The 72,089-nt window shown below is 36.8% G+C and overlaps 1 long non-coding RNA gene across 2 annotated transcripts; it reads left to right on the top strand.

Moving 5' to 3' along the window:
- Positions 1-3,435: 3,435 nt before the first annotated feature.
- LOC310901741 lies at positions 3,436-10,935 on the top strand. 2 transcript variants are annotated; one of them, XR_014586112.1, is made up of 4 exons: positions 3,436-3,534; positions 4,165-4,363; positions 5,618-5,693; positions 10,442-10,935. It is a non-coding gene; the product is annotated as an uncharacterized lncRNA (long non-coding RNA). The 2 variants fall into 2 exon arrangements; XR_014586111.1 differs by having other exon boundaries at positions 5,618-10,935.
- The last annotated feature ends 61,154 nt before the right edge of the window (positions 10,936-72,089 follow it).

Genomic DNA, 72,089 nt, shown 5'->3' on the forward strand with positions numbered 1-72,089 from the left:
TTCATTGTTATTTAAAACTTGTAAGGATTTGGGGTTAGCCCTACTATAACCATTTAAAATCCTGTTACCTCTCTCCCATTTTGAACTCCAGCTATAGAGTTTTCTTTTCCTTCTTTTAAGGGATTGCTATATTCTTACGGACCTAATATTGTGAGGTGCTATGGAACTCCAGAAAAGCTAAAAATATTACTTTGAATAATACCTTCCTTACTAATGAACAAAAGTATAGACTGACTTGATACATGTGCTACTTTGTCCACTCATGAAAAATGAAGTTTTGCAATAATTAATATTAATGTTTCTTTTTGAAAAGATACCAGGCTTCTGCTGACTCTGAGTGGAGTTTCATTCCAAGCCACACAAATAAGGTCAAAGACAATCTTTTCTTAATTAAAGGGAGCACATAATATTGATTTAATAAAATTCTAACATTACTTAATGACAGCTAGATATTATGTTCAGAGCAGAAAGACTGACGTTTCTTTGTAATCAATATGTATTTTATTAAAATCAATGTGCTACATGAACTATTCTACAGGGCCTTAATAACATCTAATCTGCCACATGACAGAAACAGGGAGTTTGTCATCTGAAGGGAAGATTGTTTGATAGAAGATTTGCTACATGTATAATTCAGAATTTATTTTCAATTCTTCTTAGAGGCCAATGAATGTGATTTGCATTATTCAAAGTGGTAAGTACTTAACCCCAAAAAATTTCAGATAGCCACGAGGAGTGAGGACCTGGAGAGAAAAGAGGTAATACCATGTGCACTGTTTACCTGCCAGCTTTGCATTCAGCCCTGCTCAAACCCGTGAATAGCAGGAGAGACTCTTCCACCCAGGACAGCCCCTGTCCCTGCACTGACATTCTCCCCTGAAACATTGTCCTGAGGCAGAGCTGCCCCATGATCTGGGACCTTCTCGAAGCCCATGTGCACTCCGAGACCTGAAGGACATCCCAGTTCTACCAATACTCTCTAAAGGCCAAGTATCTAGCAAGCAAAGAACGTGAACATGCATGCACTCCTACCAGCTTTATGCTATAAAATAAATCACCAGCTGCATATTTTGCTCCATTCTCAGTGCCCAATTCCCACGGAGACACTTAACCACCTGCTACAGCTGCTAACAGACACTGCATTCACTCAAGTGAAGATGTGCTTTGGACTTGAAGGGTTGGGTTTTGTCTTCTTAACAATATGAGGAGATAAGGTCATCACATCAACAACTACACCAGCAGCTCTTATAGGACTTACCTTTCACTGATCACAGTCAGTGAAAACCTTTCACTGATCACAGTCAGTGAAAAAGGTGATGCAGTGAAAAAGCATTAATGCTTTCCTTAGCAGTCTAAATTACCCCAGTGGGTAAGGGGATGTGATTCTTCTTTACTTCTTTATTACTTTCTTTAACCTTAGTAATCTCTATCATAATTACTTTAAAGCACATTTCTCACCCTAGAAGCTAATGGGCAAATGACCCAAATCTGCTTTTTTGATTCATTTTATTTATTTCTTTTTGGTGCGGCTATATTCAGGAAATAAAAGGAGTAAAAGCTGACAGGTTTGTTAACTGATTCCTTAAATGTCTCCTTTCAACCTTTCCATTCAGTTCTCTTCTTCACCTTGTGGACAAGATCAAGTGAGAAGTAGAGTGTTGGAACTTTGAGAGATCCTCCAGTATCTTATTTTATATCATACACACTGCACGTAGCACTGAGCTCTCTTTCCTAGTCAAACTGAGAGAAAAAAAATCTTCCATTATTAATGTGTTTCACCAATCATTGTAGAATTGGTAACATCAGACAATAGCCATTGCCCACTGTTTGTTGCTCACCATATCTTCAGTGAAACTATTAAAGAGACAAGGAAGGATTGGCAGTGGAAAAATGTGCAAATGAAATTTCACCTAGTTTGGGGATGGTTGTGGACAAGGTTTGACTGATCAGCGGGCAGTTTCAACATATATCAGCCAAAGGGACATGTAATATGAGGATCCATGGTGAGTGCTTTATTTCTCTTCCTTTCAGGTTAGTTTTGTTCAATTATTTGGGTGCCCACAAAGGGAAGGGTGGATGAAAACCCACGCGCACCTAGAGAGTTCTGCAGAAAAAGCCTTTCTCACAGCTCTAGTTGAATCTCTGGACACTATGCCACTCAATTTGAAGGCTGTGCTCTCAGTTTTCATAAAGTTTATATTCATCAACTTCTGATTCACCTTGAAGGCTTTCTTCTAATTACCTGACACAGAAATAAGCACCATTTGTCCGTGCCTGATATGATCACAAAACACAGTGAGAATTGATTTGAGTCTTCCTACCTTTACCAAGAGGAATCTAATAATATAGAGTTTTCTAAACAGAACTGTACAAAATGTTGGGGTAAAGATATTGATAAAAATTAAGGAAATGCAGAAAGGTATTTTCATTATCAACTAATATTTATGATAAAAAGTGAAGGCATACTAACATCAGAAGTAAATTATAAATAGAATTGTGTCTTACCTTACTCCTCCCCCCCCCCAAAAAAAAAAAAATAAATAAAAAAGTGTTCTAGGTGCAAAACCCACCCATCCATATCTATTTTGTTCCTCATTCGCCCATAACCTTTTACACTTAAATAGGGATGGAGAACATATTTACTCTTTAGCATAAATATTTTTTGATTCTGGTCCAGCATTTAATTGAAATCCTATTATACCTTGATTTCTAAACAAGTATTTTTCATTCTCTATAAAACAAAGTGAAGGAAAACAAATATAGGCACAATAAAAACATAATGCTGAAAAAAATTATAATCGGTATAAATTTGCTTTCCAGAAGGAATCTCAGAAGATGTAGCCCAAAGGGCTATTACATAAGAGTTAGAAAATGAGTAACATGGGAAAGCCTTTAACCTAATTATGGTTTTCTTATTATTTTATTGGCACTATTGAATTTTCATGGCTGAGCCAACACAACTGCTATAGCTGTGCCTGCTGTCATTGCTCATTATTATCTTTTTTTTTTATACCAAATTATAAATGTGCATGTAGCATTCTGCAAACAAACAAGAGATAAGGTCTGTGTTTCTTGGCTAAATGTTGGCAGTGTTATGCTTTATACACATCTTAGATGGCACTTTCTCCAAAGTGATCCCACTGCCGAGGTCTCCTCAAGCCCATCAAAATAGTCATAAATTTATGACCATAAGACACATTGCTCCTGCAGGTGTCTACCTTCAATTGTCAAACCTTACCCCCTAGCTCTCTAATCATTGAGGAGCTTCCCAAATTACTGGCTGTTAAGTTTTGCAAGCATATAATGCAGCTCTTTTGTGTCTTTCTTACTGAGGATGAAGCCCAAAATATTGGCCTCCTGTTTTGTAGTTTTCTAAAATAAGTATCTTCCTCTTGTTTGCAGCGCAGCAACATGGCATGACACCATACAATTCATCAGTGAGTCAACAGCTTCCTGTTCAGTCATGGAACTTGGTCACTGAAGTTATGCCATCCAGAAAGACCTGTTGGGCAAGGAAGCCACACAGATGATAAGGTACCCGATAGTCTTATGCCTTTGGCCCCATTGTGGATTTTGAGAACTTATGATTCAGATCTTGCATCTTGTCGTGGAAAAGACCTGAAAGCATTACGAGAAGTCTACATTAGCACATGCTAGAGCCACCTGCATCCTCATAAGGCTGAGAACTTACCACCAAGTCCAATCCAAACACAAGACACCCCTCAGTTAGCATCATCTATAAGGCCCTGCTAGATTCCCCCAGCTATCTCCAGCAAGGCTGGGCCCTATAAAATAAAATAAAATAAAATAAAAAAATAAAATAAGATAAGATAAGATAAAATAAAATAAAATAAAATAAAATAAAATAAAATAAAATAAAATAAAATAAATAAAATAAAATAAAATAAAATAAATAAAATAAAATAAAATAAAATAAAATAAAATAAAATAAAATAAAATAAAATAAAATAAAATAAAATAAAATAAAAAGAGATGGACAGATGGATTTCTCATCTATCCCATCTATCCAAACATTAGCTTATGCTTGGAAGAATACTGAGCAATTCTATTTAGCAGGGGAAGTTCAGGTAAAGCTGTATTCTTGTCTCTCACCCAAGAGCCCTAAACACTAGTCATGTCCAATCACTCCCTCTCTTTCTCTAGATCAGTGAATAGAGAATTACTCCACAGAAACTGGAACGGCTTCAGCAGGAGTGATTAAAAGAACCTCCATGAGTCCTGCGGTTCAAGGAACATATTCTAGGAAAAACCATATCATCAATATCTGAACTCAGCTGGAGCTCATGCAGCCAGCATCATCTAGGATTTGGGACTAAGCTAAAGCAGGATATGATAAGGGATGGTAAGAGACATTGTATGTGATGGGATATGATATACTGAACTAAGCATTTATGGCTGGTTTGCTTAGCAACACACCCCTGGAGGCTCCATATATTACATTTTATAAAAATACTGGGTTTACTCTAGATCCAGAAGCCTAGAATTTATGACAGGACATGTCAAATGATAGAAATAAACAATATGGCACATTCTTTAATGTTGATTTTTGGGAACAAAAGGACTAAACTCAGAATAACATGAACATAACATTTTATATATGACAGGCAACAACTGTGAAAATGAATGTGAAAATCATCGTTATTTAAAATATTCTTCTCAATTTTATAAGTAATTAATACACATAATTTAGTATTCATTATTTCTTATTCCTTTGGAAAAGTTCCAGAAGTAATGTTAAAGTCACTATGAATAGAGTTAATTTGATTTAATCATACACTGTTTAGGTGTCTCACATATACTAGTCATTTTGTTTTCATCTATAGTCATGGGAAGGAAAGAGAGAATGCTTCATGCCTTGAATAGAGACTTTTCTCAAGTTAGGGTGGAACTTCTGGAGAACTAATGTCTCTGTATCAGCAACAGAATAAAACTGTGTAACTGACTTAAATGGAATTTCACAGAGTTAGATCACTTGAATAACATGTAACGTGATTTTGGGAGAACATTTTTCTACATAACAAATTATACTTAAGTGAAAAAAAAATATATAAAACTCAGGCATGTGCTTGTTAAAAACTGAAAAAACTTATTGTACTGGGTCTGTCTGTTTAGGATGGAGTTAACTTTCCCTGCAGTAGCCCATATAGTGTTGTGCTCTGAACTTGTAGCTAGAACAGCAATGGTATTACACCAGTGTTTTGTCTATTATTGGCACATCAAGACTCCCTCCAATCCCCACCAGAGCCTGTAGGCTGGGGGTGGGCAAGAAGGGGGGCCATAACCAGGGAAGCTGATCTAAACCAACCAAAGGGATATTCCAAACCGTATGTTGTCACACTCAGCAATAAATAGTGGGAAAGAGGAAGGAGCAGGGGGCACTCATTATGAAAACGTCTGTCCTCCCAAAGAGCTGCTATGCATATTGAAGGCCTGTTTCTTGGGTCATGGCCGAACATCACTCATCGATGGGAAGCAGAGAATTTTTTTTTTTCTCTCTCTGTGCTTCTGCATGGCCTTTATTTATTTTTCCCTCTTCCTTTTCCCTTTAATTAAATTATCCTTACCTCAGCCCATAAGTCTTTTTTTTTCTTTTCAGCGTACCTTCTTCTGTCCCTCTTCTTCTGAGGAGGGGGAGTGAGAGCGGTTGCGGTGGAGTTCAGCAGCCCAACAAGGTAAAAAACCATACTTACGCATAACAAGCAAAAAGGAATGGAATAATTGTGGATTAACTAGATACTAACTAATCAAAATCGTTAAAACGCCTGTTATTAACTATGTATCTTCCAGCCTTTTTCCAAAAAGAGAGAACTATTGTTCTTTTATTTTTATAACTTTACTTGGCTATAGGTTAAAATGCAACATCTCAGATATGTTTATATAGCTGGTATTAGCTTACAGTACAATTTTGAAGATGATAAGTATTGTAAGAGTTCCTGGGAAATGGCTGACCTCAACTATTTTTAACTGAATGTGGGAGTAGTCGCACTTTAAATCCTCTGGGTCACCAATTCACATCTAAGTAGTATTTTGCAGGTATAATTGCCACTGTGATCTTGAAGAAACAAGAGATTATTGGTTTCAGATCCAGGTTCTGACTAAGGATAGGATAAAAGCAAATCCTTATGTTCCACCTTGTTATGATCAGACATATTGAACTTTTGTTAAAGAAAATACATTTTCTCATTTGAGGGACCCAAAACTTAACCTTCCTATCTTCTACTCCAATTGTTCATTAGAAAAAAAAATAAATAAAATAAAAATAAAAATAAAATAAAATAAAATAAAATAAAATAAAATAAAATAAAATAAATAAATAAAATAAAATAAAATAAAATAAAATAAAGAAACTTAATTTCATCCTAAAAACAAAAACTTGTGGAGCATCTTTAATGTAGTATATAACATTTGTGGGAATACATTCTCATCTTTTGAATAGAAAATATAACCTACTGCTAGATACATTCAAGAAATATATTTATTCTCAACACATTCATTCTTGAATAATCTTAATTTCAAATTATATTGATGTCCCTTCATAAATTCTCCTGTTGCACAGATAGCCTGTCAAGCCCAGACGAAAGGCCAAAGTGAGTTTTTTGACACAGAAAATATCTCTCTGAAGAGAAAATTCCTAATTCCTTTTTTTTTTTTTCTTCCCCACATGAATGCTGAATAAACAGGTTTTCAATAATACAGAGTAATAAATGGCAAACTTGCCTGAATCCAATTATTAATCTGATATTCAGATATTTAATTCATTCCTAGTAAGAATTCTGCTATATCAGCACTGAATGATTGCACTTTCTGAGTGGTTCTTTTCTTTAAAACAGTATTCTTTAACACAGTACTGTTGTAATGCCATGAATACACAAGCACATTTTGCACATATTCAATAACTGTCTGCACCAGTGAGAAGAAAAAACATTGAGTTGTATTTACTGAATGTGATGCTGGCAAAGAGGTCCTATTTTCAGTATTCAGGTGCACTATACTGTCTACTTAGTTTAAAAAAATAAACGGTGGGAATTATAATATAGAAATTGGGTACATTGACATTATAGCCTATTTTTCATTATCTGAAAACAACTTTAATACAAATTTAATGCTATACTTCCATTCCACAAATGCTTTTGTCTCATGGAAGTCAGCAGTATTGCTCAAAATGTTTTTGCTCCTCACTCTGACACTTGTCTATCCATCCACATTCTCACTTTCTCTTCTGCCACACATGGGTAACTTTGGTTCAAAAAATATCATGGCAACAAGCAAATAAAAACATTTATCAAATTCATCCTTTTCCCACTCTGATGCCCTGTGTGTCTATATAACTGTTATCATCAGTTAAAAGAAATGGGTAAGGGTTAGAATGGACCAGCCTTTTTTGCAGCATTGCAAAATATGATATACTAGATTGATTGTGGAAATATGACAGATGTACCAACACAGAAAAGAGAGTTTCTATGATAAAACAGCTTGCTTTAACAGTATTGTACTTCCCAGAGGCTGTAGGTGTTATTTATTAATACTACACAAACTTTCCTACATTTCTATTTTTAAGGTATTTGAAAGTATTTGAAACCTGACATGTAAGAAAAGTTTTACCTTCTAAATAATTAGCACTTGTTGACATCATATGAAATTATTTATTTATTATTTACATTATTTACAAATACAATCATTTACAAATATAATTTAAGAATACAGGGAAAGAAAAACAGAAGGGAAACCTTTGTTCATTAAGATCCACTCTCAGCTGCACCATATATTTTGTCATATTAACTCCCTTCCTTCATTTTCCTTGGCTCTGTTTTGTAAAAGTGCTAAAAATCTAAGTTGATTTTCTCCTTGTGTTATACTGGAGGATGAAGGTAAGAAGAAAAACTCTTGCCTATTCTTCCTGCCTGAGTCTCAGATGAGCTAAATGTGATGGGCTCATGTGGGATAACTAATAGTGTACATCATCACTCCCATCAAGTTTCAGAAAAACTGATTGTTGCATCAGTAATGTTCCATAGAGACAGCTGTGTCTCGGTGGAAACCATTACATAGAACAGTATCATTGCTGTCTTGTACCCTCAGTGCTGGTTTTGAGTAGAAATCCTACCTAGGACCTCAGAATTTTTTTCCATCCAGAGTTTATTGAAACCTAGAAATCTGAAAGTCTGAAATTTTAAGGGGAGGACTAAGACAAACAGAATATTTAGGGAGAACAATAGAATAAAAGACCAAGCCTTCATTTCCTTAAAATATGTGAGTCATTAACCTGTGCCACCATAGGGGCTTTTGAGATGCGAAGAGAAAGTTCTGATTTTTTTTCCTGCAGCAGACAATGGGCCACCTGCATAATATGTGCTACTTAAACTCATTACAGAACCTAGGGTGTGCAGTAAATAAGTAAAAAAAAAAAAAAAAAAAAAAAAGTTGCATAGCTTTCTGCTGTGTAACTGCTTGCAATATAATTTATCCCTCAAGCAAAATGAAACAATCACCTGCTAAAGCTATTCAGCTACCATGAATAATTGAAATGACCACAAAATCTGTAGTTCAGATCCATTCTAACATATTCATAGAGAGAAAAAAATACGTTTTAATTGCTTGCATTGTATAAAATCAATGAAATTTGCTGTTCTGATTCTATACATGAGTAATTCAGAAATTTATTCCCAGCTAGCTTGTATTATAGGAGGTATATATATATTTTATCCAGGTGTTAATCCAAAGACATTAATATTAATGTACAGATATTCTCTAAAAATTTTAGAGCTAGAGAAACCAAACCAGTAAGGGCAGGTCAAACAGAATAACCCTTGTTCTCTGGGCTGATACACTATGGACATGATGAACAGGATTTTTATCTAAACATTACTCCTCTGAGAAATCCAAGGAAATTCCTTCAAAGAGAAATTGTGGCATACTTCAAAAAGAGTCAATACTGAGAAATACCAGCAGATTTAGCCTGTAATACAAAAAGTAATTAGCATGCCTGTTATGTTGTATTTCTCTTGATTTCAGGGGAAAATACAAGAAAGTGTAACTATGTATGGAGGCCATACAGTGGAAATATAAAAACAGAAATCCTGTCCTTGTTGGATACTTTGCCATATTTCACAGTTCTTACTTATTTACACTAACCATTTCACAATTACCTAGGTTTTATGTTCTTTGTAATATTGTACTTATTATAGCTAATAAAAACTCTCTCCTCCCCTCTCTCATATCACCAATTTTTGCTCTGATAGACAAAAGGACAAAAAAGTGAGGGAGATAGAATTGTTCTCCCAGCTCTTTGAATGTGGATACCATATAAACACATAGCTGCCCAGCTCTAAAATCTGGGATGACACCTGGGGATGAGAAACCATCCCCAGGTGACAATATCTAGCACCTTCTTTACTACACTTTATTTGGGTGCAGACAGAAGAATCTATACTGGAGACTGGCACATTTGCAACATCCAGTTCTTTTCTGTATATATTAAAAAAATAAAAATAAAAATAAAAATAAATAAATAAAAATTCTTATCTTTCAAGACTAGCTTCCTGTCCCTTCTGCTGTTTGAGTAGTGAACAAGGCCATATGCCAATAAGCAATGCAGCCAGAAGACTTTCAGGATACTCATGCCTACTCTCTGAGCACTCATGGCAACTCTGGTGATAGAAAAGGACAAATGTCATTATCCACATGCTTATATTCAGGCATGACCAAGTTGGTTATTAGGAACTGCAAATCAAATCTGTACTATCTGAATTTGAAGTGGAAGTATTCTCCCTTGACACATTTGTATAGTAGAAATGCATTGCTTTATCTGGGAGTCCATCTTTAAAACACAAGAAATATACAACAGTTTATGAACTCTCTGGGGAAAAGCACATCTTCTCATTGTATGAGCATCTAGTGTAATGGGACTCCAGTTAGGATTGTAAGAATAGCACCCATTACCTCCTTCTGGAGATCCAAGAAAAAAATTTCTCCCAGGAGTAAGCCATCCCCAGAGTGTGAGGAACCACCATTGTTTGCATTTATGTTAGATAATCTTTATATTAAATTGCAGGAAAAAAAAAAAAAAAGTCCAAGTTCATTTAATCAAAGGTCCTGATTCCTGACCTCTTTGCAATTCCATTGATTCCCATTTTTATTTGGGAGTTTGGGATCCACCAGGGCAGGATCCATTTGATGAGGGGGCCCGGGTGCATAAGCGTAATTACTTCAGTGGTTTGGTACACTTTCTGCATACCAAAGAGACCTTAAAATAGGAAAGCTTTCATTGCCAGAAGTTAAAGTGCCTTTAATATTTATTATACAGTTAATATGCCTCTTCAGGAAATCCTTTGAGGGAAATAACAAAGATCAATAGAGGCCTGATGAATCCTAAATGGAGAAACTAAAGAAGTATTTATTTTTCTGTCTATGTATCTCCTAGGCATGACAGCAAATCTGCAGGCACATTATAGCAATGGCCCAGGGTATTCTGTGGAATTACAGGAAGGTGAAGACATTTTCAAACACAAGAGCCAAGACTGTGCACTACCACAATGCTGATTATTATACTACGCAAAGCTTCAAACCACACATCCAAAAGCAATGTGCTCATGGAAATAAGGAATAAAACACTAGATTGTTGGTCAAAATATTATACATTAAATTTATGCAGAATATTGCATCTTTAATAAAATATTGAGCACCTGCTGCAGAAGAAGAATGACCTATATCTGTTGGACTGTTTCAATATTAAGCCGAGTTTATTTCGCAGGATCACATGTCATTATGAAAAAGAACTACGAAAAAAAAAAAGAGAAAGACAGAAAGAAAGAGAGAAAGAGAAAGAGACAAAGAGAGAAAGAGAGAAAGAAAGAAAAAGAAAGAGAGAAAAAGAGAAAGGGAGAAAGGAAGGAAGCGAGAAAGAGAGGAAGGAAGGGAGGGAGGACGGGAGGGAAGGAGGGAGAGAAGGAGGGAGGGAAGGAGGGAGGGAGGGAAGGAGGGAGGAAGGGAAGGAGGGAGGAAGGAAGGAAGGAAACCCCTGGGGAAATGATCAAATTATAGCCCATCTAGAAGTCAAAATCTCTGCTTATTTATTTACATAAAGAAAGATGCCTAGTGTTTGACACCCATTTATCATAAATGCCTTTGAAATTACAGTTGATGTAAAATTTTGGTGATATCAATACCATGCAAAAAGCAAGGAGCAAAAACAAATAAGAAGGCATTTGGCTGAGGACCATAATCATTAGTGTCCCAAATGGAGCTTGTGTCACTGGTGCATAGTGCTCACTGATAAGTTTCCTTTAGCTCCCCTGAATGAACAAACTTGTCACCTGCACTATGTAATCTCCATGCAGCATTTAGAATTAGTGCTTATATAGAAATTATGCCTCCACCAAGCTTTTTTGTACAATAGTATTATTAATTTACACTTGTATAAACCAACACTGAATATGTGAAACAAAAAAACTTATATCACCCATGTTACAGGAGGATTTATATTCCAGCTGGCTTCTTGCATGAAATGAAGTCCTTAAAACATGGGCATTAACTTCCTCCACTGGTACAAATTTACCCCAAATTACCCATTTTGAAGTCAAACTCTTCCAGTTTACACTGACTTACATCATTTCCAGAAATAAACTCCCTAGACATGTTAAATATAAATCTTATTTAGGATCCAGAGGGATAAGATATAGTTTTGTATCTTCAGTTGGCAGCTTGAATCAGAATATGTGCCACCAGTCTGCTTGTCCCCTCTTTTTGCTTGACTGGAAACAGAAGGGTCTGCAAATTGATAGAAAATCTTTTTAACTGAGTTTATTATTGACTAGAGTGGTTCCACTAAACATCCATCTGGATCCCGAATGCTTCCCAACACTCACCCACCCGCTTCAATACTGCAGTCTGAAGTTAAATAATAAATTAAATAAATTGAATACTGCTGGAAGAAATACCACCTTATTCCTGGAGATTTTTCACCACGCCTTATATAGTTCCTATATATGAATAAATACAATGTGAATAAGATTTTCATCTATATCTTATGACTTCAGTCTGATATGCTTAATTTGAAAAAAGGTCCCTCATCTAAAAGTTTCAGGGTATTTTCTCCTGAATCCTTTGCTAATTGGGATAAAATTAATATTTCACTGTTAAATAGAAGTTTTGGAAAAAGGGCCAAAATTTTCAAAGTTCCCATTTCTGCAAAAGCTGTAAGTTGACATACTTTTGATAATATTAACAATTTGTGATAAATGTTTCTTTATAATATATGTGACTAACTGGAAAGAGTAACACCAGAAGAACTGTTTTATTGGCCAGCCACCAAAATGACAAGAAATGCATATTTGTTTATTGTTAGCCACACAATTGTTTAAAAGAGCAACAAGCTGTCAAAATCATTTTAAAAATTCATTGTAGATATAAACTGAAACTAAACTGATTTGTTTACAGAGGATGTCCAGCACCAAAGGGAGGGTTAATCTTTCAAAACTCTAGTTTTAAATGCCCCTTTGAAAACCTATCCTTCAGTCAATGATGTGATTTCTAATTTTTTCCAGCTACTCGTTCGTAAAAAAAAAAAAAAAATACCTTCATGTGGTTTACCACCTACCTCCCATATTCTATCTTTTATTCAAAACACCCTGTTTAGATTAGGAAGAATCAACAGATGATTATCTGCCCATTAAATCAAATCACTTGGCACCAAGAAATTCTAGCTTCTTGGCAGCAGGTTACTTATACAGAAGAAAATTGGCAATAAAGAATAGCCAGACATTACAAGTCTAGCATTTGAAACATCTGTAATAAGTCTTGATATGAAATATTAAGAGAATGGAGGTTGCTTTTATTTATAAAAGTACCCCCTTGCCAAGGAATTATTCTTGAAAATTGTTGTTTAATGTAGTTCATTAATTAAGATCTACCTAAAAATCACATATTCTAGAATTCTTGATTTATTTGTTTCAATTGTAAGATTTATTGTAACAATTCACTACGGTTGGACGCCTTTCTTTCTGGTTTCATCCCAACATCCCAACAGTGTTTTTATTTTTTCCTTCTTTCAGTATATAAACCTGTAGATGTAATCCCTGTTGATTTAAAGACAATGCTAGCCCTATGGTTGTTCATATAAAAAAAATATTACTATTGCTATTTATCATTTTCTTTTTCTTAAGAAAAAGAAATGATAAATGGTATTGGTTGGAGCATTTATTCTATGAATATAAAACTTTCAATGTAAAAGTGAAGTTAATGCAGGTCTGCTGGATTTCAAAAGATTTCAGAAACTCACAGATACAATAACAAACCAAACTTGAACATGTTATGTTGGCATGCCTTATAGAAATGTCCTCTCATTAACAAAATACCCAGATATTCTTTAAAGCGCAAAATAAAAATTCAAATAACTAGAAATTAAGCATTTTTTTCCACGATCAAGGAACATTTAAAAAAAAAAAAAAAAAGGTGGAAGAAGACAGTTACATGAAGATAGATTTCAAGAGGGACAGTTATGAAAATACAGTAGAGTAGAGCCATGTGGGGAAAGTAGTGGAGAAAGAATGATGTCTGCTGAAGTTACTGTTAATACAAATACATTATTTTTTGCAGCATGTAACAAGTGATTCAGAATTGTCAGGAGTGCACTGAGGAATCAGCACTAACTTAGAGGATGGTTGGAAAAAGAGGGGTCTGGCTTACCTTCAGGCAGAAGTGTCAGGACAACCTTTAGTCTTCAGAAAACTTTCCAACAGACCAGTGGTTCAAAAGGAAAGTGCAGGAAGCAGAAAAAGGTAATAGCAACAGCTGTGTTCTCCTGAAGCAGTGGAGCATTGAAGTTTAAGGCAGGGAAGAGAAGGAATGAGAGGAAAGAGAGAAGACGGAGAAAAGGCAGCAATTCCTTTCTTGAAAAGAGCAAGAGGGTGTTTTTGCTTGTTTGTCTGTTTGTTGTATGTTGCTGTTTGTTTGCTTGTTTTGTGTGGTTTTGTTTTGTTTATTCCAAATATAAAGAAAGTTTTTTTATCAACTCAGCTGGCACTAAATCCTAATGCATCATGGTGGACTAGGCATATCTGCCCATCTTCAGAATAAAGTGTGAAATAGCCTGACTGAAATAATAAATACGTAGAAAGAATGATGTAAGATAGATCACTGTACTTATAATTTGCTGTTTTATGTTCCTCTGAAAATGGGTATATTTGCACAAAGGAAGAAGCCAGAGACGCAGTGTTGGTTACTAGACTTGCAGCTCCAAGTTGTAAACTTCTTATTCAACAAGTTTGAAGTTTAAACAAACATGATCCACCAAGAAGAATTACACATGAGAAGAAAGCAAGCACTACAATGGGTTACGCAGCAATTTAAGGACATTTTTTTAAATCAATATTAGAAAGTTATGAAATCTTTTGTCCACATAGATTGGTTTATGTCCTAAGAACAAACTGTAAGATCTCTTTAAATTCTTCCATTACTTTCATCATTAACTTTAACTATCATAACTCTGAATAGATCTTTATTTTCTCACCATAGCCTCAGTGACATTCACATTTTAATATTTTGCAGTTAGCAAATATTTACAGTAGAATTGTATGATCACAATTGCATGATCACTAGTACATACTAAAAAATATATATATATAATTGCTGGATAGATTTTTCAGCAGAAATGATTTTCCACATACAACGTATATTTTCATCACATATTTAGACACATCAAATATAAAATATAAAAATGACTATTTTTTTGTGAGAAAAGAAAACATTTTTGATAATACCTATTTTTTCCATTTTGCATGAAAGAATTAATTCAGGGTTTAGCAACCACTAAGACTGCTATGGAAAAACTCCATAGAAATAACTAGTATTGTTTGTTGGAAGTGTATAAGACTGAATATAAATGATAGGATAACATGAAATAAGATGTAAAGAGTTTTCACGTAGTTCAGTTTCTAATTAAGGATATTGGATAATATTGATCCAATTAGTGGTGTTTTTCTCTAATCCTTTTTGATTTTTTGTATGATGCAATAATGTTTGCCATTTGCTAAACTGCCTTCAGTGGAAAAGCACTACTTATCTGACTGAAAGAGAAAGAAACATTAATACCGTGGATATCTCCCTTTGAGCACTGATCATTTCTTTATGTTTGATCAGAAAGTGACAGAAACATTTCAGTGAATCCCTGTTTGCACTCCTGCAAGCTAGCAAAGGGCTGAAGGCAAAAAACAATACCTGAGAAATCTGTCTTTTCCAGAGGATAGCCAAGCAAGTACTAATTTGAGAAAATCTCAAAATGAATTTCAAAGCTGACCTTAAAGGGCTATGAAATTTTGAATGCCAATTTCTCAAACATTTTCAGGGATAATGTTTTTTGGATGATATCTCATCAAAATTTCAGAAAAAATGGGACTTTTAAAATCCCTCATGATAGACTCCAAAACAAAGAAGTACCACAAATCATTATGCACTCCTTGAAAATCTTAGCTATTTTCCCTTTCCTGAAAACATTTTGTACCATAAAACCATCTAAAAGATGGTGAAGGGTCTGGAGGAGAAGACGTGTATGAAGAGCAGCTGAAGTCACTTAGTTTGTTCAGTCTGGAGAAGACTGAGGAGTCTCATTGTAGTCTACAGCTTCCTCTTGAAGCAGAGCAAAGGGGCAAGTGTTGATCTCTTCTCTCTGTTGACCAGAGATAGGACCCAAGCAAATGGCTTGAAGCTGTGACAGAGGTGGCTCAGGATGGATATCAGGAAAATGTTCTTCACCACGAGGGTGGTCGGGTGCTGGAACAGGCTTCCCAGGGCAGTGGTCATGGCACCAAGCCAGCTGGAGTTCAATATGCAGTTGGACAACACTCTCAGACACATAGTCTGTTTTTTTGGGTGGTTCTTTGAGGACCCAGGAGTTGGACTCAACGATCCTTGTGGATCCCTTCCAACTCAGGATATTCTATGATTCCAATTTGCCAGCCAAAATTAGTAATTTAGTAATTCAATGGAATCCTAGGTTTTTCAACTGAATCTTAGAAACAGGACAACAACGAGAATGAGTTGCAAAGAAAAACTACATCCTCTGTAGTTTAAGTGTAATCTGTAACATGTTCAGGAGGGACAAGATTTGGACTATTTTGACTTGGAAATTTGAGACAAGAAATTTAACAGATGTGGAATATCGCATTCCCCATTCCTGTCTTTCATAACAAGTGGAGTCCATCTCACCTCTGCAGTGAAACATGTATTTCCATGTTAGCTCTGCTCTGACCATTTATGATTATTTAAATTACAGCAAACATGTTAAACACCACTCCAAGACCAACAGACAAGTAGCATTTGCACCAGACCCCAGGGTCAAAGACCATGGTGAAACATGATCTTTCACACTAGCCTCAGTTTAAAGTATTCAGAGTACAACAATTCATTACTAGAAAAAAAACAAAAAAACAAAAAAAAAACAGCTTGTGACTGTTGTACAGTAACTATTTGAATGCTTGTGATAAAGTAGAAGAAGTGGAAAAATATGGCCTACACAGTAAGTGGTTTTAAAAACACTTCTATATTTTGTTCCATTTTATATGAAAGGCATAGGGAGCAAAACCAATACATATTTGTGGCAAAGACAGTACTTAATAAAATGCATGCTTTGAAACCAACAAATTGATCAAAGAACTGGAGCAATAGGAAATTAATATTTCCCTTTAGTGATAATTCACTCGAGGGTAATATTTTGCATGTGTTCAAATTTTTACAGATGTATGCTGCAGAATCCTGAAACCAAAGTTTGTTTTGGTCCATCAAGATTGGGAAAGAATTCTATTTTCTGCTCAGATCCTGTTAGATATCTCTCAAAGTTTTTCAGATTTTCTATTTATAAAACAAATATTTTGCCTAAGACATATCTCTTGTTTAAAAATCAATGATAATAATAATAATTAAACCCAATGATAATGAGCTTGAAGACATGGTGCAGTAAGGTTTTGGCTTAAAAGGAGGAGAGGTTTGAGATCTAAATCCTGTTTGATTTTCAAGCCTTTTGAAGTAATTCTAATTCTGATCAAAGGAACATAGGGAAAAGAAGGCAAAATGGAAAAGTGTTAGCTGGGTTTGGCTGTTGAGCTATTGGCCCCTACATTCACAGGTGCTTGCATCCAGGCTTTCAGGATTGAGATCACAGCTAGTCTTAAGAAAGAATAGTGTCTGTTTATAACAAGATCCATGTGTTATCTTAAAACAGAGAAATCAAAAATGGTATAATTAGATGTTAAACTGATGGAGGTCGTGTCAGTATCAGCACAAATAGTTTGCTTAGAATTGCAGAAGATTGATCTCACTGTAGGTATCAGATGAATTGCACATATTACTAAGGAGGTAGAAAACCAACATACTTCACTCTAAATATAAGTCCGTTGTCACAAGCTCAAGCATAACACATAATTTTTCTGGTTACCGTAAGAAGACATAAGAGTCTTTCATAAGTAGAAGAGGACATTTTATAATAATAGATTACTGGGGGGGGGGGGGGGGGGGGAAGTAAGTAAAATAAATAAATAAGTAAATAAATTCAAGAAATTTACAGTTAAAATTTAAAATAGAGTTGCCTAGATGAAACCCTGAATTTAAGATGAATCAATAGAGCATACAGGAAAGCTCAGAAATGGAAGCAAAAGAACCCCAAATGAGAAACCTAGGAAGGAATATTTTTCAGAAAATCAACACATACTGAGATGTGATAGGGAGGCATCAACTACATCACTGAACAGTTTGAGACACTTGAACAGAAAAACTACAGGGACACACCTAGAGATATTCAATGCAGAGCGAGAACTCACCAAATACTTGGAGCTGAGAATTGATATATAAAGTCAAGCGCTGTTAAAAGAATATTTTAACAGCATATAAAAGACATTCTAATCACCACATCTAATTGCAAAGAGGAATAAAGCTCTAAAATGGCTTAACTGTCTTATGTATAAAGAATAATAATTAACAATTGAATTGAAAGCTGCTATCTTGACAGATGATGTATATTAGGACAATGAAAATGCAGCTCATAATTTAAATGCTGAAAAAAAAAAAAGAGACTTTCAAATTATTGCAAATGCAGTTTTCTTTTTGTGAAACTTAACTGATTTAAAATTAAAATTAGTTTAACAAAGTTTCCTTAAAGCTGTATAATTTGCCCCATATATCTTATTCTTTCTTCAGCTCAGCTTAGCTCCAAGCTGAATTTGAAGAAAAAATTCTGAAAATTTTGGGTTGCCCAAACCAAGATGTCTTCTAATAGAAGTGTCCTTCCTTGTTTAGAATTAACCAATTTGTTCTTTCCGCAAGAGGGTATATAATACCATAAGCAGCTTTTGAACTCTGAGGCCAATGCTCTCACTGACAGCACTGGAATCAGGAGCAAGTCTGCAGTACAGCCTATTTGAAGTACTGAATGAAAGTAGCATCAATCCCTACTACAAGCCATTAATGAAAAGCTAAAGTACCTTTAGATTGGTTAGGTATAGTAATTGTAAATGTAGTATTTTATTGTTTATAGGCCCTGTGTAACTTTCAAATGTGGTTGCCAGCAGTCAGGATATTTAAACAAAAATACAAAATAAAAAGTGTTAAATATCAAATGTTATGATATTAAACAAAATAAATACTTAATATTAAGCAATATTTAAGTGAATAGATGCATTAAGTGTAACTTTCTTCCTCAAAAGTCACAAAAAAGCAGAACTAAATCTGTCACTGATGCAGAAATGAACATGGCCAACACTGATTTCTGGAAGGGAAAAATCCATTCAAAGGAGGCAATTCAATCTGTATCATAATTCTGTCTGTGCTTTGTTTTGGTTGACTTGCTTCTTTTTTCAAATGTTTTGTATGAAACTCTCTGGAAGCTTATAATGATGAAAATAGATGGAAGGCTTGTCAGCCTTTAAAGACATTAATGAACACAATATAGTTTCCTGAGCAATGCAAGTCATGGATTTTGCAGTAATCTTTGCTTTTATTCATATCTCTGACATATAGTATGTTCTGTTAAATAAATAAATAAATAAATAAATAAATAGTGATTTTATGGTGTCATGTATGGAGAGTACACTGATTCCACTGGTAATGTACTCCAACAGCTGCTCATCTTTTACCATGGAAAATGTGCGCTTCATTTTTCAGCCTGAATATTTTGATCTCTAAGCCACTGGATGCTCTTTCCTGATAAATTCAAGATTCCCATACTTTCTTCAGCTTCCTTTCTGTCAAAGTACTTACAGTCTGCAATTAGGTTACCTCTGAATCTTTCCTTTGATAAATGTAAATTGAATGAATTTTTTTAACTTGCCAGGGAAGAGTGAAGTCTGAGACACTTAACATTTATCAATGACAGCAATAGTTCAGGAGGATGCCAGTCTCATCTGTGCAGGTTCTGGCTGAACATACCAGGAGTGTGCAGAGCTGAAGAACTTTGTAAGAATGAGACTGGTGTATCTGCCTTCAAAATGCGGAAAGAATTCTGAGATACAGCTTGGCAGCTATTACAGTACCCAAACTGAATTCCAATGAAAGATATTTAGAAGAAGGAATATTATCACTAGGATGAGATGCCCTGTAGGTAGGCCAATGAGAAAAAATTACTGAACAAAATAATAAATGAACATCATAATATTTTTTAATAATGTTTTATGTTCTGTTCACAAAAGCACAAAACGTAAGAAAAAGCTTGCAGAAGTTGCTTCCTTATCATTGACCCTAAAAGCCCCATTCATTCGTCCTGCGAGCAAAGTACTGCTATAGGTGAGGAAAAAAGAAGAACCTTAGTGATATGATAACAGAAAACACTGGGTTAAGCAATACAGGACTGAATCTTCCAGCTGAAAGACAATTATAGAATTGACAGAGGACCCAAGCCAAAGACATTAGATATACTTTATCGACTACATGAAAGCTTTTGACTTGGTAGGTCAGCTGAGATCACTCAACTCATGGAGCAATAAATAGTTCCTTCTGAAAGCTGGAAAAAGCTGTAATCAATACCTATTCTATTAAAGACTTTAAAAAAAAAATCCAGAGAAGGAATATTTCTGTTCCCTTACATGCCATTATAATCATAAGGCATCGAGAAAGTATTACAGCAGTGAGGCTCAGTAGGCACCTTCAGGTAAACACAATAAAGACTAACAAAACTCTCTGTTACCATCAGCAAACTTCCCAGCGTTGCTGGATGAGTTGTTCATTGTTCTAGGGTAATAATTACCTACTGAATGATTGCAGGATAAAGCTGACAAATATACTCCCCTGGAGACAGAATAAAACGTGCAAGAATACATTAGCTGCAGCATAAAAAGCAAGTCTTTTGGTGTTGCACAGATTATCTGTCATGGAAATCACTAGGGCTCTGATGCAAAGTTGACAGGTGCAATGTAAGAAACAAATAAAAGAGAACAGAATGGCTAATCATTTTTAAAATAAGGCCTTGTGGTCACAGACATGCACTGCATCATTAGTTGTGTCACTTGATTACATTCCACTTGCAACCATCTCGTCTGCTACACTCCTCTATGGCTAAAGGAGATTTCTAAGAAAGTGAAATGACTGGGATTTCTCTGCCTGGCTTGAAGAGGCAGGTTAATCGGCTTAACAACAGATCACTTCTCAGAAGAGAGGAACAGAGACACATGCAAAGACTACACACAAAAACAGAGCTACTATTTTTGTGGGTCTGCAGATTTAAAATGCCTCCATTTTGAGTGTTTGGGTTGTGTGTTGTTTTTTTTTTTGACACTATTTCTGACAGTGATACCAGTGGCATCCCTCCTTCATTTTTAGTCTCTCTGTTTAAAATCTAATTGCTAAGCAAAACCTTTGCAAAACATGAGAACTCACGAGCTATTAGGTCCTAAGGAGCATGAAAAATCCCAGTTCTTCCAGCAGGCTGTTCATTTGCATGATAATATCCTAAACAGAAATAATGTTGGTTCCCATATTTCTGAACATTTGTTAGAAGCCTCCTGTCTATATCATTGTGGATGAATTTTGATAATATATTTCATGATATCTCTTGCTCATTAGATTTCTTCTCCTCATATCTGATTTGCTTTATTCATGTATGATCTAATATTGATGGAATTCTGCTTTCTCTCCTGCCCTTGTAAATTGAAAACAACTCTGAAACTTAGATTGATACTGACCGCTCTGAGAGGAAATTTGGCTATTCCTAAATAATTTAACTATGTTTAATTCATCCACAATGTGTAGTACTGATGCACTAGGAATGAATTTTCAATGTGGCTTGGTTGTCTAAACATACAGATGGAATTTACAGATTTCTTGTCAAGATGAAGACCAAATTTAAGCAACAAATTCTCATTGGTTTCACTAGATAGTGGACGCTCCATTCCCTTAGGCATTTGTAAATCCTTGGAGGTTCTTTTTAATGTTTTTGACCACTGAAATGCTGAAATTTTGACATTCTCACCCAAGCTTCTTGCTGTGTTAGCAGAATAGATGGATGTTGCATGCCTCAGGCTGTGTGCTGGATTGTTTTCCAGCCTATGAAAAGAAACTGCATAAAGAGATGTGTTCCTGGAAGCACAGCCAACAGAGCTTAGATCTTGTTATGCTAGGGAGGCTCAACCTACAGCACTGTACCCCAGAGACAGGTCTTTAAAATTATGCAGGCTCCTGTCCCGCACTGTTGCAGATGTAGTTTCCTCTCCATAATTCCATAATTCGGGGTAGTCCAAAGGCATGTTGACAAGCCTGCAGTCCTCCAGCAGCCTATGTGGCTTGATATTTAATATCAGAAGGTGAAAAACGGACTTATGTTCCACATACCAGACTCAATCTATGGCCTCTTGCATCCCAGTGAGGTTGGCCCATTGAGGCTAAACAGGAAGGGGATGTTGTCCCAAGAGCTACTTGCCTGCAGAGCAGGACCTCCCTATGTTTTGCTTCAACAGACATCTTTCTTTGTGACCTTCAAAGCCTCAAAACACTGTGGTTATAAAAGGTTCTTAAAGGGTCATTCCTCTATCCCATGTCTTCACAAAGCTTTTGTTTCAGTGCTATGAGAGGATTTCAATTTTATCAGCTCTAGCTTTATGCCAGTAGTAACTTTTAAAGAGTTATAACTAGGCTGTGTTTCCCCAGTGCATGTTATAATGAAGCAGTGTTTCCCCAGCACCTGCAATCCTATACTACAAAAGAAGTGATATAAACGAGGTACATTATTATTATATATTGCGACAAGAAGCAATGTTATAATTAGGTACTGTATCCACTTTGTAATCACTATGGCTTTCATTTCTAATCAAAAGCATCAAAGTCCGAAGACAGCAACCCCACTATTGAACATTTCCTTTTCATTTTCCTTGACAATGAATTTTCAAAGGTAAAAGGCGCTTGGGAGTGGGGTGGGGAATGATGTTTTATTCTAAAGCTTCTCCATAATTATAGTAATTATAGAAACCTTTAATGTGCTTGGTCAGCTTTTACTGCTCACATTTAGCTCTCAGTTAGAAGTGGCTCTGAAAGTTATAATGCAGTTGGTGCACCAAAGAGTCTGTCCCACCATTATAAATACAAGCTAGACAGACTAATGATTGCAGAGCTTAGAGGAAAAGGTTAGTAGTAAATATGGAGGATGTTAGTACAGGTAACATAAAAGGAATTTAGAAATCTAATTCAGCAAATTGCTGTGTACTATTTCACCTATTTCTTACTCTCTCTCTTAACTGTATTAAAGAAGAAATTTAGAAACCTAAACACCAAGGTGAAGACAGAGACTCCACAGTGCTAGATATTCAACAAATACAGGAGGAGGCCTTCCCCTAGAAAGGTTTGTTGCCATAGTGCATCCCCAAGTGTCTAAAGCACAGAAACTATTTAAATGGGAATAACTTTTCTCTTGTAAACTGTCTTTGACCAGAATTACACCAAGAAATTGCCAATATTATTTTTTCACTAATATAACTGTGTCCCACCCCAGGGCTTTTCCCAGTGTTAATGAGAGCTGAATAAAAGGGGTCAGATATCTGAAAAGCATGACAAACAACAGAGCCCAGATTTATGTATATATATCACAGACATCTAGAGTGGGTAGGACAAGAGAATGGCAGAGCTGATCCGATCTGCCACAGCAGCAGGGCAGAGGCTTCCCAGCCCCAGGTGCAACAGAAATGCCAGACTCACTGAAACTCTTCGAAGGGATTTTTCCTTGAATATAAATAAATAAATAAATAAATAAATAAATAAATAAATAATCTAAGACATTTTCTTAAGGACTGAAAGCAAAGCGGAAAGGAGGTGGGAGGTGTCAGCTTGCTCTCCTCTTTGGAGATGAGGGCGGTAAAATATAAAGAATTACATGGCTAGAAAAATGACAGCCAAAGAAACATCAATTGGAGGCTGTGAATCAGTCAAACTTGTTCAACAGGTGGAGCTAACTGATCAGTTTGAATGGTTCAGTCAGTTCTGGAATTGCCCAACTGAGAACTCTCAGTGTTTACAAAGCAAAAAGGGTTTTTTATCATTATCGATATCTTTTTGTTCTGAAATTTAATTAAAACTGGGTTAGAAAATACATGTCAAAATATTATGTATTAACTTCACCAAACCATTAAGCTGTTTCCAGCATTTGGAGTTTGGTTTCGTTTTCTGTTGATTTATTTATTGATTGATATTTTTAAGATTCTGATTTTTCTCCCTGTTCTGGTGTGGATTATTTTTGCTCCACATTCTCACACGAGAAGAAAAATCATTGCTGCCTAGCTCTACTCAGACTTTTGGGTTATTTGCAGAAAAAATATGCAAATAAAATTATAACATTATTTCATGTCATATCCTGATAATTTTACTCATTCTGTCTATTGTGTAATTCTTACAGAAGTCTATTATTAACGTGAAAGAAACAGACAATATTCTGAGTCCAGATACATAATTTAGTGTTACCCTCAATTATTCCATCCTGCTATTCTTAATTTCTTAATATTCTTAATATTACACACTAATATTCTGAGCAGTGTAGCTAGTCTTCCAGGAGAAAGCCAAGAGAGAAAGTACGGCACGCCTTCTGTGCCCACTTGTCATATGTCCTGTGCCTTATTGATATGAGCTCCATCCATCATACATTTTCACTTCTATATCTCTTTTTATCTCACTCATTTTCCAGCATAATTTTATAAACTTGAACCTTCTTTTCTTTCATGAGTTTCATGCCACTCAGCTATTTCTTCTGTTCTGTTCCGCTGACCTGTCATGACTTCCATCATACGTCTTTCCTTCATAACTTTTCTCTCTCACTGATGCTTTCTCAGGACTTGGCTCATTTTTTTATCCCTACTAAAAATGGTCTTATGGGGGGAGGGAGGGGGGGGAAGGGAAAATGGGTCAAATGGATGAAAAGGGCGAAAATGGTAGAAGAAAAAAAGGGAAAGGAAGGAAAAAAAGGAAAAAATAAAAGGAAACGCTGCTTCCATGAACTCTCTTTACAATTTTTTCCATTTCCATAGCACCTGCCTTTCTGAGTGCAAACCGTTCACTTGCATACTCTACTTTCCACATGACTTCCTCACTACTTATCCCCTCCCTTGGCCATGTTTTCCCTTTCATTTCTAATAAATGGCCTTTGATGGATTGTCATCCAAGTAAAACAACTCTTTCCAGTCTCAGTTTTCTGCCAGTTTTGACCCAGGCAAAAGCAATCTTCTGCACAAGGCAGTGTACAGTGTTTTTCCGGCCACTTGGGCTGCTTGAATACAGGGTTGCTTTAGTATAGGGTTGCCTGGGTATAGGCAGGGCTGCATTGACCCTGCTTTTAAAATACACATCTTTCAACACAGCAGATTTTTGTGGTTCTGTGATTTCTATGATATCACCGTGATCAGCAATATAAAGATCAGCAGTACACAGTTTTGTATATATATCTCCAAAGACGGCACATATGTTGACTAACTTTTGATGTCCTCCCATAGCATCTACCACCATGAAAAATTAGAGAGCATTTGACTGGTAAGGGAAGTCAAATGCAAGCCATGGCTGAAGATTATTTCTCCCAAGAATTCTTCTCAGGTATACTAAAAATGCAGTCCTTCCCATAGACCTTCTCATACCAAAATGATATTTCTTGAATGTCTCCTGTCCCATCCATAATTGTGATACCTCACCAGAGCACAGCACAGGGCAGTGGGGCCATGGCAAGAACAGTGAGTTGTACTGATACACATCTTATACACACCTGTTCAGATGACACCCTTCCAAATCCATCCAGGGAGTCTCAGGGTTCCTTCAACAAGTCTCAAAGCTCTCAAATCTGCTTCATTCTACTAATAAATCTATTAATTTTTTGGTGAATTAACATTTCATTCTCCTTCCTCATTATATGAATATATGTGTTATTATCCAGACCATTTAAAGAGCTTTTTACCAGGCTATGATTTTTTTTTTCCTTTGGAAGTGTTTTGGGCTTGATCCAGATGCCTTCACAACTTGGCCTTTCTCACACAGAGAAAGATTTACTTTCCCAAGCCCAGGTACTAAATCCTCAAATTATGATTTAAATGGACATTTACTATCATTTTAGATCACTATTAGAAGCATCATTTTCATTCAAAGCATCTAGGAAAGTACAACGTTAGAAATGAACCATGACATTGAGTAGAATTATAGGCCATTTTTTTGATTTGGCTTTTTTTTGCTGCTATATATAGCTCTGCAGGCTCCTAATGTCAGGGAGTTATTTTTTTATTTAATGTGTCTTTCTAAGAATTTCAGAGGTACTCGCCTCTTTCTGCAAATGGTTACTGTCACTAAGCATGTGATATGGGTGCACAGAAAAAAACTTTTCAGCTGTTTCATTCTTAAATATCTAAGTGCTCGTCACTTACTGGACATTAACATCACCCCTAATACTATGCAAATCCAACATTTATAAAAGTATGAATCATTAGGGCTATCTTTCCAAACCTTTTTGAAGGTGCTCCAGGAATTCACTGAACCCATTATTTATACTCTGTTGTCTTAAAAGGTCAATCTGCAGCAAAAAAGGTCAATCTGCAGCAAATCAGTAAGTATAAATTAAGTTGTGGAAGCATTAATGAATAAAATCTACTTCAGAGACCCAAGCAATAGAAAGCACAGAGGATCACAAGGCAGAGAGTTAACACTGTCCTGAATCTGAAAATCAAAATACACTAATCTATACATTTCATTTTCCCATACAACATATTTTTTAAAGTATTTACAGTATTTAAACTTATTATGGAAAATGATAAACATATTTTGATCCAAGTTTCCATCCTCCTCACTCCCCAGATGCTGGGAGCATGTCATTTCAAATTCAAATGCTGGTTTCTTCAAGCCTCAAAAGTAGAGTCAAACGACTGCTCAAAAGCAAGAATTATGTTTGTCATTAGCTCCAAAACATTTGATATTCATTCCCCTTCTACTTTATAGCTTTATTTTCCAGTACACCTAGCCTTTGCCTAGTGATTTCCTGTTCTCTTTTTATTTCTGTTCATATTTTTCCAAATTAATTCTTTCATGTTTCATTCTATTGAAAAACAAAAATAGATATGTATCTGTCCATATTCCTATGATCAACAGAAAACTGCTTCAACAACAAAAAGGCCAATTGTACCCACAAGAAAGGTACATACATTTCACAATTGCTCAGCATTTCAGCTTTGTAGCTGCTGGACAGAAACTGCAAGGAAAAGAGCTATCGTTTCATCTCCACACACATAGACAAAACAGTCTAGTGTGATTGTAACTTGTAAGGCAAGTTTTCTTTTCTTTTCTTTTCTTTTCTTTTCTTTTCTTTTCTTTTCTTTTCTTTTCTTTTCTTTTCTTTTCTTTTCTTTTCTTTTCTTTTCTTTTCTTTTCTTTTCTTTTCTTTTCTTTTCTTTTCTTTTCTTTTCTTTTCTTTTCTTTTCCTTTCCTTTCCTTTCCTTTCCTTTCCTTTCCTTTCCTTTCCTTTCCTTTCCTTTCCTTTCCTTTCCTTTCCTTTCCTTTCCTTTCCTTTCCTTTCCTTTCCTTTCCTTTCCTTTCCTTTCCTTTCCTTTCCTTTCCTTTCCTTTCCTTTCCTTTCCTTTCCTTTCCTTTCCTTTCCTTTCCTTTCCTTTCCTTTCCTTTCCTTTCCTTTCCTTTCCTTTCCTTTCCTTTCCTTTCCTTTCCTTTCCTTTCCTTTCCTTTCCTTTCCTTTCCTTCCCTTCCCTTCCCTTCCCTTCCCTTCCCTTCCCTTCCCTTCCCTTCCCTTCCCTTCCCTTCCCTTCCCTTCCCTTCCCTTCCCTTCCCTTCCCTTCCCTTCCCTTCCCTTCCCTTCCCTTTCTCCCCTTTTTTCTCTTATCAGTAATGAAGGAGATGTATTTTTTTCCACTGTTCTCCTTTGACAATTCTTCCTATTACTGTTTTCCCCAATGTACTCACATCAGTATTATGCTCACCACTCCACAATTTTTTTCCTTCTCAGTCCCCTGCCTAATTGTCATTATTCATTTGCTAGTGAATAGAGGTTATGATCACTTTTCAATATCCAGGTACATCCCTTCATTTTTTATTGTTTAAGTATAAGATTGGGTTAGATGGCACAGGACACTGTAAATTTGCAGGAGGACACTATTTAGCTATGAACTCTCTGAGCTCAGTCTAAGGGAAGCAGTTGTAGAAAGTCAACCACTCACCCAAGGTCGCAGACAAAAAACACAGGAATTGAAAACTTGATTCAAAATCTCAAGATAAAATCAGGATCAGTTTTCACTAATTTGGTGTTGTGTAAGACTACTCTGAGGTGATTTTAGCAATCTTTTCTTGTAGATCTCCTGAAACCTGATGTTATCAAATCTCACAATTTTATTGCCAGTTTTCCGTGTGTGTTTGCATGTGTGTGTTCCCTTAGAAGTTCTCAGCTTCTGAGAATGTTAATTACTTTAGATAATTTCAGCAGACATTTCCAAAATAAAAGACTTTCTTACCTCTGATAGTAGGTACTCAAAAGGGTAAATTTTAAGGAATCTAACACTGAAAGAGACATAAGCATATATTTATTTCAAAAGCTCCCTGCATTATTATGTCATAATAGTTCTAATGGCCTAGTCTCTTTTGAAGTGTTTAGGCTGCTAATATTAGAGCATCTTTTAAAAGCTCTGAAAGCTGAGACAAGCTGATCATAAATCAACGTCAAGCTGTTACAAAACCAAAGAAAATTTAATATGACCTATACTGCAACCAGATGAGATCACATGAAATAATTTTTCCACACAGCACTGTTAAAAATTCACCTGGAATACAGTTTTAGGGACATTGTGTCAAGAAATGTGTGGAGAAAGTTCAAGGGATGTCTGTTCTCTGAGAAAATCGGAGTTGCTCAGCTTAAAATGAACAGAAAGATGGCACAGATAAATCTCCACCAACCTAAAAGGATACTGTATAGGTTAAAAATAATCTATTTTTAACATCCATGGCCTATAGTATATGAAGCAATAGATATAAAATTGCAGGAAAATGCATATTAGATGTTAAGTAAATTAATGTTAGTGAAACTCTTGACTAGATTGCCTGGAGAAGTTGTGAAGATTTTTAAGAACAAATCAAGCAGCCACTAAGAATAATATGGATAGGATATGGATATGGATTTCCTGCCTTGAAAAATAGGGATAGATCTTTCCTATTATTATTCTGCATTTTTTTCTAGAAAATTGATATATTTTCTGCTTCACCCAAAAGATTTTCAAACTGATTAAAATATGTTGGAAGAGCAAGTGGAGAGGAGAAATGGTAAAAGAGTTAGTCTTGTAAGAGAAAGAGGGAAAAGAATGCCTCCTGTTCTCTCAGCAGGGCTGGATGCAGCAGCATTGGTGTCCCTAAGGTATGACCAAAACATCCATAACTCTGGGAGGCTTTTAGCAGCACTCTTCATTCTCCATACCCCCATAAAGCTGTAACAGCTTTTTTTTCCTGTTATAATTCTTCCCTTTCTCTCCTATCTCCTGTTTTCAGTCATGTCTCCTTATTCATTTTTCATTATTCTGTTTGAAATACTTTGAAATACTAGATTTCCTGAAGAAGATGCTATTCATTCTCCAGGTGGGTTGATCAGAAGCCCAAAAGAAAGAAAAAGATAAATCATCTTTTAAGACATGTTCTGCTCTCCTTGACTTTACTGGGAATTGTACATGCATTTGAAATGAAGGTGTCTTGTTTAAGTAGCAAAAGTGTGCATATCTGTTTGTTTGATAAGCAAAGAATCTGGAACTGAGAAGCTGTCTCACTGCATGTCCTCTGCATGTTTTCATAAGAGCAGATTTTAAAAACAGGCAGCCTGTCATTTACCAGGCATTCTGGACATCAAAACAAAGTTACTTCCCTCACAACAAAATGTTGTGTTGCAAAGAGAGTTTTCAAAAACAAAACAACAAACAAACAAAAGCACATATCATTAGCTGTCTCTTGGACATTCTTCCCTCTCAAGATGAAATTGTCAGTGTTTTATACCAAAAGATAAATGATAACCTCTACCAGTACTTATTATGATGAAAAATCACAATGGATTCTTGCAATATCTGTGATCTATGTAGAAATCATTCATCATAGAAGTTCCACTGGAATGTACCATGACTTAATAGTTGATCACATATGTACCTAAGAGGAAACAAACAGGTATACAAGGTACATTTTAAATAGAACATGAACATATCTAGGTACTAAAGACAATACAGCCATCCTTCTTCATGTCATGCATGAAAACCTGATCCATGTTGATCTGCAAATCTCTGTACAGTCCAGTTATTTTCATGTTGCAATGTGCCCATGTAAAATGGGAACTAATTGTTAATACTGTCAGTGAAGACAGAGTGACTTTTCAGCATTACTTCAAATTTCCTCTGATTAAATCAATTCATCAAATGTAAACCCTATAGTAATAAAATCTGCATTACAAAGTCATTCTTAACCACTCCGTAGGAAAGAAGTCTCAAGACTTTTATTTAGGCTATTTTTTTAGTTTATTTAGACATTTTTACAATTTTAATTCTAATTGTTATTATTTTATTTTCATTTAACACAAAATACTGTCATGATTGAATTTCTCTTTAAAGTGTTTGAGAAAAATATATATCGAGTCTCCCAAAGGAAATATTTTTAACTGATTTCCTTTCAGAAAGTACTTTCTAATAATGTAATTTGTTAATCTCAAATAACTTATTTCATCTCCTTCAAATAACTTATTTCACCTCTTTAGGTTTTTGTTTGTTTGTTTGTTTTCATTACCTAAACAGCATTACTATATTTGTGCACTGCGACTGAATTAAAGAAAGGAAAATACTGAATAATTTGTACTAAAGAAGGAAACATCCACTTTCAAAGATGAATTTTCTTAGGAATGTTTTTCTTTGTGTAACCTTTCATATAACCTCAACAGCTGATCAGTACCCTATGACCTTTTCACAATTCACAAATGACAGAAAGACAGTCTTGAATACTTTCACTGATACTTACTCCAACAGAACTAAAAAGCTCTCTTTTGGAAATAAGACAAAGGTTGTTAAGTTAAGTGCTTTTGGAAATTTTAGCCCAGCCTCCTTCTGGGAAAAATAAGCCATGTGCAAAGGAGATATTATGGAAAGTTTAATGCACAGCACTTAATGTGGTAGCTAGGTCGGTAAGCAGCATTGTCCCAAAAGACACCAAGCTACAGGTTCCAGTACATGGGGCATTTTTAGATTGATATCACTATGGTTATTATACCACTGTTTCTGCACAGATGCTAATTTTGTTATGGAATAAATGTAATTTTTTTCCCATTCCAGCATTATACCATCTCCACAGCAACATAAACCAAACAAGAACAATGAACCATTATCCCAGAATAAACACATGGGGTTCATACTTGAATTGTAAATTGCAGAGGTATAAAAATGCCTGCACATTTCCCAATGGATGAAAGTCTTTACAGTGATTTCTCCCTATATATTTTCTTACAAGATGATAGGAAGGAGAAAAAGAAAGAGGGGAAGACAGGGAAGTCTACAACTATTACCTTGATTTCTGTGGGCTTATATGTCCAGTCACAGCCTGGACCATGGAAAAGTTGCTCACTTGAGAACAATTTTCATCTGCACTGAGCAGCACAAAATGTGAATATTAAATAAGGAGAACTAATTAGCATAGAATGGAGGTGAAGATAATCTTATTTAATCAGAAAGTAAAACTTTGTTTAGACTTCAGCATAGAAATGAATCTATTACAAGAACTAGTAACATTATTAAGGCAAAGGAAGGAAAATCATAGAAAAAAATCATCACTTCTGGGAGCTAAAGTAGGATTGACCTACTGTCAGTTATGATCTTGCATCATGTTGCTTTACTTTTGCTGTTCTAAATTTTTAGTAGATTTTCATCTCTGAGAAATAAACGCTGCTGGCTCTGCTACTGATAATTTGATAAAGGGTAGATCACATAACTGTAGCCCTTTTTTCCTTCTGAAACTGAAAGTGAATAGTGGTCCAGTTGTCTCATAGGGTTGGTTCCCTTTCTCAGAAGCTATTTAGCTCGTGCATAGTCTCATAAAGGTATGTCATAATTCAGTGTGAGTAGGGATGCTGCAGTCTTGTTCCTGATGTCTTTTGTGGTGGGACCTGTCAGTGGATGCCTGTAGTATGAGTAATGCTGATGCCACAGAGGTGAATGAAGGTGTCAGAATGAGCACTCCCCAGTGACTCTTGTCTCAGGAAGTGGATGTTCTCCAAACACACCTACAAGATTTACTTTCCCACAAAAGCCAATAGATGTGATGGTTTCCCTGCAGTTTTTCTCTGTTGTGCTTGCCTAAGGAGGAGAGATCAAAACCCTTCTGTACTCGATTCAGAGTAATCATCAGCCTGAAAGTCAACGACAGTCACTCCATGACTGGTCTTACTACCATTCTTGGTGAAGTTATGTTTAACTTTTAAAAAATACTACTTATTGGAATAAGTAGTGAGACCTAGGTGTCTCCAATTCCAGGTGAGGTGGCAGTACATTTTTTGGCCTGATGATGTTTTCTGTACAAAGAGGTCACATGGGAAGTCCCCCACAGAGCTCAAGATCTGTTCAGTAAAGGATTTATGAAGATGGAGATATGTAGCTGCTCATATATTAACAACTCTAGAAATAAATACATTTTTAAAAAGGTATATAGTGTATCTAGATGTTTCCAGTATTTGGTGACAGCTCATTGAGATTTTCTTTAGATTATTATATATAATTTAAATAACGTATCTACACCAGTAGTGCAACAGGTACTTAAATGTTTTCCTTGTATCTAGTCCATTATATTTGGATGAAAACTACTCTGATGAGGAAGTCAGAAAATGAGCCCTACAAGGCCATACAACAGTGATATTTTGATTATCACTGATGAATAAAAGTCATCACCTGTATGCCAATCAACCATAATGAGAAACATTTTTTGACAGAAAAGATTTCCTAGAGTAACTTTCAGTTTCCGTTTATTCCATCAGCTAGATTTAAAAAAAGACATTGTCAGATCAAATTTGACATCATAATTAGATTTTCTTTTTTAGTCAAGATTCTGAGAGCACCTGAAGGCTAAAGTAAATATGTCTATAAAATTTAATAAATATTTCTATTAAATTTATATTCATTCTCCAAGGGATATTTTAATGACAATATAAATAGTTCATTTAAATAAGTAAATATAACACTAGCCGTATTTTCAAACAAAAAGGCTTGAAGAGATTGTTGGTGGTTTCTCGAAGGGTTACTTTGAAATTTTCCTCTCCCTCAGTACCATTATGACTAAGCTCAGTAAACTGAATAGGAGTTTGTGCCTATATTCACTGAAAGTTGTTCCAGATTGTTACGCAGTTGCAACAGGGATTAAAATCAAGCACTACTACCTATGAACAGGCAGCAAAGCTCCTCTTGGCTTTCCTGGAAACTGAAACATCAGAACCCTTTGGTACTATACCTTTTCTGCTCCAGAGGGATGCTGCTCTATTGTGTAATCTATTCTATTTTCTCATGCCAATAGACATCCTCTTTTCCTTGTTGCTACTCTATCCAAACACCTTCAACTCATTTAGTAAATACTCTATTACTCGAAACCTTCTTGCTTTCTAATCTTTCTCCAAGGAGGGACAGGCATGCAACAAATGTTAAATGGTTATTACTTTAGTATATTCCATTATATTACATTAAGGTACTGCATAGTTTCAACATAGAAGCAAAGATCAAAGAACCATACCTCCTAGGTATAATTTTATTTTTTGTTTCCATCCTGGAATTGCAAGCCCAATAAATGCATTCTCAAGCTGAATGAAACATTTTTTTTTTTTTTTTTTTTTGGACAGTGAAGAGTGAGTCTTTGACCAAAACAAGCTTCTGTTTTCCTCCTTTGCCAGAAGAGAGAAAGCTTTTGGCTTTCACACAGCAAGTGAGTAGAGAATTTTCCCCTGCCAGTTGCTGAACATGCACTACACACCCTAAATGCCACTCAGAAATCATTTACTTTATTCTCCATGGAAACCTGCAGGCAAATAGGAGTCCATTCTGCCCATGTTTGTAGCTGACCAAAAGCTTCAGGACTATCTTAGTGCTAGGCCCAATTACATATCTTCTGTGAAGAGGTGAAATTTATTATCTCAGGTTCAGAATGACATTGACAAAATCTCATAGTTTTGTCAGCTGGATGCCTAGTCAGAGTCTCTGGGCACTGAACTGGAACGTATATCATATATGTATTCTGTGTGACTATGCGGTTATCAGGCTGAAGAAGGGTATTGCACTTGGTTATTAATTCCAGAGTTTACAAGGCTTTTATTATCTTGGCTATTCAAATCATTTTTCTGCTCCTTTATGAGTATCCTGGTCTTGTGCTGTGAAAGCCTAAAATTGTCACCCTGTTTAAATTTATAGCTGCGCTATCAGCCCATTATTTGCAACATCTGGCTAGTAATGCATGGCAATAACTATTAGGTAATAACATCAGCTTCTGATTAGAAAAGCTAATATTGTACTAGCAATAAACTTTGCTCACCCTCCAGCAAAGATGCATCAGAGAGCAGATTTGGGAAGGACTTTGCAGAACCCAACATAAACAAGACAAAGAAAACAGTAGTAATAACACAGGTAGATTAAAAATAAAACTCAAACAAAACAAAAACCAAACAGAAAATTTCTGTTTCCAAATTCTTCACGGCAAAAAATCATCTTCTATATATTATCCTGTGTAGTTGTGAGGGGTCTGGAGAACAAGTCTTACGAGGAGCGGCTGAGGGAGCTGGGGTTGTTTAGCCTGGAGAAGAGGAGGCTCAGGGGCGACCTCATCGCTCTCTACAGTTACCTGAAAGGAGGCTGTAGAGAGGTGGGGGTTGGTCTATTCTCCCACGTGCCTAGTGACAGGACGAGGGGGAATGGGCTAAAGTTGCGACAGGGGAGTTTTAGGTTGGATGTTAGGAAGTACTTCTTTACCGAAAGGGTTATTAAGCATTGGAACGGGCTGCCCAGGGAGGTGGTGAGTCACCATCCCTGGAGGTCTTTAAAAGACGTTTAGATGTAGAGCTTAGGGATATGGTTTAGTGGAGTACTTAGTGTTAGGTCGGAGGTTGGACTCGATGATCTTGAGGTCTCTTCCAACCTAGAGAAATCTGTGAATCTGTGAATCTGTAACCAGCTCAGTGGGAATTTGTCTGACTGCTTTTGGAGCATGATGATGCTCATCCAGAGTAGGTGTTCAGCTTCAGTCCAGTCTTATTCTTTCAGTATGAGTTCACTGTTCTTTAATTTTGCTGTACTCTTCAACTTCTGATTCCCCATGTTGAATAAATTTTCAGGTGAAAGCTGTCTGCAGGAGTATCATACCTGAAAGGTTTCCCAGATCCCTGCAGCATCTAAACGCTACTCCTGTCATACAGAGGACTTTGGAGAACTGAAGGCTTCTTGTTTCTCATCCTGGAGCTAGTAGGAATTGTTCAGTTTTATAACTGAGTTTTCTCTAGTCGCTACTGGTGTTAGAAATAAAAGCAGTTTAAAACTGATCAGTGGCATCTGATTTTTTTCTGTTTCTAGATGAGGAATGAAGTTTTCTCTCTTCAGTTACACTCGGAACACCAGTGTGCAAAGCAATGCCACTGAAATGAACACTTTTTCTCTGTGGTTGCAGCTAAAAGCTCTCCTAAATGAAAATTCATTGCACCAGGTCCATAGAATCACAGAATCACAGAATCATGATAATATATCATACCATAACCTGGTACCTCTTCATGATTGTAGGAGGCAATGAGAAACAACAGGGACTTGCAGCCAAGAGACAGGAGAACATCAGATGCTGTAAAATTAGGTAGCAAAACAAGCCCACAAGCAAGATGCTTCTAAAATAGACTGGGTGTCCTGGGATGGGACCACTCAAACAGAGTGCTATAAGGCACTACAAACACGACTGTTCTCAGCGTTGCCCAATAGTGCAAAGACTGACAAAGCTGGGTTTTGAAAGGCATACAGCTATTGCTAAGATCATATGGAAGTTTTCTAGCCTTAGAAAGTCTGCTGTTGGATATATTTGTCAACCTGGAGATGGTTTATTTATGAGGAATGATCACAGTTAAATACCAGTTTAACTGTTTTAAATTGTTTTACACAGTTTAAAAATAAATAAATAAATAAAGATTTTCAGAATGTATTCAAGAACAGCACTAGTCCTGATAAATCAAGCTGGTAAACCAAAGACTGGCCTGAGATCACGGGTGAGTATGGGTGATCTGCTTAGATGTCATATAGCAGCTGAACATATTTCTCTCTCTCCAGTATGCATTTAATGGCTCCCTCCTGACCACTTTTCTCTCTACTTCCAATGTTGGGGTTGTTTTTGTTTTACAATTTTTATGTCTTTACATAGCGTTTCACTCATTTTGGTTGAGCTCCTCCAAGGACATTGCCTTGGATCTCATGAGTATTTACTGCTGGTGAGGCTGGCTTGAGGTTTCTGGGTTTCAAGCTTCTCTAAGGGTTAGTAGCAGTTAAAAAGCACAGGAAGCCTTTGAATTTCTAGTTGGAAAAAATACAGATGAAGAGGGGACTTTAGCCACCTTTGAGCTGCAGCTTTGAACATACTAATGGTACTCAAGCTGGCACATGAAAGGCACTTGAGAAAGTCAGCCTCTCACATATTGCCTGGTACAATTTCTTACAAAGATCCCTAACAGTAGGAGGGTGTGGGAAGAAAAAAAAAAAAAAAATGTGAGGAGAAGGAAACTAAATTAATTAGAATGCAATTAGAAAAAAAATCTTATGTGCTATACATAGTTATCTTCCTGAACGCCTTCTCCCTGGAAAAACATTGACAAAAATGCTCAGGCTCAAATATAGACTCTTGAAAATGCTACGATAAAGGATTGATATACCGTTTATTTTTAACATGCAAAGAGATATAAAAAGAAATGACTTGATATTTAAGGCCTGATCCCACACCTGCACCTTTTTGTAGAGGGGATGAGTCAGAGTAACTGTTTCAGATTCAAGTGTCAGTGGAAACCGTTTTGAAAGAGTTGGTAAAATAAATAGTAACAAATGTATGGGACCAGATGTTATTCATGCAACAGCTCTAAAAGAAATCAAATCTGTAAAAGTCTGTAGCGTGTTGCCTACTGTGTAAATCTGTCTTAGTACCAGAAGAGTAATAGGCAGAAAATGTGACATAAATTTTAGACAGAAGTCTATGGGGATTGGAAGAGCTACTTCCCAGTAAGCTGGACTGGTATATAGAGAAAATTAGTTGAAATTACACAAAGAACAGAGTTTATAGGCAGCTGAGTAAATGCAATAAACTGAGATAGAATCCAAATGATTCTCAGAGATGGATGTCATGCTTCAGAAGCGCTTGCCAGTTTGTCAGTCATGAACAACGATATGGATCAGTGTGGCCTAGGGGGTACAGTGGGGCATCAGAATTTCCAAAATCCTAACAAAAACAATTGCTGTTATGGAAAATAAGCTGCCATGGAACAAAAGAGTGGGTCCATTGTGAATTAATACTTGTGCAAAACATTACAAGTGAAGAACAGGAATAAACAGATAGTCCTCAGAATGGTAGCTTTCCAAGGGGTCTGAGCCCTTTGACATACCCATGAATGGTATGGAAAGGATGTGACTAGTGAGGGGTAAAGTTTTTAGATACAAAGTTGTTTGCCTGTGAGATGCTGGAAAGGGATCTTACATGACTGGCTACTAAAACGTCAGATAAAATACAATACAGTGCAAATCAATACAATGCAAATACAATAAATGCAAATCAATGCACTCAGGAAAACGACAGTAAGAATACATACAAAGAGAAAAGTGTTAAATTAGCTCAGAAAGGGACCTTAAAATCACTAGAGACTGTGCTATGAAAATATCTGCTCATTGCTTAGCAGGTATCAAATCAAAAGTGTATTAGTGATTATGAGGAAAGCAATAGAGATATCATTCTGATAGTGTTTAAAGCCATAGGGTACCTTAACTCAAATACTGAGAGCAATTCTGGTCATCCCATCCCATCTGAATAATGATATAATGGAATTAAAAGCAATTCAGAGAAAAGTGATGATGATTAGAGATATGGAGCAGTACCCATATGGATGTTACACAACAAAATTAGGAGCCACCGTCCAAGGTAAAAATGATTGAGAGAGAAATGCAATAAAGAGCTATAAAATCATTAATAGAAAAGAGATATTGAGCAGAAAAATATAGATTTTTTTTTCTATATGTATATATTCTTTATTCCTCATCCAACAGGAGCTAGAAGACACCTAATGAGATAATCGCCCCAAATTAAAAGAAATAATTAAACCATGAAGTTTGGACTGGATTCAAAGAGCAACTACATCACAGAAGAAAAGTTAATGAACAGCTATTAAATACAGTATACAAATGCAATTTGGGAGTTGTTATGTCCTTAAAAGTGCAAAGTACTTATAGATCAGAAGTGGTACAAGTGGAGGGATCACTCTATGTACCGTCTGGATTCTTACTTTCTTTCCTTAAGTGTCTCGTGCTGAGAGCAGAAAAAAAGGCTGGAGCTTCAGCCTTATACAGACCTTATGTCCTCATTGTCTCCTTCTTTGAGCGTTTTCATCTGGTTTCATCCAAACACACACTACAATGGAATCACTGCAAATCTGTGGGCTTTGAATTGGGTAACTAGACAACCTTTTCAGATACTTTAGGACACATAGTCCTTAAACTATTTGGCTGTGTTGGGAACTGAATTTCTTTTTAAACAACAGCACTGGATATACAGGGTACAATGTTCAGCCATTTATAAGTAGGCTATACTCACATATTCATTATATTCCCTTACACATTGCTCCTGCTGCCACAAAAACATACTTTCCCCTCACGTGCACCGATTTGTTTCTACATTATTCTATGAGAATTTGTACGGTAACCTTTGCTGGAACCAAAGATTTGGATGCAACAAACAAACACGAAAAAAAATGTTTTTCATGAAGAAGCTTGCTCTTGATCGCATCAGTTATTTGCCCTACTATAGCAGCATGGGCAATTGCAGAGATGACAATGAGCAGCAAGAGGTGAAAGGTAGTTGGTCAACACTGCTGCTAAAGGTGTTTGTCATCCTGCAACCTTGGTACATGTCATACAAGTAAGGGGAAAGAATCTGGACCTGAATTATGCATCCTCTTTCCCCTATGCATTCACAGTCATTGAGTATGGGCAAAAACGTTGCTCTTCTTAATTGCTGTCCAAATCTCTCATCTCCTGAGACACCAAGAGTTCTCATCAGTCTAAGCTGACAAAGTTAATGTGTTTTGCATCATGATCTGTTCCTTTAATAAAGATTCTGGTCTCCTTGGGCTAAGCTCACTAGCTCTGCATTACACATAATCTCCTTAATCAGAGAACAAAAAACTAGGTTAAAAGAATGCTAAGGCAAGCTCATAACCACAGGGAGATTCACTGTGAAGGCTACAGCCTTTGTTAATGAAGCATAGCAGGACAACCGGACCTCTAGGTTTTCCCCACACCAGACAACCCCTGTGCAATCTCATGAGGTACTTTGCTCCTTCAGGACCCTTGCAATGGCATGAGGAGTGGTCAGGTCCTCACAGCTGCCAAGCACCTTCATGGACTGGAAAAAGACTGTGACTTTTATTACTTTCATTATGCAGCATCACCAGCCTAATGTAGTTTTAATTAATCTTATGTGTCATCGGTATTACCTTGTGTTTTTATTATTATTATTATTATTAAAGCACTTTTCAATTACAGCTGGATAAATAATTGAAAATACAACATTAATAAAAGAAAGTGTAGAAAACATGATAACCATGTCCAATTCAGTTTGCACAGAAATACTCATATAACCATAGCTTTCTCTTCTGAAGGTGCCTAAGTTACCATACATGTCCATGGTGGGAAGGTTTTAAGAAACATCATCAGTCACTAATTTAGTACACTCTCTTTGGCAGGAAACCCCCAGAACCTTCAACTGTTTTCTGCATGTTGGCTTATCTTGAATATTATGAGCTTTTATACCTATGTTGACGTTCTTTTCTAGGCATGCTGTTTTTAATATATATAGCATATATACAGAAATAAATATATGTATAGGTATAGATACAGATATAGAACACACGAAGATGGATATTCATACTAGTTAAAATGCAGCTGGTATAATTTCTAAAAGTCGATATATTGAATACACTTGTTTATTGACAGGTCCTTAAAGGTTGATATAGACACAGTTCAATACGCTTCTAATTTGGTTGGGTCTAGATGAATTCGTGATGGCTACCCAGCATTATGTATGATGGTCTTGGAGAGTATCTAGTACACAAAGTCCTTTATTGACTGATGCCCTGTAGAAATAATAAAGGACCACTCCAAAATTCAGAGAAGAAAACATGTTTAAATGAGCAAAGCTGTTGTAAGTTCCAAAGACAGACCATTTTAAAGCACCAAGTTATGAGGAAACATTAAAAGACAGAATCAACTTTAACAACTGAGAATCATTTTTATGATAGCCATAGCATGCTATGAAACCTATTCTACACCCTCACTTAAATCATGATGGTTTTTGTGGTAATTTTCAGTTGTACTAAGAATATCTTTACAATGATAAGAAAAGGAAGCAATAAATAGGCGGGCAATAGTTCTGCCTTAGACATTTTCCATGAAAAGTTTTGAATAATTTGTAATTTATATTCAAATTAAGATCTGAAGAGGAAATTCAAAGATTAAGGTCAGTGAAAGGGAAATAGTTATTACATATTTTCAGCTACTGTTTCAGAAAAGCATGGTACTTTACTGCAAACTTTATGCAGAAAGCATACTACCATGCTAGCCATTTTCCCTAGGAGGACTGTTGGACCTGAAAGAGGAATCATGCTGTGAAGGTGCTAGATGGGAAACCAGGAAAGCTGATTTGCCTTTCTAGCTCTACTGACCAAGTGGTGGTAGGCATTTCAGTTGTATATAGTTTAAATCTCAGAATATATTTTCTTGTCTGCAACACAGTCTCAGCAACAACTGCAGGCCTCGAGTGTCTTCCTGTTTGGTACTAGTTCCCTAATACCTAGGACTATATTTACGGCACTCTCAGGAAAGTATACTCAGCAAATAAATATTGCAGTTTATGAATTCCTTGTGCATCTGGGAGTCAGTTTCTCTGTCTCTCATTCCTCCAGACAGTTTGTGCAGATGAGCAGTTCCACTGAGTTCTGCAGGTATAATTCATCTGCTCATCATTCCCTGAATACACCTGGAATCTGGCTTTTAGGTAGCTCTTACTACGCTTTACAGGTATAGCTGCCTAAACATCAAGGCAGGGTGCTTAGAATAGCAAGCTGCCATAACATGAACAATACAATACATTCGAACAAAAAATAACTTCTTTATCTGAATGGCCTACAAGAGCAGATCAAATCTCCCATTTATCCCACCTCATCTGCTCCATTCCCCGCCCCCCCCAGTAAGATTTCATCCGTGTTATCAATGTCTCTCCACTGTCCAGACATATTGATGAGGCCTGAACTCAGAAAGATACCTCACAAATACCCTCCAGGTTTGGGCAATTAAAATGGTCTGTCCATGAAGAGGTCCTCAACCTCACCTCCAGCTCTATCTCATACAGAAGTATTTGTACTTCTGGAAAGCCCAAGGGGGAGAAATACAGCTTTGTGCCTCTTTATTAACTATGCAGTTTTGTTGGAAAAACAGCTGGTCTGGCCAATGAGGTACAAAGAGAAAGGCCAGATAGGATCATTGTCATGATAGCAATGTTAGCATTAAAAAGGCATGCTGTCCTGTAAAGAGTCTGGTAACTGCTGATTTTGATTTTTCTGCTAATACATAGGGACTTAGGAACCTGTGCAAGATTTGATAGTAGTTTTCTTATGTGAAAGAAAGATTTCCACCATCATGCTATATTGTTAAGCATTTTCTTTCAAGGTCCAAAGCCAATTTTATGGTTTAGCTTTTTTTTTTTTTCCTGCAATACCACCTGCCCAAACTGGATGGTCTGATTATTTCCATTTCTTTCACTTCCTCAGATGTTTGTATTGCTCCACACTGGTTATATAAGGACATCCTATTTTCCACCTCCTGCAGCCCTGGTACTCTGTATAGTTTATACTGTTTACAATTGATTTCCCACTGATAACTCCCATATGGTCCAGTGAGCTGCCAGGCATGTTGCACTGTAGATGCCTGATGAACCTCAGCTGTTCTGTCAGGCTCAAGCAACTCACAGACCATAGAAGTCTTTGCACAGAGGGAAATAAATAAATAAATAAATTTTAAAAACTAAAACAAACAAACAAACAAACAAAAAACCTTCCTGAATTTCTTTATCTTTACTCAGTTAATATCTTGCTGTGCATCATTCACCAGTTCGGCTTTTTTCTCCTCATATTCAAAGAAATCACTCAAGAACACCTAACCAATTAACTACCAGTCACCTTTCCAAGTGCAATTATCTTCCCTTGGAATCAGAAGCTGACATGGCAAACACAGATTTAAACAATGACAGAGAAATTTAAGATTAATATTGAAGAGATTAACATGTTCCCTGGTGGAAAAGGGGACTCAAGAAAATCATTCAGTTGCTTTCTGTTCTTATTGTGTCTTCTCCAGATAATGTGTCCAGTTTATTTTATAATTCTCTCCCTCATTTCCCATTTGTTTTACACAGACAGCTGTGCCTTCTTTTGCCTTCTGCTTGTCTCTCAGAAAAATATATAAGAATTAAGAGAGTTGTAGTAAATGTTATCACTGGCTCTAATTAGGTCATGAGAAAATAACAATTTTTTAAATGAAATTTTCTACTCTTAAATGTACTACATTATGGGGTGAGAGGTTCTTCAAAAAATATCTGGGTTTCATAGATTAAAAAAAAAAAAAAAGTTTTCCAAACAAAAATTTATCTTCATTATACATTTTGTCCACACCATTTTTTTCTTAAATATAGTAAAAACAAAAAGCCCTTTATCTTTAAAAAAAATTTGAAAAATTATGTTTTCATAAAGACAGACCATGGAAAGGGGAAAATTCAACACCTTCTATGCAAATTATTGTTAGTGTGTTTGCTAAATTAGAAACTTATGAGAGGACTGAAATGATAATACGATTTACATCTCAAAAATTATTGGTAGAAACAAACTCAGCCAATTCTAATATGAAATTAATTTTTAAACATGCATAAAGTTAAACACATGCTTAAGTGCTTTGCTAAACTTTGAGTGTGAGCTTGAATGGCAGCAAATATTTTTCTTTATTTTGTGCCTAGAATGAGAGACACCTGAAGGTAGCAGGTAGCTTGATTAGTATTTGAAATAACACTCTATTAAAATGTAAATTAAATAAATACTACTGCCTGGAAAATAAATGAGTTTTTAGCAACTGTCATCAGACCTGGATTCCACCTCCAGCCCTCTGAGCTCTCGTCAGCTGGATTCCAGCCCAAATGAAGTGGGCAGGAGAGCACAGGAACCTAATGAGAATAAATGGGAATTAGTTTAGCACTCTCATGCAGCTAAATTATCCAAAGATTAGTTACCTGTTTGGAGCAGACTACCCAAGGATTTATTCAGCAGTGGAGTGTGCAGCCAGAACGCCAGCATTTTAAGCAAACAGGTCTTTGCTGTGGACTTAATAGAAAATAATTTGAATTGCATTAGAATTCTCCTCAGCAGTGCCTCAAAGTCCAGCTTCTTCCTTGGAAATCTCCCAGATCCTAGCTTGCCTGAGAAAATGTGGGACTGGTCTTAGCATGTAAATCACAGCCTCTCTTATCCCTTTCATCTTTGCATTCAAATATCCATTGCTCTTGTTGAGCAAAACTTTGGGTGTGGTTCTGCAAAGACTGAAAAGTGGCAACTTTTCAGTCCTGAAAGTTCAATACAGAATCTTAGCAAGTGCTGCAGGATGAGCTTGTGAGGAACTCCCAGACACAGGTGTACACACAGCACAGGGGTATGTAGTGAAAATGCAGGGCACAGTCCTGGGAAATGGAGTACAATCCAAGGGGTAGATTGCAGAGTTCCAATGACTTTCAACTTCTTTTCACATACCAACACTTTCAACCTGGCAATTTATATCATGTGCCCAAGATCTCATGTGTAATATTATATATGTCTGAGGAAAGAACACAGCCATTGGTTCAGGTGCATCTCTTAATCCAGGCGCAGTCTTCTGCCAGAGACCAAATAGTCCTACACTGCTAACCTGGAGTGAATTCCTAGAGAATACCTTCCCAAAAGCCTATGAAGCTATATGTTTCCCCTAGAGAAAGATGCCTCTAAAAAACATAGTGATTTTTGATAACTAACATGAACTGATCTTCTCTTTTGCATCTTCCAGCATGATTAACATGTCTAAGTGGTAAAACATAGACTCTTCTGAGTTATTGAAATACAACGTAAGTGTAGGGCAAAGCTCTTTGTATCACTAAATTGCAACCCTTGGTGCTCGTTAGAGAAAATAGTTTTCGACTTACTTTGATCTAACCTAGCGCAATGGGAAAGTGGATGAGAAAATAGGTGTGTAAGGCCTCTGTCTGCTGTAACTTCTTGAGTTTTACCCTCAATAGCATCGAAAGCTGAAAACTGATCATTTTTTGACAGTGATAAGAAAAGTGCAGCATACAATATGCTCATGTTCTTACTGTTTCTGTAAATTATGACACAAAATAAATTCTCCAGTTGCTAAGAGTGTAATCATAATAATTGGGAGACTCACATTCATTTTTGCATAATACCATAGCCTTCTTAGGTAACCCAAGAACCTATGGACAGCAACAATAATTTTTCTAATTATTTAAATATTGGATAATACCTACACTCTCTATACAAGACTGCTAATTTCAGTACCCTAAAATTTCACTCTAAAAGGTGGTTGTATTTCTTCACTGACATATAGGGAATTGCAGACTTTGAGCTTTTGAATGACGTCTAAGTCAGATCCCTAACTAACCAAAGATAGATGGTGTGAAGATTTCCCTTACAGTTAAAAATCCATAAAAGAACTTAGGGTGTTTGCTCATCGGTCTCTGAAACTAAGTAATCATAACATATAACCTACACAAGGTGGTAAATATTCAGTAATGTCAGAAAAGTACTTCGAAGCTTTAATTTCAGAGTTCTCCCCCATTGGGCTAAAACTGAAATTAACTAACTAAACAAATTTTAAAAATATATAAAAAATAGAAGAGGTATAACCAAGAGTAAACACAAGGTTGATACAATTAAAATCAATACAATACTAATGAGCTTTTTCCAAAGCAGATCAACTTTACACATGGCTTTGCTGGGTCCACCCAGTAGAAATAAATTCCTTTTTGAGAATGGACAGGAAGGTAGAACCAAAGGAAAGCAATAAAACATGATTTCATTCCATGTGCTCAGGCAAGATTAATTTCTTAATTTCTTTCTTCTATCAAAGTAGTGAGGTTGCTTATCATGTAAATTTGTCATTTAACATCATCATATTTTGTGCCTTAGTCTCTGTTAGGCAGCAAAGCACCCCAGTCCCCGACTCTGCCACCCAGCCAGAGCTCCCACTACCAGACGACCTGGTACTGCTGGTCACAGCATTGGAACTGCCACAGCTTTTTATAAAAGATAAATGTGTCAAATGTGTCAGCACACAGCTGTAACGAGGATGAGAGGTGGGAGTTAACACATGCAGTACAGTTGGGTGTCTCAGAGACTGCATGAAATTTGAAAAGATGAAATATGGGGAAAGCCTTCCCCAAAAGGTCCTCCCTCAGATATTTGGGGTGAATGGTGTACAGAAAATCCTGAACTAATGCGGATAGTTATCAAGTCTTTGTCCTGTATCTTTCTTGGCAAAAACAACAACAAAAAACACAGACTTTTATTCCAATATCTAATTATATAATCACTGATAAAATCATTGCTCTAATAGTTACATTACTGCTATCACCACCAGAAAACCAATGTTCCTCACAAGGAGAATCATGGAGAGGTGAAAAAAGCTTTGCTTTTTCATAAGTGCTGCCAATAATAATGTAGTGAATCTAGTGAATTTGAAGTGCCAGCTATCATTTCTATCACCTTGAATCCAATAAAAAGTGGAACTGCTCTCTGTGGCAAGGACTTTCCTTTCTTTTTCTCCCTCGGACACATTCATACAATAGAACTATGAACGATGATTCTGGTTTCTAAGTACTGTACACAAATAACTGTTATCTGATCAGAAAGTAAAGTCTAAGCTCATATGTGAAGCTGGTTTTGCTCAGTTTTCACAATACATTCACAACCTGAATGAGAAAGAAAAGCATAGCTGGCAGAAAAGAGATGATGACCCCTTTACCTTGAAAGTATCATTTCAATTCTAAGAGCACAAAGGAAGAGAAATTAGGCCTGTTTTTTTTATGTTTACCTGAGCTTGATTAGGTCATAGAAAGTTCAGGTAATACTCATGCCTCACAGCCACAATCATCACAGCAGTAGAGAAGCTAATGGAACGGAAAGAAATGAACAGAAATTAAAACTTTTTAACAAATATTCCAGCTGCCTGATTGCATGGAAAAGGTTCAAAATAAAAATTGTCTAGAAGTGTATTGACACATTCTGTTCTGATTAGCATCCAAATTATGTGTCAGCTGCAGAGTCAGTGAAAACTATTACCTGAGAGCACACCCCTAACTTAAGATGTTTTGAGAGGAAAGCTTTAATTTAAAAACTGCGATGACCGTGCATTTAAATATTTTAAATTATCTTTATCATGAGGTATGCATGAGCCTGCATAAACAATCATCCCTGTATTATTTCTTTCTGAAGTGACTGATTTTGTTTGCCTGCTGTTCTTTATTTTAACTTAATCTCATTGCCAAGTAAGGTTGTCAAAACAGACTATGGAGGTTCAAAACTCAAAGCTGATATTTGCCACCATTTGCAAAAAATAGTACTGATAAGTATTGTGGGGTGAATAGGGGCAGGAGGGCAAAGAATAGTTATACGGATATTTTCGGAAGCAATCTCATTTTCCAGGTGAATGGCTGGTGAATCTGGATTCTCCCTGTCTGGAGTCCCAAAAAATAATGCACAAATAAAAAAAATAAATAAAAAATAAATAAAAAATAAATAAATATAAATAGTTCCTTTATATCCTTGCTTTTATGTCTTTCAAGTCTTGACTCAGACTGTCCAAAGCATATTATATGTTCAGGAAATGTTTACATCATTTCATGGCTTATTCAGAACCTTTTAATCTACACAAACAGCTGGAACTATCCATGCTATTCAGGAGACCACAAGGACCTACTGCTTATATTAGGTCAACTAGTTCAAAATTCAGCATAAGCAAGGCACAGAGGAAAACAGGACTGATATCACTAGTTAGCTATCAGATGCAGGAAAGAAGCAATGAAATCTTGGCTTAGAAAATCACACAGAGAACTGGACATTTCTGTATTAGCAACGTAACTTTTTCCCACCAGCTCTTTAAAAAGCTTTATGTTTATACTTGGTTTTGATGTCTCCCAATCTGATGTCTTTTCTGACTATAAATACATTTGCACTATAAATATACTTATCTTCCCTTGTAAAATGTTTTAAAATCTTCTGATGAAAAGAATTAAGTAAGTTGTGTTCTATTTTTGGATAAGCCTAAGGTAAGATAATGCTCTCTGCATTGAGATTTCATGGTTCTGCAGAGAGTTTTGGCCTCGCATCAAAGAGTTGTTTACACATAAAAAAATCTGTCGATCCCACCACTGCTGATCAAGGAAAACTAGTAAATCAGCTAGTAGCAGTCAATATTGGGAAAAGCAAGACAACAGTAAAATTTCAACAAAGAAATGACATTGATACCAAACTGGAGGATGAGTTCTCTCCTTCAACATGTCAAAATGTCTTCATACTATTCTTGATTTAGCTAATCCAAATGTAGACAGAAGTGACACCAAATGAGTCAGGCACACCGTCTGGACTGAATTTGGAAGTGACAAACTCACAAAGGTTTGCTTGGATGTTTCAGTTTAACAGCTAAAGCAAAAGCTAAAATTCCCAGTCAGCTTCCAGGCAACATGCAAGCTGAACAAAAGTGACATATCCAATGATTAAGGGGTCTGCCGAAGGGGTATGATGCTGAAATTTAATGCAAATCATGTAAGAACTCCAATTTTAACCCAGATGAAAGTCAGTGGAAAAGGCTAGCAGAGACATATGGGAAGGGCTACCATGGAAATTGTGTGCAATGGCTGCATTCTTCTATCCACTGAAATTTGTACACTTTAGTTCTTTAGTGGTGGCTGGTGTATATGCATTTCTAGCCAATGAAATCTCAGAGCAGTTATTGTCTAGTTTTAATTGTTCAGAAGGTTTCAACAAACAGGCAAGGACAGTCTTCATTCTCTGGCAGATATGGAGAGCGCTGCTTCTACCTGGGCTGCTATGAAAGCATAATGACGTGGTCTGCAAGAAGCCAGCTCACAAGGCCTCTCAGCACATTTAGAAATTCTAATTTGTATGTCTGTAAGGCACCTCAACCAGCTGTTCATTTGTGATAAAAAAAAAAAAAAACATGAGAAATTCTGACTAATATCTTACATAGGAATCTCTCTATCGTAGTTCATAAAATAGTATTTTAAATATCACTAGCAATGAATAATATGATCTTCCTCACTGCTGAGCTTGTTTTGTCTATTTCTTTCCCTTTTAGCTGCAATTTTTATACCCCATAAATACGTCACTCTATGTCTGTGTTGGGATAGAATATCTACAAGAACTTAAACCGCAAATTTTCATTGCCGTTTACCATCCCACTCTTATCCACACCCTAGTCTATGAATAAATGGCCATGAACGAGATGTATTTGATTGTGATGTACCATTTTCAAAGAAAGTCATCTGATCACCACATTCCGTTTAACGTGCTATTCTACTAACATAAAACTCTTAGCGCGAAATCAGAAAAACCTTTTCCAGGGAGTGGGTAGAAAGAAGAAAAATAAGAACATGGTCAAGGTAAAATGAAGTGATTAATGATCTAAGACGTTTTAAGAAATTTATCCAAAAGGAGTAAACTGTATCATCTAATGAACAAAAGATTGCAGTTTAAGTAGCTGAATAATTACTGTGTTTGAAGCAAGAATGCACAATGTTTGATAACCCTTTCTGAATAATTGTAGTATTTCTCCCAAAATTTGTGTCTGTTAATTGACTAGTCTGAACATTGCTATGGTACACACTTAGCTTATACAGCACATAGGATAGGGAGCAGATCCAAACTGAAGGAGACTGGTGTCTGTAAAACACCTTCTGATTTATTTTGTGAATATTAATTGTCAAAGATGTTAAGACAATAAAAGAAAAAGAGACCAACATAACTAAGCTGCCTCTGCCTACTGATTTCAGTGGAATTGCACAGGCAGAATTTAACTTGAAAATATTTACTTTAGGATTAATAATGATTAAATTATTAAATATGCTTTTCCCCTATCTTGTAGAGCCTGCCACCTCCTTAGAAAACTGTTTGACATTCTGACAATAATTTTGCTTTCACTGACACAAAGACAATCAGAGAGATGAAAAAAAATACCTTTATTCTCATCTTTATTACCACTAATGCCCAGTAAATCCTTAGACACAAGATTTTCAATGCCAGGCATTGTATAAAATGTTTATTTATATATATATATATAATATATATATAAATATATATATAACATATACATATAATTGTATATATATATATATAAGAAGATAAACAGCAGAAGGGTGGGGACAGTTCAAGGAAACCGTAGGGCAGTGTCAGCTCAGTTGGGCATAATAATGAGGATGACATGGTCTTATCCACCACACAGCCTGCCTGTCTGTAAGAGCTTTAGATATCACAACAAGATAACGTTTAGAAAGGATTTGAAAGAAACTAACAATACTCAGACTGGGGGGCTCAAGGGAGGCTGTCACATGAAGACGTTCCTGATTGACATCAGTGAGTAAAAGGCAAGTCTGCCACAATGCATATAGACAAAGTGTCTTCACAAGACCTGTCTTGGCCTTATGAATAACGTATGTTCAGTATATTATTATAAATCTCAGATGGCTTTTGACAATCTGGAAAGAAAATGCAGATTTTCTGGACAAGATTCTCTCTATTTTTTTAAAAACTGACAACATCAGCTTTAACATTTCTTAACAAGGTACCCTCTCTAGTGAGTCTTTACTGCCCACTACAGAAGCTCATGAGAGTATGGTAGGTTCACTGGAACTGTAGACCGATCTGTAGGAATACCTTCTACACTAATTCCATGTATTCCCAGTTTTATTTATTTAAAAAAATTCTATTTGAGCCTCCTCATGTAATGATGAACTATAGCTAGGGAAAATGACTAAAGGTTACTCAAGTTTACTTCAAGTACAGGAATTCTTTCCAGTATCTTCTGCTCAGAAAAATTGATGTTAACTTTGGAGCACAAGAATAAGAGATTAAACAGAGCCCCTCAAATGGCAGCAGAAGCTGATTAATAACATAATTTTTAATAAGAGAGACTAGAAAAATAAGAAGCAATACTGTGTGATGACCCAGAAGTAACCAAAGCAAATCACAAAGCTAAAAAGTGGAAAAGGAATGAGCTGCTCCATAAACAGTGGCGGCAGTTTCCCCAGGCACCAATGTCCTATGTCCACTGCAATCATGTGCTCCCTTCAGGTCTTCAGCACTTCAGAGTCATCACACTGGTCTATCACCAAGTTTTCTCTTAAACACCTCTGTTTCTGTCCCTGCACACACACACTTATCCAATAAGTCCTCTACATAGAGCCCACATCTTTCCTTTGGGGGCAGGAAGCCGCACATATTGAAACCATTTCTGAGCTGTTTGGTGAGCTAGCAGGCAGACCCAGTAGGCTGAATTTGCACTGCATCCATTCTCTCAAAGGGAGTGAGGATGTAGGACTCTCTCCTGTGTTTCTGATCGTCACCAGTTGCACAATTTTCAACAACAGCACAATAATTCTAAGAAAAACTGATGTAAGGTATGGATATACAGGTGTATAATAGATGCTCAGTCCATTCTTATATTTTCATTTCAGTCTGTCTTCCACACAAGAAGGACAGAAACATAGGCAATTTAAAGCCATACAGGGAACAAAAGCCTCTAGCTTTCATTTTCAAACGTGTCAATGGGTGAACGGGAGTCTGATCCCCACTTGCTTTCCATGGACTTAGGCAAGCTGGGCGATTTTGTTCTATTATATTCTATGACTAATTTACAGAGAACAAGGACTCTTCAGATGTTTCTTTGCACTATCTTGTCCTGTCTACAAGGAGTATTAAGTAGATTCTTATTACAGAGAAGTGTGATTTTTTTTTAATAATTTTAAAACCCAAATCCTTGGTGGATATAAATATTTCACCTGTAGCTATCCTCTTTATTCCCCTTGTTCATGAGAAACTTGCATTGCTTATTTTTCATGAAAGGCTTGTCAAGATGAGAAGCCATCACAGAAACATTTCAAAATTTCCCTGACAATTGGCTCATTCATAATCTAATTACGCCAGCAGGCAAGAAACTCCAAAAGTCCCTCAATGTGCCATGACAGTTTTTACATGGATCTTGACAACACTTGCCAAGCTATTTGCAGAGCCTTGAAGTTTCTGTCAAAAGAATGTAGAGAGGAATAAGAAACCCAGGGACTTTGACCACGTAATGTAATTCAATATTTTTCTTTTGCCATGCTGAAATGCTATCCTAAAACTGTCATGTGAAAGGCACACAAGGAGAGGTATTTGTTCTTCTGAGGATGTCTTCTCTTCAGAGCTTAACTGAGGTCATCCTGGGTTCAAGGTGTACAGGAAAATGAAGCTCTTTTTAGATACTGCTCCTGTTGTAAGGAAAAAAAGATCTATCCTGCATCAAATGTCCACCACAATCCCTTTCCTATAGGTACCCAGTAATGGATTATGTGACAAATAGGTCCTGCTTCTACACACACGGGTTTACTTCCAGGAGTCCTTGTGTTAGGGTTTGGAAGGGATGAAGGATAGGGCAGCAACAGAAATTTGTCTTGGTAAAAAAGCCACTTGATCCCCTCCACCATAAAAAGTTCCCTGATGTGGTGTGGAAGGGTTTCCTTTAGTCCACAGATATTGGACTTGACCCTAAACAAAGTTACATGAGGAAGATATTTTCTTCAGACCTATTGGTTCTAGCTTTCTACCAGCCAAATAAGTATTTATAATCTACAGTTATCTTACATTTAAACTACCCTTTTAATTTTGTTTTGCTTTGTTGATGTTGTTGTTATTGCTTTTGTTGTTTTCACAATAGAAGGTTGATATCTACTTTAAAAAAAAAAAAAAGCAAAAAGTTACATATAAATTTACTACATGATCTGGGGACAATATACTTCTTATGCCTTAAACATCTGACCTGAAAGTTTATCTTCATAGCTTAATTGCTTTTGGTCTTATTACAGAACTTAAGTTGAAGTTATTGCTAAAAACAAAACTATTGCTAAAAACAAACAAACCAAAAAGAATATGAGAATAAATGAGTTCACACTACTTTTGCCCCCCTTCTTCCAATTTACTTTCATATTAACATATTGGGCAAGCTAATATATATTTTCAAAAACACAGGAAAAGGAAGTGCAAATAGGAATGTCTACCTATGGTATTTATGCTAGAAGTTTTCTGAAGCTCTTTTGAAAGCTCTTTGTGGGTTTGAGACACTTAAAAGAAACAACATCATCTGGAGTAGACAACAAAACAGCCATCAAATTTACCAATTTATTGCATTGAATACTGTAATCAATAGAAATGTCAACTATTTCACATTAACATCAGAGCAGGTGGATTTATCTGACCATTTTGGTTACTATGTTGGACTTCATCATGCTTAACAACAAAAAAGCTTAAAGCTGCCTGCACCAAGCCAGAAAAAACACAACCTTTCAGAAGTACTAATCAGTTAGGCTGGATTTTGTAGGAAGATGACAAAAATCACAGATGTGAGCAGGTTTAACATTTTCAGGAGGAGACATCTCAAATGAAAATTCCATCTTCCACCACAGATGTGTCTGAACAAGTAAAATTAACTTTTCTCTGGAAGAGGCTTTCTTTCCTGCTTCAGCTAGATAATGGAGGGAGCAGAAAGTTTAGGCTTGATGTAGAAGTTAGGTGAAATTACTCCCCCAAGAAGTCTATCTACTCAAACCCTCTTCCTTCTGCTGAGGATGGAGACCTCACAGTTTTGCTCACAGATGACTATATTCTTCCTCCAGGAAGAATCCTCCATGCATCCTTTTGCTAGTATATATACTGCAAAGAAAAGCAATAAAATGGCTCAGGAGAAGGCTTTGGAAGCAATAGCATTATGCTATCAAATATGCCTCACAGATGATTTGTGATTTAACTGATTTAAGGATACAAGTTTGCTGTTTCATTGGCTGTACAGACTTGGTCAAATGCCTTAATAGCACTCGTGGACACGAATACCAGTTCCGAGTGGCTATTCAATTCCATGTTCATAGCCCATGTTATTCAAGTTGCTGTGTGACTGTCAGAAGAAAACAGATTGCTGTTCATTTTAATCAGTCAGATCACAGTTTTATTGAACGTGCCTGTTTGATGTGATTGCATCTTGCGCAACTGAGCGAAAGGAGACAAAAAGAACAATTTTATATCACATGGATAATAACAGATGCACCCCTCAGAATTCATTACAGAAATCTGTTTTGCAGCCGTATGTTCCACTTCATCTGAAATCCTTTTGTTCTCATCAACCTCTTCCTGTGTGAAACTACCACTTTGCATTTTGCAAGCACTGACTAATGGAATCTGATATTATTTTGTCCATATCCTTGGATCTCCTGATAAATATTGAAAACTAAGAAGTTTAGTTTTCCATAACCTACAAAAAATAGCCTCCAAGTAGTCCACTGTTTACAAAACCCCAGATATAATTACCCTCTGTGTTCTTATATACCCTCTATATATTCCTCTCAGACACCTGGAGAGGGAGAGAAGGAAGAAATTTAAAAAGCCTTAGCAGTAAATAGTTTTTAAAATATTTTGTTTCACTGGCTTTTTGTTCTGCCCCAGTCTAAGCCTTCAGGGTCAGCACAGCTCTATCAAATCTCAGCTCAGTCTTTGTGTCATTTTAGTTTAAGTTGTATTCAAATCTTTAGTCATTCAAATTCCCTTAGGATTTATGCATATGTGTGTGAATCAAAATTACAGGTATCATATGCTGCTTCTTTTCCTCAACCTTTTTTTAAATACCTACGTGACTATACTGACTAATATGTGTTTTACTGGCTTGATTCTTAGCTGATGTATATTCAAGTGGCTCCATAGATTTTAATGGAATTACGCCAAATTACATTACACCAATGGTCTGGCTGAAATCCCATCCCCCTTGACATCATTGGCAAGGCTCCCGTTGTCTTCAGCAAAGCAATTATTCCAATGTATATGCTCTGCATATAGAGACCCTACTCAGCAGAAGTTCATACAGTCAGGCAAGTGGTCCCATGCCTGAGACGTCACATGCAGCACCCTGTGATGTCTGCTAGAGGTTAACACCAGAACATGAATTTCTTGACTAGACATAAGGAGGAAGAAAGGTAAGGTTGGACATACATGAATTAACTTTTGCAAAAATATTTCAAATATATTTCAGTGTAAATTGGAGCAGTGACTGAGAGCATTTCCTAACTTTTCTTTGTTTTTTTAAAAAATTCATTGTTTTCCTTAAACATCTTCCTTTGTTTAGTTTGACTTGGCACTTTCTTTGGAGGGAGGGATTTTTCTAACTTTTTTTTTTTTTGACTGTTTCATAGAGGGACATGTATTTTTTTCATTTGCTGAAACTTCCTCTTTTCTCAATCTGGACAGCAAATCAAAAAGTCAATCACTCAGACAATACTAGCTAGCTCTTCTAAACTCTACCAAAATACCAAAATAATAATAATTGATTTCCAGTCTTACTTCAGCAGAAGATGTCACATATTTAAGCTGTTGCCATGTTAGACTAGAGGTAAGCTAAATGATAAAGTGACTGTCTCCTCATGCATGTTTGAAGAGAGCAAAGGGATTTCTATTTCTTGTAAAGCTGGAGGAGCCTGATAACACAGACATTTTATAATCTGAAAGCTGGACTTTCATCAAATGCAACTTGATAGACAGATGTTGAGTTTCAGAGGTATCGCAAAAGCCTTCCAGTGGGGAGGAAAAAAAAATAAGGTGTAAATTGCACTTGTGTTAACAGTGAAGGGACAGCTGCAAAATCCATATCAAAACATTATGAATTATATTGCAGGCCTAATGTTGTTTTGTGTGTGACATTAATGCCATTGAAAACACATTGACATAGAAGCCTAATATAAACATTATGAGCCAAGGCTGAAATAAAGGCAGGAAGGTTATCATTGACAGTACGGATATAAACATATCAGTCTTATAATAGTATTATAAATAAAAGGGTTGTTAATTTAACAATAGCCATATATATATATTTAAGTAATGTCAGTGCTCACACATTGCCAGCCTTTGTATCAACATTTATATGGGAACTCATAAAGCAGCCAAATACTTCCTGTTAACTTTTGGGAAATGATAGCACAAACATGACCATAAACATGATTCTGCTGCATAAATCAGGTCTGTACATGTGTAAATTGCACTGGTAATTTATAAAAGTAAATGTAAACAGAAATAGCCTGCCCATGATTCAAAAATGCCAACAAAATGAAAAACAGGCTCTGGAAATCATAACCAGGTTCTGCAGGTATGTGGTATTAGAGCACAGAAGGCCAAATAAATTTTTCTATAAGTGGTGTTCATCATGCTCAGACCTCAAAGTACTCAATGTGAGCATACTAAGGACAGAAAGGTACACAATATTATCACTCCAGGTCCTTCACAGACCTATGATTTTCTTATTCAGGCTTGGTCCTACCAGAGTCAAGGGGAATTTTTGAGAAGAAATTTTATTTCTGCGGTGACTTTGGAAGCATCTAATATCTGCCAGAGTGGGAGACTGACTGTACAAAGAGCAAAGAGACCCAAACACATAATCTGCATGGCATCATCTTTCTTATACACCAGGAAGTTCAGATTTGCTTTTAACATCAGACCAAAATCTGATAAATCCATTCAGCTGTCCTTGTACTAAGGGTCCAACATAAGGACCACTAAAAAGAGGGGTGGGGGATAACTCCATTCAGAAATGGGGAGAATCCCACCCTTTGGTCCATATGGGCCAATGATTTTGAATTCTATGCCTCACTTTTAAAAGTAACTATCCAAAGCATCTGGGCTCATTACCACTAAGAGCACCACTGACAGACAAACTTGACTTCCTTGACTCCCAGGCCTTCTTCTAGAACCGTAAGTCAGATTTCTCCCCATTAAAGCTACCCATTCGATTTTTCATATGGGCTGCACAGGATTCAAATAAAGCTTGGAGCTCTGCCTAAGAAGTGCTGATTCCTGTTTTGAAAAATAAAAAATAAAATAAAACTAATAATAATAATCTTTTATCCACTGCAAAACAATACTGCATTGCTCTGTACAGAACACTAAATAATTGAAAAAATATTTTACCACTACCATAACTGAGGTACTAGTGTTACTTTAAGGAATGTGATTCTTCATGCCAAGAAACCATCTGTTAAATGAAATATGTGAGACTAAAATGAGCCTAAAAAGGAGACTGCAGATAAGACAGCTCCAGATTGGAAGCTTCCTGGTACCTTGGGAATGCTAATCAGTGTGGATCCTGACAGCTGTAGGTGTTCAGCTCCCGACAACTAGTAGCATGCTCTCATACCTTCCTTTTTTTTTATTTCATGCCTTTACTTTTTTTCAAGGGTGAAGAGCAGGCTGCAGGTCCTTGTTCAGCATACTTAAAGAGTAAATTAAGGACACAGAACATTACCTCTGATAGTAGTTTAAATGAGATAATGGTGGACACTGGGAGAAATTAACTTGTAGCAACATCTACTGATCACTCATGAGAAAAAAAAATGAGAATCAAAAAATGTTAGAGATTTTTATGTTGGTTTGGTTTCTTGAATCTGCTTTTGTATTTCCTGTTTTTGTCAAGTTCACAGAAGAGACATGCATTTGGGCCTATGGAGAGTTTCTTAAATCTTATTTCCACTCCAGCCTCTCACAGTGTGATTAGTTAGACAGCACCCCCACCTTTTAAAAAGGATCTCAGTGTATCTTAATGTCCATATGCATGCGAAATAAGGGCTCAGAACTTCAGGCACAGAGGTGTCGTGTCTCACTATGCTATGAAAACAACTGACTCCTGACCATCTTCACAGGCAAAGCATACCCCCAGAAAGCTGATAAAGATGCAGGAGAATTGTAGTCATTTGCCTGTCCCCTTCTTTTACCTTGGCTGATGACATTACATTAAGAATAAGGAATTTATGCTTCCAAACTGGTCAACCGCTTTGAGTATCCCACCATGATTATATCATGATGATTTACTCTGAAGTCCTGAGATTATTTCTGGCTCTATTCTTTATGATCTCGCTGCACCTTAATTTTAATATTTTTACAATGCAGGTAGTGATATTAAATTTCTGAATAACATGCTTTGAGATCCTTGTAAGAAATGGGTTACATAAAAATGGTGTTTTATTGCTGTTGAAGTTCTGAGAAGACATTCAGAAACTTATGCTGGGCTGAGGTCTCACAAAAGACTTCCCTGTTCGTTGAAGTCACCTAGTGATGATTACAAGTGAATAAAAGTCCCTTCTAGAATCCTCTTCTAAGGAAATTCAAATATCTTCAGCAGAGCTATTACATCCACTAGTTTAAACAAAGTTAAGAAGGTAAAATGTTCTCCTAAACATCCTCAACCAGTTATTTCCTTTTAGCTTCACTAAGAAGTAAGGTATCTCAGGATAAAGTGATTAAAAAACCCTGCTTTATATGGAGAGCTGAAGCAGTGATTTTCATCTACAGTAACAAGAAGCAGGCAAACAACACTGGCTTTCTTTTTTAATCAACCAGTTCCAGTATCAGCACAATCAGATGAAGTTACTATGATGTGCTTTCACAGTTGCCTTGACTGATTATGTACATTAGAGCTTCTTAATGCTGACATAATTCTTTGATTTAAATCAAATGACCCACAGAAAAACAAAAGGGAATAAATACAAGGTAAATAAATCCTTGTGAACATTTGTAAGGTCCATTTAACCTGATGAATGTACAACGTACAGGTGGCAAAACTTCCTTATTCAGCCCCAATACTCTGTCTTCTCTCATCCTGCAAATGTAGATGCTCATGCTATCTCAGGCAAGTGGCTTTTCCAAAAACCGGTGATGTGAACTAAGCACTTTTAAAGGGTTTGTCACAGGTGCGAACTCTCAGCAACTATACATTACAGATTGACTCTGTAAATCTTATTCGTGTAAAATGACTCAGAAAGAAATCATGGGGAAGGGGAGGATGTTCATGAGGGCAAAAGAGGGCTGAGGAGGTTCCATTCAGTTTTATTTAGTTTCATTCGTCTACGCCACATCCCACAAGAGGGTAGGTTGGTGTGCTGTCTTCTTTAAACCTGTCCCCTTCCTCCAGTCATCATTGAAACTGCAGTCCTGGAAGGGCTTTGATATGAGAGACCTACACGCAGTTTCCATGAACTGAAGTTGATAGAGAAATCCATACAGACATTTTGTTCACAGCAAAATTGTTTCTGTTCTTTGAGGCAGAATGCCTATGTGTGATGGTCTAAAATATAAATGACAAAGAAGAGTTATAGATAATAACACAGTCAGCAAAACTAAGCGATCTAAAATCCCCATAATCCCCTTGTATAGCTAAAGAATAGAGTAGGATGTCCAAAACTGGGTATTATGAACATGTCCCTTGCAGTTCTCACAAAAATATTATATATTACAAAGTTAAGTGAGTAAATAAACTGATCTGCCATTAATAACAAAAAAAATGGCCCCAGGGCTTTATACCTCATTAGCCTAGATTCAAACCAAAGTGATGAATTCCATTCTTAATTGATTCTGCAAGATTCTTAATGAGGCTGTAAAGGGAGGGATCCTGAAGATAATAGATACCTTTTGAAAAAATCAACAACAGTAAGGGAGAGGGAAGGGCCATCACTTAAATAGGTGTGTAAGTAAACAAAAAAGGTTGGGGTTGTGTAAGAAGACTGTGAGGATATGTTTTCACCCAGATCCATAAAGTGTATCAAAACTTGTATCTTCCTGTATTTCTTCAAGTAGAAAGAAAGAAATGCATGTAGTAGAAAATTAATTGTGATGGCAAAGTACTAGAAGATTTATGCTTGGTCTAATTACAAAACTTTGTCAAAATTTCAGTCATACCTTTCACAATCAGAAAATTCAAAAAACAGAAAATGAGGTTTTTTTTTTCATGGGCAGTGAGCAACGGTATTAAAGAGAGAAGGGAGTTGTTCCAGTTACTAAATGAAATGCTAGGAGTATAATAAGTACCATAGATTTTATAATCTGTCCATTTTTTCAACTAAAACAGTGAAAATCATGTGTAAGGTAAAAGAGATTTAATGTCTTAATAAAACTGTACTATTAAACCACTGATAACTGAGAATTGTACTTTTACATTTTTTGGTCTTTTGCTCAGCTACAAACTAAGTCAGCAGTGAATGAAGCTTATTAGTGTTTAAAAGATGCAGGGGAGCATACAAAATAAATTGCAAGGTGAGTGTAGTAAGCAAAGATGCAAGATCACTGCAGGACTTGACAGCATGTTTCAGTTACCAAATCAGGATGGAAAATCCAGCCACAAATATGATAACCATATGCACAGACATTGTATTTTCATCATCCAGCATTCAACATTTTTTCATTATTTCACAGGAAAAAAAAAAGAGGAATCTGGTGGCTAAACTATTATAGCACAACCAACCTGATACAGACAGCTCTTGAAGATGGTGTTAGGAGAAATTCCCCGTTTCCACGGGTGATACGGAGAGTTGTTAAAATCTCCCCCTTGAAAGACAGGTCAAGAACAACTCAGTAGTTTACCTCATTAAGATCTTCATCTGTTACAAGTTTAGATGGGTATAAATCAGAAGAAGCCCAATCACCACCATGTTCTTGAATTTTGTAGTGATATATTTTATTACATCCATTCTCCTTGCTTTAAAAGAAAATTCCCAAATTTTATTACTGCTACTCAAAATGAAATTCAATAGGAACAGGGTGGCTGTTCTTTGCTTTTGTTTTTTTATTAACTGAAAGATGACAATGATATGAGAGATCATAGAATCATTTAGATTGGAAAAGACCTCTAAGATCATCTAGTCTAACCTTTAACCTAGCACTGCCAAGTCCACTATTAGACCATGTCACTAAGCTCTACATCTACATGTTTTTTGAAGACCTCCAGGGATGGTGACAACTTCCCTAGGCAGCCTATTCAAATGCCGCACAACCCTTTCAGTGAAGAAATTTCTCCTAATACCCAACCTAAACTTCCCCTGGTGCAACTTGAGGCCATTTCCCCTCATCTTATCATTTGGTGTTTGGAGAAGAGCCCAATCCCCACGTTGCTATAGCCTCCTTTAAGGTAATTGTAAAGCACGGTAAGTTCTTCCCTGAGCCTCCCTTTCACTAGGCTGAATAAGCCCAGTTCCCTCAGCCACTCTTTGTAAGACTTGTTCTCTAGACCCTTCACCAGCTTTGTTGCCCTGCTTTGGGCATGCTCCAGCACCTCAACATCCTTATAGTGAGGGGCCCAAAACTGACCACAGTATTCAAGATGTGGCCTCACTGAATCGAGTATAGAGGGACAATCACTTTCTTAGTCCTGCTGACCACGCTATTTCTTCTTCAAGCCAGAATGCTGTTGGCCTTCTTGGCCACCTGAGTACACTGCTGGCTCATATTCAGCTGACTATTAACTAATACTCCCAGGTCCCTTTCTGCCAGGCAGCTTTCCAGCCACTCTTCCTCCAGCCTATAGCACTGCATGGGGTTGTTGTGCCCCAAGTGCAGGACCTGACACCTAGCCTTGGTGAACCTCATACAGTTGGCCTCAGCCCATCAGTCCAGCCTACCCAGATCCCTTGGCAGAGCCCTCCTTCCCTCAGGCAAATCAACACTTGCACCCAACTTGGTGTCATTTGCATATTTACTGAGGGTGCACTCAATCCCCTCATCCAGATCATTGATAAAGATATTGAAGAAAACTGTCCCCAGTACGTAGCCCTGGGGGACACCGCCTGTGACCAGCCTCCAGCTGTATGTAACTCCATTCACCACAACTCTCTGGGCCTGGCCACCCAGCCAGTTTTTAACCCAACAAAGTGTACATCCATACACATCTCAAAATGTATTTTCTATGAACGTGCTTCTGTCATTTCCTTGGCTTATCAGATAGAAATAATGATTTTCATTGATTTGGGGTTAGAAATAAGAACAAATTAAAAATGTTAGCTGACCATCTGTGACTGTCCATGTACATGCTCTTAGTCTGCTGTTCACCGCTCCTTGCACCCCTTCACTTAAATAAAATAAAAAGGGGGGATCTTTGAAAATTTAATATGAATGCTTAATGTTTTTCTGAATATCAGAATTTAGAGGGAAGTGAAGAACACAAGCTTATTGTCTCATCTTAAGACTGTTTTGAGTAATCATAAACTCCGCATGTTTTTTGGTATGTGACTATTTACCTGTGTTTTGAGACTTTATTAACTGAAGATTGTAAAGTGCTTAGTGATCCCTGGATGGAAGGTAGGTTATACCACACTAAGCTAAAACATAAATAAGAATAAAGCATAGATGTATACCATATCTGGAGTATGGTCTCCAAAGAGGGGAAATTGGGGGATTGATTTTTATGTTTATGAAAGCCAGTAGGGAGTTCTGCTCTAAAATCAGTGGCACATGCAATGGGTTCGTGTGGATGGATGAGGAAGTTAATGTGCAGATAGCTGTGGATTTACAGCCCATAAGGAATTCTGCAATAACTTGTCATGAGGGTTTTCCTAGCCTACACTGTGAATGTTTTCCTAGCCTACACTGTGTATACAGCAGTCTAATAAACTATTTTGCACTTGTTCTCTATTAGATAGGTTTCTTATGCAGCTGATACACCAATTTCTACACATTACCTTTTCTGTAATGATAAATCCTGTAACAATGTCTGAATAAGTTACACTTAGGTCTCGTTATATTCCCCAAATATGCAGTCAGGCTGGCAATACAGGCATATGAAATACAATTCCTAGCTGCAATAAATGGAATGCTTCCTTGGAAGTCAAGGAAGGTCCCAACATTAAGATCTGCAGCAAACGTGACCTGATTAGCATGATGTGATCACCATAGTGCTGCATGGTCTCTGAGCATCCTGCAGTTTCCTAGGGAAGAGATCTGCATGGTGAGCAAACTTAGGAAGTAGTTTTAACCCCACTGGCTGTCATGAGCAGCACAGGTTATGGAAATAGGAAGGTCCCAGCTGCCTCCCATGATGGAAAAGCAAAGCAGTCACAAGACATAATTCTTTGCCCTAAGGTAAATCTGCCCCAGGAAATTTGACACTCGTTCTCTTCCAGGAGGAGTTTTCCTAAGGGTAAAGGAGTTTGTGCAAAGTTATGCTAAATCAGCTGCTGCCAGACATTTGCCTAGAGGGTTCTGCAGGGCAGCCCCGGTCATGCAAATTTAATCAAGCCAGGTCATCCAGCAGTGGGCGCAATGCTCCAAGGAGCTATGCTGTCCTCTGGCAACTCCATGTATACAATACCTCTTTGTGCACTTCATTTATGTCAAAAAAAAAAAAAAAGAGAGAAAAAAGAGATAGAGAGAACTCTCCTATACTCATTCGTTAAAATAGTACTTTATTAAAAAAAATATATATATTAAAAAAAAAAGAGAAAATTGGCAGCCCAAAGCACCAAGCTATTGGAGACACACTGTCTGCATGGCAGCTTCTCCTGGTAACAGATCTTAAAAGCTTCAGCAGTGATCTGTTATTCTTACAAGACACAACAAAGCTCCCAACAGACAGAGAACAGCAGAATTAATGGATTGGAAAGTGAGAGCCTAATGTATGAGCTTTCAAAAGTCTCCCAAGACTAGCAGCCTCATTGTGCATATCCCGTAAGTTACTGCTATTGGTTTTGGGGTGTACGTGATACCATCAGTGGAAAAAAAGCACAGAGGTCAATATAGCTGCAAACTATCTCAGAGCATCTGGGTAATATTTCTATGGAAATCCTTTAACTCTGAGAGAAACAAATATTATTTACACAATAAAAGGCTTAAAAAATACTCAAGTAAGCAAAAGTCAGCTCAGTTCAACTACTTTACAGTTAAATCATTTTTTATTGAATTCAAGTTTCATGGATCATTAGAGAGCCAGAGGCAGAACTCCAAGAGCTGCTTTGGACTAATGAGTCTTCAGCAAATTGTTTTCTTAAGGATACCATGCCCTCTTTCTGGGCTGCAAGGAGGAGAAACTCAGCTTTTTTTTTTTTTTTTTTTTTTTTTTTTAGTTTTAAACACAAGTTTTTTAACTGAATGTAATTTATTTCCAGTGCAATAGACTATTGGTAGGGTCCATTTCCTTAATCTTTTTTTACTATGAATATAAATGTCCCAATACTGTAAAAAAGGTACTAACACTTGCATTTACTTTCTTATGGCCAAATTATGCACCTGTCTTCTTACATAGTGGAAACCTGAAGTCAGTAGTTTTAAACTCCCTGCTTTCACAGGTCTATGCTGCTTTGCATCCTCTGAGAAAGTGTGGCTACAAATCAGTATAACCATTGCCCCCAACGTCCTAACTGATTTTGGAAAACAGGAGGGGGTAGTCGGTAACAGATTGGCTTTGATTTGTGAGTACCACATAGCTCACACAAATTTGCTCCCAAAGGAAAACATTTATTAAAAAATAGCCATATCACTTTAACAGGCAAATGGAGAGTGAACTGCAAGTTAATACTTTATATTCCAGAGAAGAAACATTTAACATTAAGTCCATCAAAATCCCTTCTATCTTCATGGCCAGGGCCCGCTGGTATCTGCAGCCAACAGCACAGAAGGGACTGATTGGACTGGCAGCACATCCAGCCACCCGGGACTGTCTAGCTCAGATGCCTGGGTTCTTCCTTACAGCTGGGTATGTTGGGGGGTATTGTATGTTGCACATCCAGGAAGCATTTTGAGTTCACACTTTGGGTTTACACTCACATATCTTAATTACTCTGCTGTTGTGTCTAATACATCCCCAAGCAACCTGTTCACGCATCAGACAGTCACTGTGCCAAAGGACGCCAGTCTAGGCAGAGAGGTACTTCATCAAAGGAAAATTGCCTCACTAGGAAGTTATCTTTAGCAGTTGTCCTGGACTTACAATTAAAGTTCTTACTTCCGCACACAAAATAATAATAAAAAAAATCTTTTGCTTCAGTTCAGAGAGGTTTTTAATACCAGCTTGCTAAATGGATGGGCTGGAATTTGTTTGTTTCACAAAACAGAACAAGCAGCACAGCAAGAGATTCAGCAGCTTGTATTACATTTCATCTACCGATAATCCAGTTGTTCAGCCTAGAAAGCCGATCAATCTTTGTAGCTCTGATTGCTGTGCAGCTTGTTGGCAAAAAATGTTCTCATAAACTAACCAAACAAGGAGGACTCGTGCAAGGCAGTAATTATTTGTCTGTGGAGTCAAATTTGGTGAATACTTCCAGCCAGAGAAACAGGAGAGAGAACTATTTCTGAAACGAGCATTCATTTTCTGTGCTCTGAATATCTGGTGGCATGCACAAAGTGGACCAGCCCTGCACTCGGTGTGGTCCCCACAGCACATCGCCGGCCCACCACAGGGACTGCGTAAGCTGCCTCTCATGAAGTGCTTTGGTGACACCCGCTTCCACGGGAAGCGAGGGGGTTTGCCCACATCGGCCACCTGTGTGCCATGGCTGCTGCTCAGCACTCCATGTTAGCTCCTGCCCTGTGTCCCTGTCAGCCTGGGGCCATGTGACCAGCGCTTCCTTCATTTCACAGGCCCTCCTTCTCCCAGTGGTTTCTCCACACTTTGGTTTCCTTCCTCCTTCCTCTCTCACACTAAACCCTGCCCTTCACTGCAGGCAGTTCACACACAACCACAGGGCATCTACCTTCAGAAAAGCAAGCACAAACATCTAACAAGCCTTTTTCTATTTCTGCCACACAGAATGTAACAAAACACCTGTTAAAGCGAGAGTCAGGCCATCCCCTCCTTTCTCGGCCTCCCTTCCTCCAGAGTAGCCAGTAATTGAGTCTTATGCCTGAAACAAGTTGCTAGAGATGGTAAAGGTTCTCTTCACCTTGAGAGAGCAAAACAATGTGTTTCTGGCAGGATGTGTATTAAAGGGTATCATGAAGATCACAAGGGGTAAGAAGGAGAGGAGCTGGGTTGATGTCTTAAGACTTTGGGACCTTGACCAAGGGTGAGGTGTGGGAGTGGAGGGAGTACAGACAGAGCAGCATGCAGACTGCACCCATGTAGCAGAGCAAAGAAGCGAGCATGGGGCAAGTAAGGGGCAAGCAGAGTCCCCACAATGCCATTAAATTGTCTAGGGCTTTCCCTTGTCCAGAATTTAACCTGCTCCCAGGGTGTCTGAGCATCTGACCCCAGAGAGGCTTCACATGAAGAGCACAGCTCAGACTCAGTCCTCACTCCCTGTAGTTAGTCCTCACAGCCTTCTAGTGAGGAGTGTGGAAGAGTTTGAGCAGGAACTAAGTTAAGTACCTTAAGATTTGTCATGTTAAATTTAAACCTTTTGAAATAGTTCACAGCTGTCAGTGTTGCCTGTGTTATTTCAGATTTTAGCTTCCTGAGGAATCAGACAAAACCTGTAAGAACTCTTTATGAAAATGTTCAACCTAGGAACCACAATTCTTTTGCATTTTGCACTGTGGAAAGCTTGCTGAAAGTGCTTAACTACAGAAGGCTGATTGCTGCATATCTTGAATTTCAGACAAATCACAAGATGTTAAAATTGGGACTCAGTGTGATAATGATGACTTTACCCACTTAGTTCACTACAGGCTTCAAGTACTGTAGTTATTCTCTCAACATTAAAAGAAAAGTAGCTTTCTCCCCTGCTATTTCCCAGAAAGCAGGGGAATGAAACCCAACCAGCTTGAAACCATTCAGACTAAAATGCAAAATGATGATTTTGGCAGGGAGTGGGTATGTACAGCAGTAAAGTGCAGGAAATTAAGACCCAAGTGCAGAAATATACATTAACTGAAAGGCACAGTAAAGCACCTTGCTATGTAGCATGTTTAGAAAAATTAAATGTAGATTAAAATTAAAGATAACATTTTTTTTTACTTCATCCATGTATATGTGTGTGTGTGTATGAATATGAGTGTGTGTATTACCAATAGTAATGAAAGGGCTAGATAAATTACTTTTGTCGGATGAATAAAGAAAAAAGAAAAAAAGCATTTTAAATACAGTCAGAGCATATAATTAATCAGAACTCCTCTGATTAATAATTATTGTTATTGTAGTTATTATTGATAAATGTTAGCACTAGACTTCAATGGCTGAGCTACTAAGAATTCAGATTAACTGAAATGCATCTAATTTGCCTGCATGTAGCTATAACCATTTTTATTAACCAATAATTCTTCTCTAATACTGCTGGTTAACATCGCTCTCTTGCTCCATGTAATATACATAGTTCCTGTTCTGCTCAGAAATTCTGAGGGACCATGAATCTGTTCTTGCCTCTGCCCTAGGCTTTCTGTTGACTTCAATGAAGTGAAGTTAATTTTCTCTACCTCATATCCTTGCCTGCAAAACAGAGGAACAATTGTTCCCGAATTCATAGGGGTAGAAAGGGACAACGCTTATTGCTAGCAGTGGTGGAAGAAAGGGGAATGCATGGCTGGGAAACCCCTCTGAAAGCACCTCTGATGGGTTGGACTGAATGATGGGAGAATATGATGCAACTGAAGCGAGAAAATGAGGTCACATCTAGGGAGGATGGGTATTGAGTATTTTTCTGGGATGTTTCAGCCTTACTAAAGGATGCTTAATGGAAGGGTAACTAGTTCTGAAAAAGGAGAGAGGACAAAGAGGAGAGAGGATAAAAAGGAGAGAGGATAGAAAGGAGATGTGTTCATTACTGCCTGCCTACTGCCTACAGACAGTGCTATGCCAGAAGACAGAGGACTGTCATCTTCCCCTCAGACTGCAGAAATCCCTTACTCTGTTGTAAGGGTGAAGTGTTAACAGAGCCTTCAGCATGTACCCTCTTCAGCTGGTGATATACCTCTACCGTGGGGCAAAAGGCAGAGTTAAGGGTAGAGTTTTATGTTTTTATAACATTTGCCCGTTTCCTTTCTGTATACATTACTGGTCTAACAGCAGCTTGGGCTCACAGTAGTGCTAGGACCATGATCCCTTTAGGTGGGTAACCAACCATGCACAATTCATACAGTCAGCAAGAGTACAGAGATCTACAGCAAGGTGTATTTGAGATTTCTTGCTCCACTGAGGTTCAAGGGTTTATCAAATTTGAGTGTGGCTTTCCGTGTAGCTATGAAGTTAGTAGGTCAGCCTGGATCTGTGTACAAGCTGAGAACTGTGCTTTCTTGAGAGGGTAGACAGGCTCCCCAAGTTGCAACTGTGCTCAGTCCACTAAAACAAACATAAAACTTTACAGATGTGTGGGTTCCACATTGGTGAGCAACATTAAATACAGGAGTTACTCCCACTGCCAGTGCCTTATTCAAGGAAAGACTTCCACCCGTCAAAGGTTTAATTTAAGGGTGCATATTTTTTGTTTGTAAGCAGATAACAAATGGAAAAAGTTATCCTTGTTAAAATCTACCTCCCCTGCTAACTTAGTAATCAATATGCAACATAAGTTGAAAAGGTATTGTCAAGTGGCCAGTTATTCTCAGTGTAGTGATTCTGCAGGAAGTGTATATTATCTTGGCCAGAGAAAGCATTTTCCTATATGCTATAGTTAAATCAAGTCTGAAGTGTGAAATGAGATAAGACAAAATCTATCACACTTCCTCGCAACTTTACCAAAGCTGTTTCCATCCACAGAGAGCAAAATAATCTTTATTTTGAAAAGAAGCATTTCTAGGTCAGAACCACCTCGGTTTCTAATTACTTCTGTTTTCTCATGTTCTTAAATTGCAGGCGAGGAAACAAAGTGGTACCCAGTAAATTACAATACTTCTTTATCCATGTACAAAAATATATTTTTTCATAGCTATCTCTGGATATTTATGTGCATTTTGTTTCTATATTCAGATAAAGTGCAAATGCATAAAGTTAGAAGAAGACATGTTCATTTAACATTTATGCCAACATCTTTCTGCAAGATGTAAAAGAATTCTGCTTTCTGTCCATAGTGGTTTGTTTTCAGAATTGATTTCTTCTTGTTCTCGCTATGAAGAACATAAACATTTCTCTAAAACAAAAGAAGTCAGTTAACTAGGACTTTGACCTATTAGAACTTAAATTTCTTTCTTTTTTTTTTCATTGTTATCCTAAGGAGTCTGCACCTGCTAGAGTCAAACATAAGTTTACTCCCAATGTTATTATTTAAAATTGTCTGATGTTAAAATTTATGATATCAGAGAAGACAAAAATTTCCCAATATCTTTGTCAGTCTCTGCCTGTCACCAAAACAGATTTTTGTGCGCTGTCAGTGAAAGAAACAAGTTGCTTCCTGCAGACATAGCCTACAGCTATTGCAGACAATTCAATTTAGAATCTCCATTAATGTTGCATCTAACTAGTTCTTGAATGTGTGCAACAATGGTGTCTTGACCACATCCCTTGCAAACAAGTCCAGCTACCCAAATCTTTCTTCTAAGAACACTACTCTTATTCTCTGTTGCACGCTCTGATCTAATTTCTTCCACTTGATCTAATTCCCTTCTGCATGTAGGATGATCATTTAGAGAAAATACATATTTTCAGATATAAAGAGGAGATGAAACACTATAATGATTGACCTTAATACATGCAATTCTTTGTAATGTATATTATTACTTATTTTGGTTTTCACCCCTTTAGTACAATAGCTTATGATAAAGCATAAGTTCAGGAGCTAGTAATATATCTATAACTTTATTGCTCTAGATAGAGAATTGTGTTTTAACTGGTAAAATGTATAAAGTTGAAATTATGTTGAAAAAATGAAAGATTTTGTAATGACTTCTAAAATGCCTTTTAGAAAGTATAATGGAACTATAAATGTTTAGTTTTTGAAAACACGTGTGAGATTTTGGTGCCCCATTCCCAAAATACATTTCATAACCTTTTCTTCTTTTTCTACCAATAAGTGCTCTATGCCACAAAGACAAATAGCTACAAGAGAGAACAGAGCTCAAACTTACATGACCCGTTTTTCATATGCTGCTAAAATGTACTTTTTTTTTTTCAACAGTGGAAAACTAACTGCCTATTTATCTTTGAAGCCAGTCATTCATATTATTTATACTGTATTTATCAGGTCTTCACCTTATTTTGAAATACAGGGAAGTTGGAGTCTTCTCAGTGCTTGGAGTATTCAAGGGAAAATCATTACAAAGACAACTTCACAGCATAACATTCAAGCAAATAAGCCAACCCCTCTGATCCTTTTTCCTGCTTTTCAAAGTTGTTTCAAATCTTTTTTTATTTATTTATTATTTTCTTAGGGAACAAAAAAAGTATCCATCCCACCATATAGTTTAATTTTGGTTTTTTTGATTGCTTAAGATAGCAGGAAGAAGAGTAGCAGGGTAACTTTTCAGTTTCTCCCTGCAGAAGAGAAAGCAGCTGAATCTGGTACTTTAGCTCAAAGCAATGTGTCTATCAATCATCTGCTCCTACTTCTCACTGCCCAGTTGTGCAGTGACTGCACATTTAGTGGAAGCCTAATAGCTTCTGAAACAGCCTAAACAGAAAGAAAACAGGATTTGTAGAAGGCCACACTTTTACCTCTATTTTTCTCTGAACCTTAACCTAATAATGAATATCTACCAAACTACTAGAAATTTGATGCATGAGTCTTAGCAGGCCACATAATGTACGTTAGGCAGCAGAGTTTCTTCTTTTGTTTTAGGATATCATTTTTCAGCCATCCCACCCACAAGCTTTGATATATCACAGCTACTCTCTTCACCTATGCAATACTACACCCAGAGCATGGCTAATGGGTCCAGTCTCCAGCTGTGACAGATCTTGTGGTAGAAGAAAAACCACAGTGTCAGACCACAAATGGATGTGATACACTGATAGAAGAGGTAATACAAGAGGGAGAGACGCTTACATTATAATGCATTAAAGTGGATTGACATCAGGTGGGCCAGTCCAGTCAATTTATGCCAGCTGGTGGTCTGCTCCAACAGAGAAGAGATCTACATCAAAGGTTGCAATTATCCAAGTCAATCATGCTGTCTCTTCTCATGTTCTTGTAGTAACATTAGCTGGCCTGGAGCTTTAAGGGTACATTCTATCTCATCTTAAAAAAAAAAAAAAAAAAAAACACCAAAGTGACAATGATCTTTCAGCCTAGATTTTTGCATACAAGTCTCTCAACCCACAGTAAAAGAATTGAGGGAAGTTAGAGAGAAATGAGAGCCCCAGTCACCTTAACTATAATAATACATATGTGTTAAAAGAATAAAACAAAGGCAAATACAGCTTCTACAGCTATCATCTAAACCTCATTACTGTGCTATAATATCACCTGGAGCAACTTGTTTATTTCAGGGCTGCAGCCAGGGCTGACACTGGGGAACTAATCAAGGACTTCTAAACCTAACTGCCTATCTCTATAGATACAGCAACAATATCTATAAATATCATAGTAATAGACCCACTGCCTCTGTGAAATGCAGGATATCACATATTATACCCTGACCAATAACAGTTCACACAGGATTACAAGGAGCTATTGCGAGTATATTGCTCTCTGGTCTAGCTTACCCAGAATTACGGTAACAGAGTAAGCAGAATTTAGATCTTACCACCCTGGATCCACACTGTTTTACATTCCTACAGTATTTATTTATATTTTATTCTTAGAACTCAAAGGAGTGTACATCACTTAACTAATTCAACCTCACAATGCCCCTGAGATGTAGGTAAACAAGTTTATGTTCATTTTACAGCTAGAGAAACTGAATCTAATATTTTTCCGAAAGAAATTTGTTGCTGCTTTCAGCAAGTAAAATCTGACTCAGAAGCATATATAGGAAGGAACATACACATAGAGCCTCACCGCATACATTTCAGCATTCAATGACTTTGGAGAGTAAGGCTGAGGATATGACCTTGCACTAATTGACAACAACACTGGAATAGCCTCTTCCTAGTAAGCAAGAAAGTGGAAGGTCCAGCAAGATATTTTCAATATCTAGGTTAAAGGAAAGTGTCGGCAGAATCAACTTGTTTCTGTAGACTCATAGTCTGAAACAAAATGGTCAGAGAAGTAGTTAAGTTCTCAGTTTTTCCATTGCCAAAAGCAGATGTATCATAGTGTACTTGAGTTTCCCGGGAATGACTAAATTTGTCTTTTTTATTGTGCAGCTGAGATATAGCATGATGTATTCTACTGCAGAAGCAAGTGACGTACTGGCATTTTTTTTCTTTATCCTTCTCCAAATAGCTGATCTATGGTACAAACATCCATGTCACGGCAATGAAAAGAACATGTGTTATTGCTTTACCCTTTGAATGTATTGTGGCTGCACAGGTTAAAGGAGTCAAAAGAAAAAGACAAACAGAGAGCTGTTTTATGTAATGAAAGATCCTGATAAATATATGAATCATAAATATCTTTTGAATGTATCCCATCTGGTTCTTCAAGATAATATTATAACCTTCTCTTCTTTACTGCTGAGGGGTTCTGTCAGTTGGAAAGATGCTATTAAACAGAGCAAAACAGTAAGGCCTATTTCCTGCAGTAATAAAAAGAAAAATGAGTTTCATCTTTCCTGACTACTTTGGGTACTTCAGTCTTTGTTATTTTTGGTGATTCTTTGCAAAATATCATGTCAAACAAAAAAATGAGTGACTGTCATTTTCATCACTAACACATCATTTTGCTGGAGGAAATTAGTGAACCTATGTGTAGTGCTGAGCAACAGCGTTCTTGTCTATTAATGTCTAACCTGACAAAATATTAGTGTCTTGCAAAATTTTAAAAATTATTTTAAAGATGATTTTAAAGAAAATTTTAAACATGATCACTGCCGGATACAGTATGCTGGGGAAAATCAGTAGAAAAATCAGTTTTACAATCCAGGGGCATCTACTAAGGCTGGATTTGAAGGCAAGCAGGTGTCTTGCTATGGTTTAATTTTATTACCCTCTTTTTGGTAATCCGTATCCTATTTCAACCCGAGCAGGAGAAGCAGCAGGAAAGAGAACAACAGGCTAATAGTGTCAAGCTGCCAAATGACCTGCAATATATTTTCCTTCTTTTGCATATACAGTGTTACATTGGGGAAAAAAATAAATAAAAAAAAAAATCTGTTTTTGCTTTTTCTTTATCATGTGGGTTTTATTCTCTCTTAAGAGAGCCCAGATAGACTGATTTATCCACTACCTTCACACTGAATTATGTTCTTTTTTTCCTGGGCCCAAATAAAATTGTGA

The sequence above is a fragment of the Anser anser genome (assembly GCF_964211835.1).
Source record: "Anser anser genome assembly, chromosome: 6".
Classification (NCBI taxonomy): domain Eukaryota; kingdom Metazoa; phylum Chordata; class Aves; order Anseriformes; family Anatidae; genus Anser; species Anser anser.